Genomic DNA, 68,592 nt, shown 5'->3' with positions numbered 1-68,592 from the left:
GTACATATTATATTATTGGCTTTTTGCAAATATTAAAATTAATACTATAGGCATAATGTTGGAAAACTTTGCTGTATGAATATTGTTTCTTTTAGTTCTGCTATTAAGAAAATTTAGAAATAATAGTGTGATAGTGTTGGGGGTTGGTTCTCTCCCTTTTCCCTCTGTGGAATTTTCCCCATTGTCATGCTAAGATACCTGTTGACTGGGCCCTGGTGACAAGGGAGGGGGAAGAGAGAAGAGGAAAACCCTGCGAGATTCAAACATCCAGAAGAGGAAGCGGAAGGCTCTGGCTCTCCCCATTTCCCCCTGGAGTTTGGACGAGAAGGACGATCGCTGCCTCAGCCCCATCCCTGCCATCCCAGCATTGGGGACCATCCTCACTGCTGTGGGACCCTGCCCTGCTGCCTTCTCACTGTAACCTGCCACCATCCAGCACTCTGCTGAGCACCAGAACCCACACCGTGAGCGGAGAGCTCTCTCCATCTCTCTCTCCCCCTGGGACAGCGCTGCCATCACCCCCAGCCCTCCTGCGGCTCTGCGGGACCCGCCCGCCCCCAGCACCGGGAACTGCAGCTCAGGGAAAAGGTGCCTGCAGCCAAAAAACACTGGGACTGAGTTACTGTTCTGTTTGTGGGTAATTTCATAGCTGTTGTTGTTCTTGTTTGTCTTGTTAGATATACTAGTAAAGAACTGTTATTCCTACCCCCATATCTTTGCCTGAGAGCTTCCTTAATTTCAAAATCATAATAATCTGTAGGAAGGAAGGATCACATTTTTCAGTTCAAGGGGAAGCTTCTGCTTTCCTTAGCAAACACCTGTCTTTCAAACCAGGACAGATAAATATATATTTTTCTTAAACTGTAACATGGTGATGTAAAATGCTTTTGTTCATGTAACTAACTCAGAGAACGGTAAAAAGATAATCAGAAAATTCTTCACGTTCTTGGATTATCCTATCTGGATGAAGATGGGGTGATGAACTCCAGAACTCCAGGGAAGGAATTTATTGATCTCCATTATCAGGGAATGCGCCGTCAAGAAGGAGCCACAAGGAGGAAAAACAAAAAATTGATTTACAGGCTGGAGGGGGTTATTTTGAATAATGCATGAAGGTCTATGAATATGCAACAGGTTGATGCATTTAAAGAAGTGTTTTCTGAGTTAGTGTGTGCTCTTGGCTGAATGCAAACACCCGGCCATTATAACCTTTTGCTTTATTGTTTGTCTTCTATTAAACCTTTTAAAAATTTTCCAGGAAAGTGAACCTCATTTCTCACACCCCGTTACCAAAGGCAAATGACAGAGAAGAAAGAGAACACCACTATGCCACAGCTGCCAGCATGGCCAGGATGCCTCATGAGATGTCTCCATGGATGATGATCCATACTCTGCATACAAGCAAGGAGAAAAACCCTTTTGGTGCTTTGATACATGGAGAAGGACTGCCACTAGATGGAAAAAGCAAAATATATTCACTTATAGCAAATGCTGTGGGGGAGAACCAAACCACAACATTAAATCAAACCACAAAATAAACATCTGATCATCATTCACACCTACTTCTATCTGAGTATCAAGCTTTAAGGCCTACCATTTTATCAGTGCCATTGACAAAAAAGACCTCCATTCCTCATAGCTGGCAGCACAAAACATGGAAGCACAGACCAGGAATCCTATTGATGCTCAGCAGACACAACGTTACAATGAGAGGTGCTGTTTTGAAGTATGATACAACTTTTCAAAGATGATTAGGCTAATTTTCCTGCTTTATCTGTAAAGATCCTTATGTACCAGTGTGACTGTGGAAAGTTTGTTGCATTTACCCATAAGCCAAAGGGAAGCAGAGATTAGTCATTAATATTGGACAGAATCTCAATGTCTGCCTAAACCAACACTAACTACTCTATAATCTCTCAGTGAATTAGTTTTTTCTGTGACTGGAAACCAATAAGCTTAAATACAGCAAACTGAATATAAGGCACCAGCAAAATCACATCATTTGTTTAACGCAATAGGGAGGAAAACTCAAGAAATTTGATGGCCATAAGATGGCCATTTTTTCTTCAATTTGTTCCATAATTTGGATTTGAGAAATTCTTCAATGAATGCATGTAACCTGCAGGCATTCATAGCTAAACCAGTAGCATTCATCAGATTTTCTCTGACTCAAAGTGTCTACCCAGGCTGCCTTTCCCCATTATCCCCTGCCCTTTGACCAATAATTTCCCACTCTCAATATCCTTCAGAAATAACTTGGGAAGATTCTGCTCCAGCAAAGATCTGGCTTCTTCCTGTGATGGTAGCAATTGTGTTAATGATTAATGCTAATGTAAATGTTTTGAAACAGGTTGTTTTTAAACAACTTTCAGAAAACACACATTAAAAATAAGTTCTATTAACCTGTGATATTTTATCCTCAAACCCAAAAAACTGGTTCTGTTACTTGAGAAACTGCTGCTATTGTTGATTTTCTTACCTTGACCAGTACAGTGACAGTCCATCCCAAATCTCCATTGCTTTACCTCTCCTGCTAATTTGACTCTCTTCCTTTTTTTGTCTTCTCAGAGCCCCGGTTCTCTGAGCTGTTTTCCTGCTCAGCCAGCTGGGCTGTCCCCCAGCCAGCACTGTCTCCCCAGAGTCAGCACCCGCTCCTGCCATGTCCTGCCAGCTCCCTGAGGTGACCCCTCCTCTTCTTGGTCTTCACTCCTCCTTCTTATCATAGAACCATTATGTTCTAGCACAGCATCAATGTAAGCACAAAAACAGTACAAGCTCTGTTCTGGGCCCAGAGCACCTTTGATGGGCAAAGTCTGACTCTGTTGGCATGCATGGGCCAAACAGGATTAATTACTCTTTAGAGTTCACATATACACAGCTTGATAACAAACAAAAAGAATTAAATAATTTTCTCACTAAAATACAGTCTGAGATTAACATCCAGGCTAGAAAACACGAGACCAAAAACTCATGATTTGACAAAGTTACCAATGACTGAAATCCAGCTCCAATGACAAGAAATATCAAGCAACCTAAATAACCAGCTTAATGAGCTACAATTGCAGTCAGCTTCCTAATGTTTCTGGTACCTGTTCATTACCTGTACTTCACTGGAGCCATTTTTCAAGAAAAGTTACAAAAATAATCTGTTTCTGCAGGTCATTTTTGCATAGCTGTTTAGAGCATGATATATTCACCTGGCAAAAGGATGTTTAACCAGCTTCACAAATATTTAATCAAGCTACAGCACAACTTTGCTCCTCTCTTTCTATAAAGGCAATAGCTGTGCCTCGTGGTTGCTGTAGTTACATCTTACTGGAGAAGCATCCAGGCTGTTCTCCCTTTGGGTTTGAGATTTCCTTCCCAGAACTGTGTGTCAGCTAAAATGCTAGCTATAGCTTTTTAGAGAGAAAATCTACCATTACCAGGACATTTCACTGGCTTTGTGAGAGGGTGTATATGGGTTTTCAGGGATTTAAGGTGAAGTGTTTGGGTTAGATTTTTGGGAAGTTTGGGGGATTTTGGAGTTGGGTTTTTTTTGGGGGGGAGGGGGGTTGGTTGTGGTGTGGGTTTCTGGGGGATTTGCTTGGTTTTTGCAGATTATTATCCAAGAGTGCTGAAATAATAACTCTGTAAACTTCATTACTATTATAATATATTCACAGAAATGAAAGGTCAGAACTTATGTAATGAGACATATAGCTGTTCCTCTTCTTCTGAGGTGTAAATTTTGTTAAAGCTTATAAAAAACAAATCAGAAGAGATTTAAACACTGCATGTTGTTCCCCAGAGAGCTTTCATGTTGTTCCTCAGACAGTCTTTCCCAGAAATGCAGTGGGCCTTTTTAATTCCAGCAATGAATTCCACTCAAGGAATGGTAATTATTTCTGGTTTAGGTTGCATGTATCAATGTTCAGACTTAATTAGATTGTTGGCTATGGGCTGCCTGAGAATTTGCATGAGTGTGACTGCAAATGAGTTCTGTGCTCCAACAGACAGTGGAGTTGGAGCATGGAGGCAGTTTCACTGCTGGGCAGTGCCAGCCCTGCCAGACTTGGAAATAGAAAGGACCTTGTTCTGCTTCAACCTCAGCCTTGCCCAGAATCATGCAGTGACACTTGGAGGTCTTTCAAAAATGTGTGTCACAGGCTCTGCTGGAGGAGATAACAAAAACAGCATAACTACTGTAGAGCTCTTTGCTGTATGAAAGCTGCTCCCATGCATGTTTACAAAGTTGCTGCTGAATAATGGAAGGACATTTGGAAACATCTCTTTCTAAAGACATGTATGAAATGTACGTTTTCCCACTACTAAATGAAAGTGAACAAAATAGTAGAAGAAGTAGTAAAGATTGGATTTGCTTTAGGAGAGTACCAAGGAAGGAGGGAAAGTTAAGCAGTATCTAATAGGCATGAGATGCTTGTTAAACTATTTCTGCTACTCTAATTGACTAAACCTAGCTACACCAGTTCTTCTGTGTCACTTCAGATGTCACAGTCAACAACTCCTAAATGGATCACTAGGGGCTGGATACCCTCTTTGCTGAACTGCAGCCATACAAATCCACCTTCAGGGCCAACATATCATGTGCTGCAGACAGGTGTTTGGAAATGACTTAGATAGGTAAGTAAATTACTGATTAGTTAATAAAAGAAAAAGTGATAAAAATAGCATAGAATTCCTCAGGCTGCAAAACACACCAGATGATAGAATAGACTTGTAAAATCACTGGTGACAAAAGACAGTGAGTAGGGAACAATTGTTTGCTGTTTCTTCCAATGAAAGACCTGCAGATTGTCAAATGAAGACAGTAGCTAGTCCAAAAGGGAGACACTTTTTCATATTGTGCACAGCTAAAGTATGAAGCACTTTGCTGCAGGAATGAATGTTTACATAAATTCCAAAGATTTTGCAAAAAAAAATCTTGGAGGAGAAACCTGTCTGGCACTTTTAAACACAGTGAAATGGGCTGCATATCAGAAAGGCCTAAAGCAACCTCAGCTCTGTAGTCTGGGCTCTGTCACCTGAGCTGCTCTCACACTCCTCTGCCAGTCACTATTGCAATATCCTGCCTAACACAACACTGCATTACAAGAGCTTTGGATTTCACCAGACTTGTGGCCATTCATATCTTCTGTCATTTGCCTGCAGGACCATAAATGTGACAGCAGCATTGGTGGGCAGAGAATGGCACCACCATGGACTTGGGTTCCTTGTATGGGGAGTTCACTTGCCTGTGGTTTGAGCTCACCACATCTGTAGAGACAGAGAGAAGTTTCTTCCTACTGCTGTGTTTATTTCTAGCAATTTGCTCAAACATGGACTTTCATCATTGAAATGTAACAGCATGAATATGCAAATAATAAATCCCGGTCAAAAAGTAATTTAGGAAGACGCCAAGTACCTTACCCCTTCAGCTGCATCGTGACTTATCATAGCTGACATTTCAGTAAGGCTGTAGTAGCAGATCCAAATGGAAACATTCATAGAGAGAAGATGCAATATAGCAGCTTTGATGTCAATAGAACATCAGTCTCTGTCGACTTTGTTCAGATTGAACTTAATTGCAGGAACTGAATTAATAGTCAACATAAGCCATCTGTTTAAACGTATGTTTTGAAAAGAACTGCCATGTGCAATAAACATGCTCAACTGTAATGACTCACATATCTGTTTGTGTGAAATGAGGATTTGGCAATTTCGCTGACAAAACATTCAATTACAGGTTAAAAGTATTTTTTATATCAAGTTAATTTCTTTTCATGGCAGGTCCATTGATCTGACTGTTTTGAGGCAGTCTGGGAAGTATGTTGACTGCAGAGCTGATGAACCAAACTGGTTGGCCAATCTTGCCCCAAGAACCTGTTTGGTAAGTCAAAGCTGCACCAAGAAACATCAGTAGCTCATGGCACCGAGCAGCTGACAGGCACAGAGTTACTGCTGCAAAGTATTCTTCAAAACATTTGTCCAGGTGCACTTGGAGGCTGGGTACTATGTCCCAGGTGTGAATCACCTGTTTAATTCCAAAACAAACCAAGTAAGCCTGGTGGTACTGGCAGTCTGGCTGAGTGCTATCTGTAGCCACCGTGGGGTTGTGAGAGGGATAAGCATTCACCTTGGTTATACATTATACTGAGCCCTGACCATGCATGGGGGAAGATGTTACCCTCTCCTTTGCAGACAAAGCTGCTTCAAGCAGCTGACACACACCTGAGCAATTATGTGGGAAAAGTCAGAAATATGCAACCTCCAATTTTACCTGTCAGACTGACTAGGAAAAACAGACTTTCAATCTTTTGTTCTTTCTGAAAAGTTACAGCTAATACACACTTACAAGACTGAAACAACCTGTCATTAGCTATTACTTGTCATTTCTAAGTAGGTTTTGTTAAATTAATCATTGCAATGCACTGGTGCCTGGACTTATTCAGCAGCAGCATAAATTTGAATCTTCTTTCATACACACTGAGAAGGGGCATAAAGTCTGGCTGTGTGCTTCCCTCTCACCTGCACAGAGTAGAATCCTGTTACATTCTTGGCAACACTTGTTGGTGCCTGTATAGAGAGACTCGGAAATTGGAAGGGATGGGGGAATAGGAGGGAGGAAAAACCCCATATGGCCAAGGCACAACATGAATTAGTAAATCCAGAATCTTTCCTCACCTCAACAGTTAACTTGACATCACCACGGCCTTGTTTATTTTGCTTTGTTTTCACCCCTAGAACCGTTTTAAACTACTAGAAGATATAAATAGGTCTCCTATTTCCTAAACTATTCTATTGCACAAATTACTTGTTCCAATGAGGTGCAATGCTTCACTAAACTAAGATGTGCATAATTGTGTTTTATGATGTACTTTAATATCATCGGTTTCCTCATTTAATGTATTCTGCTTCATATACCTGAGCAAGTCCTGCTGTCAATGGATTTTGTTGATGTGATGTTAAAGCAGACATGGTATAGAAGAAACCTGTAGAACTGGAGTTCTGTGCTCCTTTCCCTTTACATCCTATTATGTGTCCTTTGGTATTCCAGAAAATCAGGTAGCACAGGCCTGTGTCAGTTTAACCACGTTTGTGTGGCTAACACGTCTCCTCTCACTTACCACTGCTCAGTGTGTAGGAGCACCACTAACAAGCTAAGCTGTGGTGTGCTGCCAGCTCTTTCTAAATCAGAGAACTCTTACCAACATTTTCAAAATCAGTTACCAGAGCAATGTGGGACATGTAGGTGACAACTGGGTAGCTTTGCAGAACCCAAAATGCTCATGTCATTAAACGTGAATTAAAATGGGGATGATCCCAAGATTTTCTTATGATGTATCCCCTAGGAAATGATCTTTTTCTGATTAGCGGATTTATAAAATTGTTGACACTGTTTTACCTGGGGATATCTCATGTTTTGTTTCAGGGTCCAGGCCTCCCTTCAGTACCCCCACATTTCTGTTGTTGCTGTTGCTATACCAACATTTTTTTTAGGAAGACCTGTGGCACAAAAGTGCTACTTTCAGTTTTTCTTTCTTCTCATAATCTGTACAACATAATAGGTGAAAATAGCAAAATTTTCAGGTTACTTAGCTGGATTTATCCTCCAAAGTCTAGATGCATAAATGTCAGTTTGAGACTACTCTGGTTTCCTCCAGATAGCCTACATCTGAGGTGTCCAGCTGCTCACATAATTTTCACACAAAAAAATAAGGATAAAGAGGAGGGCATAGTGAGGCACATGGACTCTGCACAATGTCAGAGGAACCAATGGAAAGCAGAAAGGAGTTAAGTTCCCCTCCCATCACACACAGAAATATAGTTTTTACTGCCACTGCTGCTACCACTAAGTCAGTCCTGCCTTTTTTAATGTTGCATAGCAGGTGGGTATAGGCCTGGTATATTCAAGACCATGGTAAAAAAAATTTAGTCTTCTGATGTATTCTGGGCAAAACCTTCTCTTCAGACATTGCTGTATCTCATGTGTGTTAACACATGTTTATCTAGCATATAGTTTTCCAATGAGGGTTCAAGGTCACTCTTCAGAAAAACATTAACCATCTCTTGTCTTCACTTTTAAACTCCTGTCAGTCTGGTTGATGCATTTGGAACTACATACTGCAAGTCATTTCATCCTTTGACTTGACATGCTTTAGTCCTGCAGGCTGTACAGTCAAAAATCTTGTTAAATTAGATGTAATGAGCAGAGAAATAGATCATAATTAAATCCCAATGTTGTACACTGGTAATCTATTTAAGCAACAAAACTTCAGCCTTGCCAAATTATTTTTGTCAATATACTTTTCAGGTTTTAAGTCTTGCTTAAAAGTGTTTTGGAAGGTGAAACTGAGTAAAAGGAACAGTGGTGATCTGAAGAAGCAAAGATGGAGCCAAATTCTCCTCAGTGCAACCACAATGAACAAAAGGAAATGTGTGCAGACTGAAATTGGGAATGGGAAATTCCATTCACACAAAAGATGACACTGGAGAAGGAAGAGGAGAAAAATGACACTTTTTTACTCTGGGGGTGGGGAAGCACTAGGACAGGTTGTCCAGAGACGATGTAGTCTCCATCTTTTGAAGATATTCAGAGTCTTACTGAACATGGGCAGACTGCTGTAGCTGACCTTGCTGTCAGCAAGGGCCTGGACTCAGAGATCTCTGGGTCCCTGCCAGCATCAACTATGCCAGGATTCTGAAGCTGACAAAAAGTCATGGGCCAAATGCATAACAAGGACTACTTTTCTTTAGGAAAAAATAGTTCTTATCAAGCAAAAGTGAAATGTGAGTGGTAGTCAGTCCTCAAATAGTATTTCTTTACAACACAAACACTGAGTGGAAATATAAATAAATGGAGCAGATTAGTTCCACACTGGCAGACCTACCCTGTATTTCAGCTTTTGACTTTATCAGTTTTTTTCCCAGTAACTTCCCTGAGATCATGCTGCATTTTGACCTTTTAAAAAGTCCCACGGATTAAATCTCCCTTTGTTTTTGTTCATATTTGTGCAGTTCTCAAGTGTTCTGCTCATCTCCTGTGCCCATGCTGTAACTTCCAAGGGTGACAAATCATTCCTGTCAGCTGGATATGTCTGTTGTTCCATTCCTGAAGCAGCCTTCATTCATTCATTCATTCCTAGCAAGATATCTTCAAAACAGATGGCTAGAAAAAGTCACATGCTTTTTTAGAACAATACAGAAATATTGCAGCTGATTCCCATACTTCTTTGTCTACATTTACTAGATGTGCTATTCCTTTCCAATAGATCTAGTTAAGACAAGTCTTAGGAAACCCACTATTAAATTAGATTTGTGCTTAGGATTTATGCAGACCTGGGAAATGTTCAGTGTTCCCAGTGGGTTAAGAATAGCTTTCAGTTTCACCAGCGTTTTCATACTAATGGTCTTGTTTCAGATTCCTCTGGATTATAACAGAGGAAATAGTCCAGAAAAATATTCTGCTAAAAAAAAAAACAGATTGCTTAATAAGCAACAAAGCTGTAGGATAGGTTTTGTAACTTTTCTGAAGAGAAATCACAAGTTTTATCTTAAAAATGCAAAATTACTTCTCTGGTGCATTCCAGCCTGTCAGGGCACAGGATTAATCATCCATCTGTGGAGAAGGGTGGATATTTTCCTTTATAGAATCCCACTTGGCAATGCCCTTACTCCCAACCCAGCCATCCTCCATCAGTGGTGGAGTACACGTAGCAGACAAACAACACTTAGGGCTCTGCACAACTTTTCTTATCCATTAAAAATCATCTGTGGAAGTTTGACTCTCCTTCTTCCCTTATAGACCAGCAGATCCAACACTGCACAGCTGAATTATTGTCTTGAATCAGCTTTGACAGCAGCTAATTAGGGGTGTGAAAGTCAGCATTTACCACTACAGTCACTTTTTCACCATTTGTGACATTGCTTTTGCTAACACTCAGCATGAGCTCTTTGCCTTTAACAAGCTGTACTGGGTGATCCTTCTTCTGCTCGACTTCATCTTTTTTTGTCAGCTTCAGCACAGCAGTCCCTGCAGGCTGGGCAGCAGGTCATGCTGAGCCTGTCTAACACCAAAGCTTTGTTGTGCTGCTAAAGTGCATGCAGGAGCAGTGGTGGGGGCCTCCAACTCAGCTGAGCTTCTGGCATCCAACACTGCAAAAGCCAGCTGTGCTCAATGCCCGACACCTTCTGCAAAATGTACAAGGTGGGATTTCAACTGAAAGCAATTCTGGTAGGTACAGCTCTGCTATGGGCTGACAGAAAGGATCGAGCAACACATGCTTACAACTAGGGTATCTTCTAGAATCAAAATTACATAAATAAAATAATCTGGTGAGATCACAGAAACCTCAGAGACAGGCTGAAGGTGGCTCTGGGATTTCAAGACAATATCTGTTACTGCTTTTGTATTTACTGGTAGGGTATATTCCGGTTTATTGCTCACTGGAAACAGACAGTGGTTAACACAGGAAGATTTGACCAAAAAAAAAAAAACCCACCCCACCAAAACCAGATCAAAGATTCAAGTTAAAGGTTTTCGCCTTCTGGAACTGTGCCATTTCACAAGGAGCTTATAAAAATGATCCTGGGTACTCATACAATGCCATTCTAAGCTACTTCATCTCATCCTTCACTTCTGTGCATGAGCAAATGACCACTTTTAGTATAAGCCTCTTACCTGAGTGATATTTCTCAATGTCTTTCTCACCTCTTAAAAGAGGGAAGAGCTCTGCCTTACAGGCAACTGTGGAACATGATGAGACAGCCATATGAAATCCACAGCACACAGGGATGCAAGCATGGGGAAAATAAACTTGCGTGACCTCTATTTCACAGCAACAGTTTAAACAGAAAGGCTGTGACTTGCTTCCCTGTAAGTGCTCCTTCACCACAGCAATGTAATGAAGACACAAAACTTTGTCTGGTCCTCCCACTAAAATGAAGCATCTCTAAGGTTTTTCAGATTACCTTCTTTCACCTTGTGCTCCTTCAGATATTTCCTGACTTTGCAATGAAGAGGCTGAGAAAGGTAAGTAGAAAAATCATTTAGGTTTAACAGAAGAGAGGTGAAGTGGAAAATCTTGTTCAGTTCTTTCCTGTCTAGAACATGCAATGCTTGACAAGGTCAGGTTCTCACTGTACCACTCAGGGTAGCTAATTTTGCAGCATTAGAATATTTATAGCCAGACAGAGAAAAATAGCAGGGGAAAGAATAACAAAAACAGAAGACAGAGCTATCTGGTCACCTGTGGTGGTTCTTTAAGCAAAAAGGGCTGTGAATTCTATTCACTTCCTGTTTGTTGGACCCTTCCTCTTCCCCAAGTGGCTGTGCTCAGTTTCCAGTATCTTGCCTCAAGTGCCATTTATTACCAGGAACCTGAGCTGTAGCTATTTCTGTTCCTGACAGGAACAAAGAAGTACTGGAAGCTCTTTCCCTCTCCAAAGGATACCCTAAATGCAAAGATGCAGCAGCACAAAACATGATTTTCCTAACAATCCTAATGGAGGCACAAAACAGTCAAAGAACGTAGACCCTTTCCCCACTCTGCAGGCAGCTTGACACTGTGCACAGCCCAAGCTGGGATGTGCTTTGGGGCATCACTCCTCTGTTTCACATCAATCACCTCAATGCAAAGCAGGTTAGCTTGCAGACCCTCCACAACATTAAACCTCATTCTACCCCTGCTACAAGAACAGATTGCTCAGCATCAGCCTTTGCTTTTAAGGCACTATTAGTAAGGTTAGAGTACATGACAGTGACAGCCACCAGAATTAAGTCTGTACTGAAATCCCATTCATTTAAATATGCAGATTAATCTTACATATATTTTTTTTGTTCAGGACACACAATACTCAAAAACAAATAGCATCTAATTATGCTATTCACTTCATGGGTGTAAGGCTACTGTTTGTTTTGATCCTGCTACAAAAAGCTATTAATATATATGACTCGTTACCTTTCCTACCCTGGCCAAATATCATGGTCCACAATTCAGGCACCCGTGCAAGCTGGAGCTCCAACTTAAATGCAGGACAACTATCCAGCAGCCAACATCTGGGAAAGGTATGGTGAGCCTGAGATCATGGGGTGGCCCAGTGAGCACACAGCTTGTGGCACGACCTCCCTTGCTGTCCTGCAAGAGACCTCCTCACACTGAGCAATTCCACTGACACAGATTTCTTCAGCTTGGCAACCCACAGATAGCTTTTCACAGATTCATACATTTATCTAATTGTTCTTTCATCAGTTCTCTAAGGAAACTAAGAGTTACCTACAGCAAATACTACCTAGACTGAAAAAAAACCAGAAGAATTTTTCCCATTAGGCCCCATCATATGTTCAGTCTTTCACCACAGTCACTGTGGCTGACTGAAAAGCCAAGACCCAGGAGCAGAAGTACCACCCTACCCAAAAAGTCCTCTCAGATGAAGCACCGAGAAGCAGCATAGGTGTTGTGTTCAGCAGTGCCTCTCCAAAGGCAGTCAGAAATGGGAGCAGCTTAGAGAAAGTGATGCAATAAGCAGAATTTGACACTGCAGACACTATGCTGCCTAATCCCCAGTCTATAGATCTGTCCTGTTAGGATTTTTAGGTTACATGGATTTGCTTCCCTTGGTATTATTTCTGAATTTTACCTGAAAGGGAGCTCAGTTACACGAATTGTCATTTTACTGTACCATACCTCAGTATATTGCAACTCAAATTGTATTTGACAAAACCTGAGTGGATTTCTGGAAAGAAAAACATAAGCCTTGCTTTGCAATAACCTTTCTCCAGAACTGAAGAGGCATGCTCGAAATAACTGCATTTGAAAAGGCCAGCAAAAGTTATTATTTCCAGTGCAGCTAAAACAAATAATATTTGCTTAGTAGAACATGACTCCAGGATCTTGGCACAAAGACCTTCTTTTCCGCAAACAATTGTCTGGGTGTTTTTTGGTTTTTTTTTAATTTAAATTGAGATGTGATCTTCCAACCACTGAGCAGCACTGAACACAACTGATCAGACTACCCAAAACAAGACTTTTGCTTGAAAGAGTCATTTATGCTCCCATATTTTCATGGTATTTTAGAAGTTCTGAAAACTTCTGAAGATAATATTTCTTAACTCTGAGTAGCTGTTTGCTAATGCCAGGAGGTTGATTTTCTTCTTGCTGCTGACTTTAATACAAGCATTGAGGCATCATGAGCTTTTCCAGGCTGCAGTATCCAGTTGCCTTTTTGTTTGCTTATGCAGGTGTTTTACGTAACTGCCCCACTAGGGCTGACGCTCATGGAAAGCAGCTGCAGCACAGGCAGTGTTGTAGTGTTCACCACTTACAGCTTAGCTGACCTCTAAGAGCACAGGAAAACAAGTCCTGTGCTCCCTAACAGTCAGGCAAATTGAAGTGGTCAAATTGCATTATGGCTTTGCATTTTTAATAACACCTGATAAGCAAGACCCCAAAACTCAAAATTAATCAAATACTCTAAAATATAGAGACACACTAAAATGGGTTGGGGGAGAGCCCACCAAAACTGTTTTCCATCTAGTGTTATAGTCATGTCTAGTCTAGTCTAATGTATCTGAATAGATACTTAGTTCAAAGTTCTTACATTAAAAAATAAAATTATCAAGAAAAACCTGAAGCTAAATTATTTACCAGAGAAACATAGGAAAAGCCCCTCTGTTCTTCCCAGGCTTAAACTCTGCATTTGAATTGGGTCTGCAAGTCTTCTACTGCTTTGCTTTGTCCCCATCTAGCTTGCAGGCCTTCCATGAGGAGGCTTTCTCAGAAACATATAATTTTTTAAAGAGCCTTAAAAACAGCTGAGTTTCCTTTCAACTAACCAAAGAGGGAGCCTTCACCTGTTTAAATATTTGACCAGAGGAGCCCAGCTGGGAACCTATCTTCCTATGACAGGGAGAACTTTCTTAAGGATTTAACTCCTTCCCTGCCTGAAAAAAGGTGAGACTTCAAAAGTACATTTCTTTTAGGCAGTAACTGCAGTGTGCCCATTGGGCTGCAGAAGAGAAGGCTCAGGGAAGGTCTCATTGATATGTGTGAATATCTGCTGCAAGGAGTGGAGAGGATGGAGCCAGGCTTTACTCAGAAGTATCCAGTGACAGGACAAGAGGTCACAAGAACAGATTGAAATACAGGAAATTTCACTTATGCAGGAAAAAACCCAACCTTTTCTCCTGGGAAGGTGCTAAAACACTGGACTACGTTTCCAAAGCAGATTTTGGAGTCTCCTTCCTTGGAGATACTATAAACCCAATACAGGACGTCGTCCTGGGCAACCTGCTGGAGCTGACTATGCTTCCATCAGGAATCAGGTGATAGAATCCCCCTTCCCCACCCTGAACTACCCCATCATTCTGTGTCCCTGTAGGACAGCACTGGCATGGCCCAGGTCATAGGACAGATAGATACCCACCACAGTGTGACTGTACATGAGGTTTGTAACTGTTCTGTATTACCTCAAACAATCTCTCCATGTGCGTATACCTGTGAAGAGACCCTAAACCTCAAGAACTAAAAATGTGATGGTCGGTGAGTGACAAACCTGAAGAGGGAGCCTCTGCCTTCCTTCAGGAGAGCCCATGCAATAACTAATTAAATTGGCTTGTTTTTTGCAACATTATTGAGTCTTCCTTGAAGTCACATTTTTTAATTTCACTTCTCCCCACTTCCTTCAGGTTCTCCCTTATGGTCAATTTGCTCAGATTTAAGGATGAAAGTGACAGTGTATCATATCCATCTGAGCAGTGTGTCAGTACATTTAATTCCTTCCCTTAGTACAAAAGAATTATTACTCCATTTTATTTCAGCTGTCTACTGGGACTACACCCAGCCATTCACCTGTGTGAGTTGTCCTTTGTACAAGGATTCTGTTTTTACAAGCATTTCATGTGAGTTGGATCAAGGACTAACAATTGGCATTTCTGAGCACTTGTGGTCACAATTAACATCCTTTGGGCTTTTTCTGCTATCAGAAGGAATTTTCTGTCCTTCCTGGACTATTTCCATCTGAAACTAAATCAAATTATTCATTGGCCGAGGCATACCACAGTCTCCCTCTGAGCAGTCCCATGATTTGCAGACAGCTAGACTCTTGCCAGAATAGGCCAGAGGGAGATTCTGCTAAAATCTTTGTGGAATACCTTTTAAGATTTGATTTTGGCTCTAGCAAGGCCCTATTTCTACAGCCTCAAAGGGAAAACAAAAGTAAACCTTTGTTTTCTCTGCCCCTTGCCTGCATGGAGTGCCCCTGCATTAAGGCTTATCTACCTTCACACATAATGAAGACTGTAACTTAATCAAGGGAGGCAGCAACAGACCTGGATTTTCAAGACACTTTGCCTCATTACACACTAATTAATCCATTTTACCCAGCCCCTTTAAGTAAACCTCACTTAAAAAAAGAAGATGATCTCAAGCATGCAGGAGTTCTGCACCTTTGTGTTTCCCCTGGCACTGAAGCAAGTGCTTCAGCCACTCCTGCTTGGAGACAGGACAGATTGATTATAATAATTGCATGACAATGACTTGAGCAAGGTATGCATCAAGTCACTAGCTGAAGCAGAAAAATCAATGCCAGATCCCATGCTGTCCTTTGCCCTTGCTGCACTGATATCTTATCTGCTTCAGCTTCAGAAAGGAGTCAATAGCTGAATTGCTGAGGGCTGTAGCTCACAGGTACATTCCTGATCAAAACAAAATTACCTGGCAACTTGATTCTGTGGGCTGTGGAACCTTTCCCATGGAAAGGGAAGGTAAAAGAAGATGCTGACCCTGCTGAAACCTCACCCAGGCTGTTCAAGTGTTGATACTGTAGGTCTGTGTAAAGAGACCCCTGCCTCCAGTGGCTTTTAGCTGCTGCTCAGAAGCTAAAATCTTGTCATCCTCAACACAAACTTACACCATTTTTGGGAATCCAAATCCACCTGTTGTAAAAGGCCTTATTCTCCCTCCGAATACAGGGCTCATTAAAACATTTGTTTGTGCAAATGAGTGGTGTCAAAATGGTCCATTGAACTGATGTTGTACCAAGGAGCTCCAATGGAGTTCAGAGTGTACTGTGTGCACAAACTGTTACTCACTTATAGGGACCAGGGAGAGTGGAAAACACTTCCACCTCAAGTTTATGGTCTGAAAGCCATAAACAAGAACAGCCTTTACTTGGTAACAGCCTAATCCTTTATCCCAGAAACAAGCTAGCCCTTCTCTCTCCTATCCTACTCTACAGGCAGAGGTCTGCTCCACAGCCACATTTTAACACCTAAGATCTCAGAGTTTCAAGTGTTAAACAGCAAAACAAGGCACAAGAGCATGACATTAAAACCAAGCAAGACAGTGCTTTTAAGTATTCTTAAAAAAACAAACAAACAAAAAAAACAATGCAAAAGGCAACCTAAAACTTTATTTAGTAGGAAACTTTCAGAGGACAATTTGTTTGAATATTTGAAGCACTACACTGACAACATACTCAATAAAGACAATTCCCGTTCTCCTAAGGTATAATCCCGTTTCATACTGCACCCTTTATTTGTTGCTTTCATCCTGACAGAGAGGCTGTACAGCTCTTCTTCTGCAATGCCATCAAAAAAGAAGTCCTCATTGAAGATGGGATTTCTGCTTCTCTTTATAACTGTGCTTCTCTGCTTCTGAGTTTTCCCTGGCACCAGGGAGAAGGAGATACAGCAGTTTATGTTTTTGGGCTCTACAGAATCATCATATAAACCCTCTGCACTGATCAGGCGGATCCGCAGCCTTTCATTCTCTGAGCAGTATTCAGCTGACAGCCTTAACACACCTCCCTTGTCCATCACCACAGTACTGTCTCCCACCAGTCTGTCACGACTACAAGTCAGGTCCACTGGAAACATGGGAGAACAGGACCTGCTAAAGCTCCGTATGCTGAGCAGCCCCTCGGAGGCCCTCCTGGTGGCACTGGGGCTGTTATCAGTGGAGCTGCTCTCCTCTGTAGAGAGAGAATTGTTCCTGGGCATTCTGCATTTGCTCTTGTCTTCCAGTGCTCTGCAGAGCAATCCCTCCTGACTCTGTGCTTTGATCAGGGAGCAGGGTCTGGGCGGTGACCTGCTGAGAAGGGGAGAACTGAAAGGTGAAGAATCACTGGAAGAGGCAGTGTCACTGTCACAGGCGCCTTGCCTGTGCAGAGAGAGATGCTTGGGTGGCAGTCTCACAGAAGAAAAGCTGATAGCAATGGGATTAGACATACTCCCCTTGCCACTGAAGGTGTTAGCCCTGGATCGAGACAGCTTCAGGCTGGGTAGAGCACCGCGTGGATCACCGTGGAAGATAGACTCCTTTCTCCTGGTGTGGGGACTCTCCAGCAAAGTGCAGAAGCCATAGGAAGTGGGGGCTCTGGGAAAGTGGGGCAGGGAGAGCGCTGCCTGGGACTGTGGGTCTGCATTGGTGCTTTCTTCCTCCGGAGCTGCAATCTCCTCTTCAACACTTTCCACCTGAATGAGATGTGGGAAAGGGCTATAATCAGAAGTAAGAGCTGCATCCACTGAACTGTGATCCTGGTGGAAGCCACTGCTTTTAATGGAGCCAGAGCTGGTCAGCCGGGGGGGAATACAGAATTCAGGGATTCTGTCAGGAGTGATCACATTTGGAAAAGCAGCAGCCCTCAGTCGGGCTTTTTCTGGCAGATTTCGGCCTTGTGGCAGTCCCAGGAAGGAAGAGCTGGGGAGGTTTCCATTTTCATGCGACACTTTGAACTTTTCCAAGAACCACATCACTGTCGCTGCGCAGGAGGTCCTGAGAGGGGAGAATTTAAAGGACAAATCCACCTGCAGACACACAGAGAGGAAAAAGTTCACGTACCCTTCTTGGACACAGTACCGCCAAGCAAAGCACAGAGAGGGCTATTCAAGGCAGGACCGGCAGAAGCCCATTCAATCAATCCCCATGCTCAAAACAGCCCCTACCCAGCACACTAGGCAGCAGAGTCAAACGGTACAAGAACGGAACGAAACCGCTAAAGAGAGAGAAAAGAGCATCGAGGAAAACGCCCCTCTCGCATAACCCCTACCGCGATTCGCCCTTAGCAGAGGACGCACCTTGCCAAGCGCCAGCCTTGCTCTCGCCAGCAGCCCGGGCTCAGCCTCAGCAGCTCCGCCCGGGGCGCAGAGCCCTTTTGTAGCCGTGCCGGGCGCCTCCCGGCCCGAGGGAAGGGCCGGGGCTGCCCCCGCACCTCCCGCTGCCGTGCGGAGCCGCAGCTGCCCGGCAGGAGCTGCTGGGCACCGGGGCCGTGCCTGGAGCGGCGGGGAGGGAGGGAAGGGAGGGGGGGGAAGGAGGGACTTGCCAAAGGGGCCTCTCACGGGAAAGCGCTTTCTGACCGTCTCCTTTCGCCCCCGCGGAGCGCCAGATGCTCCCGGCGCTTGGCACTCGCCTGCGAAAGCGGGGGACGGGGCAGCCCCCTCGTCTTTCCCCTGCGTCCAGTTTCTTTTTGATTAATACCTATTTACAGAGGCATCCCGAGGTGTTTCGAGATAACTAACGAGCCCAGGACGACGTTGTTTCCTGGAGATCATGGCAGCTTTCCAGCGTTAGAGCAGTAGGAAGCGGGGATTGCGGTTTTCAAGCTCGTTTGTAAAGAACTTTGTCGCGCTTCTACATCTGAATGTGCGTCCACCCCCTCCTTACTCACAAAAAACACGAGACGGCGGAACCCCGACAAAGCATTCTTATCACTGATACTGAGCAACAACTGAAAAGGGAATGCAGACGCAGTGAGGAGAAAGTCGAGGCACAAAATGCTTTGGCAAGCCACCTTGAAAAGCAGCAAGTCAAGCAGGCGTGACGCTTAACAGACCCTGCACAAAGCCAGGTGGGATCCATGAACTTCCTCACCAACGTAGCAGAGCCTGAACCGGCCTCTGCAAACTCTGGTTTTAGAGTAGCAAAATTATTCTGCAAGCTGCAAGTAGGAATCTTTAATGCAAAGTCAAGGAAGGCCTGCCAAAACTGGTTGGTTAAATACTCAGTTAAAGTCTGTAACACAGGGATAGTAGACAAATAACATTCTTCTTCCCCTTTTCCACTGAAGAGCTAAAGTGCATGTTTGCAGAGTGCTTGAAATAGATGAGATGTGCTCAGAGAAAACAAATCCCGTGGGCAACTGGGGTAGGAAACATTTAGAACCTGCTGAAAGATTTAGTTGGGTACATATGTGTTCTGGGTTTAAGCCCTGCCTCTCTCCTGTTTGTTTTATACCACTTAAACTTCCTTTGCATAATAATCTCCTAGTGATTAAAATCAGAAAATTCTTTTTGCTTCGTAAAAACATTCAAGACACCCCAAACATCCCAGTGACATTTCAGTTGTAGGAGCTCGCATAGGTTTACTTAGATGAACTTACTTGATACGGGTGTGCTTCAAATAATCTCCAATATAATTTAGAAGCTTCTGGAGCGGGTTAGTGCTTTCCCCAGCCAATGAGACTTTACAGCAGCATAGTAAGAGGAGTTACTGGAGAAGCTGGCACACTCTCTTTCAGGAAGCAGTATGTGCATCTTATAGCTGTTATTCAAACCGTGTTCAAACCATATTCAAATCCACTTCCAGAGAGTAACTGAGCTTGTTTGGATATATGCACCTCAGCCATTAATACCAAAGGAAAAAAATAACTCTAAACACGGAGCGAAATTGAGGAAATGGTGCTTTTTAGTGGAAACCTTATTACCTTCAGTAACAGATCACAGAAGTTGTTCATATACAGCAATCACGGCAACCAGCCTCAGGTGTACTAAGTTCAAAGCTGGCATCGGGCAGTGATGAAACAAAATAGCTACCCTGTTACAGGTATGTGATTTCTCTTCAGTCTCTTTACTCTTCCTCTACCTTCAGGGAAAAGAGTCAGGGCTTTCCCAGAGGTGATCAGAATCTCTTGATCACACTTGCCTGTCTCCCTCCGGTGACTGTAAAGAGGAACCGTACGCCTTACACGGGGTGATGGATCCTCCCCTTCCTAAGAAACCCTGCCCTTTATAGATATTTAACAGATTGCTCATGTGCTGGGAGTCCAGCAACACTTAAGCACTTGTACCTGCCCCGTGGAAATAGGCACTCAAATGTGTATATGCAGCTTCCTGTGTTCAGAGCAGATTGTCTTTCCTTGATTAGCTTCAGAACATAATTAAAATACGCTGCCAACAAGACTTCCTGTTGCTATAAAAAATGTAACTACAATAATTCACTTTTAAACCGGATGTAATCTGTGGCAAGTCTTTATTACAACCCTTGTACCAACAACCGGTGAGACCCTGGGATCTGGGCAGGGGCTGTAAAAAAATGGAATCTCCTACCAACACAGGAGGAAGTCGCGAGTTTTCCTTCATGTATTATTGATATTATTTGTCTCCTGCCGCTCGGACTTCACTGGGGACAGTGGCCCGGCTCAGGAAAGGTCCGTCCCCTCTGGGCAGCCCCTGCCAGCCCTGCCTCGGCGGGAGGCCAGGGAAGTCCGGGGTAATTAATACATGAGAATCCAGAACGTGGCTGAAGCTGACTGGTTCGAGGGCCTGGAACTGCAAGGAGAACCCTTTCAAGTGGTTTACAGGGGATAGAGAGGTAGGAGAGCTGCAGGAGCTGACAGCCCTTGGAGGATGTGCACCAGGGGAGGGGAAAACACTCCCTGCCCCATCTAAATGACTGGAAAGATAAAACCCCAAAACCTTCTGGTTCTGCTGTGAAAGGGGGAAAAGTGAATGCCAGTCTTGGATGAGACAGCACATAACAGCTCACCATTCTTAAAGCAACAGCAATGGCTGCACATTATATTACCTAAAATATTCGAAATTTCCGCAAGCTTTTGTGAGAATGGAGAACCTAGTTCAGCTTTATTTTGCTAAAGAATGCAGCAGTAACTCAGTTGTAGCTTCTTGAAGGAAGACTTCAATCAACTGAGAGGCACTTAGACGCATTTATTTTTGTTAGAGATTGGTATCATGAACAGATATAGCACATTGTATAGCATAATAATTTCTTCCTGTCACTTTGACAAATGTCAAAGATATCTATTAGGAGACTGCTCACCATTTCTGGCTTAAATCAATGGCCAAATCATTCTGCATTATTTTCATAGCAATACAAAGTAGTAACAGAGGTTCAACAAAACTAATCTGACAACATGGACTTTCTTTTTTGTATCAGAGTACCTCATATTTTATCTCATCAGCGAAGACAAGTTTCTGCATAGCTTTACAAGAAATGTCCATGCTCCTTTAAATGAACAAATGAATGAACAGACACCCAAGTGCTGGCAGCAAGAGCTCAGGAACTGCAGGGCCCTTCAGGCAACTGGGGACTTTATGCCAAGTACCTCAAGTACCTTGTGTCACAGCAGTGTGAACTGTAAAAATCTAAAGGTATGCACTGAGGAATTCATTCTTGATAGCATATTACATAGTCCTGTTACTATGAGGCTGAGAATTACCATGCAAAAGTCCAAGACAGGTATGCTGTTCCTAATTCCACTCAGACTCTGCCAGTTTCTCAAAAAAGTAATTTTCTACAGGGAATCAGGATAAAAATTCAACAGCAAAGTGGAGCAGATTTCCCAGGACCAGAAAGTTTACTATACAGCCTGGGTAATTTAGGTATGCTGATGGAAAGGATCCTAATGACTGGAATTGGTTTGACAGAGGAAGATAAAATAAAGTGAGATTATTTATTAAAAAAAAAAAAGAAGAAGAAAGAAATACAGTAGGCAGAAAGACTGCTTGCTTCTGGGAAAAAAAAAAGCAAGGATTTTTGAGCTGTGTTACACAGCAACAACTTTGAAGGCACATGGGACTCTCAGCCAAGGCTTGGCAAACTGCTGCCTTTCAGTGATAAATCTTAAACCTCAAAGGGGAAAAGGGTTCAGGTACTCAAAAGGAGGCTGCTGGTACCCCTGTGTATGGCCACCATTCTGAAACACAAAAGTGTCTGATCTTCCTTCAGGGAACTAATATTGCCAATACAGCTAAAGGATGTCCAGTCAGGAAGATAATTTTTTTGCTGGACATGTGCTCACTGAGAGGCCAGATGTAAGGTCACAGCCAAGTCACGCAGATGCAGACACAAAGAATGGGAATTGCATTTCCTCTAAAAGATTTACATTCCATAGAATACTCTGCAAGTGCCTTTAATTCACATTCTTGAACCCATGGCAGTGGCAGAGGTGCAGAGTTTGGGCGGGATTATAGCAAGACAGAAGAAATGCATATCCAAGGGACTGCTGTATAAATTGCATTGTTAGTGGATGTTTCATTGAAATCTTATAGGGCTGAAAGTGATGAAAACCTAAAAATTCCCATGACATTTCCCACTGTCGCAGCTCTGTATTACAGACTCCATGTTTTTTTCAAGAATTCTGTGATCTGGTGAAAGCAGAACTGCCCCTAGGCTGCCTTGTTCAGGTCACTCTTCTGTTGTGGAAGATAAACTTACTACTGTGTCAAACAGCTCAATTTCAGGGCAGGTCTCTCCCACTAGGGCCAGATAACTGCCTTTTAGGATTCTCAGGAAAAAACGTCCACCAAACTGATTAGGTCTTCTCACAGAGATGTACTTGTGTTACAGCAGTAATGAGCTCCAATTATGTCATGGCTTTGTAGAGTTACTGTGCTGTGCCTTGTAGCAGGATATATCCTCACTAATGAAATGTGAGAATTACCACTGGTATTTTCCTCAGAGTAAAAACAGAAATTAAATCAGGCAGTACAACTTTATAATTTATAGACCAGGCTATTTTAGTTGAAAGGGACCTACAACAATCATCTAAGTCCAGACCAATCCAGGGCTCCCCAAAAGTTAACAGCGTGTTATTAAGGGCCTTGTCCCAATGCCTCTTAAAACATTGACAGCATTAGGGCATTGACCACCTGTCTAGAAAGCCAGTTCCAGTGTCTGACCACCCCCTTGGTAAAGAAATGCTTTCTAACATCCAGTCTAAAACCATCCTGACCCAGCTTTGAATCACTGCCACACATCTAGTCACTGGATCCCAGAAGAGCTCAGCACCTTCCTCTCTGCCTCCCTTCATCAGGAAGCTGTAGAGAGCAATTAGGTTGCCCCTCAGCCTCCTTTTCTTCCACTCAGGCAGTGTCCTCAGCTGCTCCTCAGCTACATTCATTTCAAATTCCCTACTTAGACACAAAAGCATAAATAAACCCTTCGTGGAACCATGTCTATTCTAGTAGCCTCGACAGAAGAATATTTTCTGCAGTTTGGTCCCATGTCAAATGTAGTCTAATTCAATGGTCATTCTCATGTAACCTAAATTAATTAATCCCACATAAAGTTACATTGACACCTGCAAGGTAAATCACACATACTGAGAGAAAAACTATTCTCTCCATCTTGTTTGTGGTCAAAGTAAATTTAAATATGCTAAAAATAATTTTTGTTTCCAAATAAAAATGAGCCTTTATAAAAAGAAACAAAACAAAAAAGTCTCCACAAACCTTAAAATCAACAAGGATCACTTCTATCAAGGTTGAAGAGAGGACTGTTGTGCCAGGACTATGTATTAGGAAAGCTAAATCTGTGTTTATCCATGCAAAGAATGTATATTTTACATCCATTTTAAAAAGTCAAATTAGAGAAAAGCTATGGATCTACGTGTTGATTTTTTTAATAATTTTAGACATCATTTTATGCCTCAAAGGAAGACTATATGAGTCAGCTAATAGGTAATTACCTACTACTAGCACTTTAACCAGGTATTACCAAGTCAGTCGTTTTTCTTTGAAAGAATAACTTCCAGGGTTTCCCTGCTTGCCATCTTCCTTCAAGACACAAAGCTGTCAAGTTAGACACATGGTGTGTCCCATGATTTGCACAAATAATACTGAGCGTTTCCTCTACAAATGTGCCATATAATATTCCATATAATAATAATAATTAACTATATAAATAGTTATGCAGAAACTTGTAAAAGGTGATAATGATTTCCAAAAGTATGGCAGGGTTGATCTATGCACTGCAAAACACTTACTGGCAGATTTTATTAAACAAGTAGCTCTTAATAACCTTCCTCCCTGTCCAGTCACACCCACCAGAGTCCTTCTCCAAAGAGCACAGGTCAAAAACAACCTTAAACTGAAAAACAGAGGAAGGATCTCTCTGTAATGCTCCTGAGATCCATGTTCTCAGCACTTCCTGGCTGGCTGCAGTGTGTCCTGCACGTACAGATGACATGTCTGTCTTGAAGCAGCAACCTGCTGGTACACACAAGGCTCATGAGAAGGAACAAGGCAGCAAGCCAAGGACATTTCAAAATGGATAATTCACCTCATCAAAACATGCTGGATCTTGACTGGGAGTGTTTAGCACTTCAAAAACAGGTGTGTTGGCAAACACCTCTTCCCATCATTTTCCATGCCATGAGCTACAAAGACTGAGATGTCACTGCAGGAGGAGAGTTTCTGAGCTCTGCCCTAACAGCAAGTGCAGTTGCCTGCAGGCCATGCAGTCATACTGTGATGGGTTGTGAGAGCCCATAAGCAGAGCCCAGCTCCAAGGAGTTGTGTGTGGAGATTCTGTCCTTCCTCCCTTGACCCCAGCCCCATTCCCAGTGGGAGGTAGATCAAGAACCAGGTTGGGGAATTCTGCTGCAGGAGCTGCCTCATAGAGGGATTCTAATGCTGCTCATGGAAAAGTGTGCAAAATACATAAAGAACAGCAACCTCCAGATGACTTCCTCCTCTCCAGATGACACACAGTGAATCTCTAGTTATTTATAGCAGCTTTCATCTACACTCTAACTTCAGATTTGACTGGGAAATACTCCTGCTTAGCAGCAAGTTAAGACTACAAGCTACTCCAGGAAGCTTCACCTATCACTGCAAATTAAATATTTTTAAAAAACCACAAAACCTCATTAATAACTGAAGAGTAACTTTTTTTCCCCTGAAGAGGAAATTTTAGTTGAACATTTCTTACAGCTTAGAGTGGCACACCACATTGCTGGAATTTGCCACAATATCTTGATGGGTAGGACATGTAGTCATGAGAGTTAATACCTTTCAGTGGAATACACTTCAGAGTAGTTTCACTAACCAGAAGCATTTCATTAAGAGAGAGATGTTGCTTTTGGTACAATGAAGTTCAACCTTCAAAACAAAGCTCAAAGCTAGACTCTTCACCCTTAGACTGTCTTCAGCATTTCTGTGTACAAAAGGACAGTTTGTTTTCTAAAATGTCCACATTTTTAGACTGTGGCTTTCTGTCCTCTAGGTTGTGTTTCTGCAGGAGTATTTCCAGAAATGGGATAGCATTCCACTTTTTCTTTCCCTTTACAAAACAGGGCCTGCTATGGCCCTGACTCTGCAAAGCTTTATACAGACGATTTATGATTACATCCCTTATCTGAGAGCGCCTCATGCCCAAAAAACCTTTGAAGAACAACAATCCCTTGGGTTATCAGTGGTGGGGCAAAAAAAAAAAAAAAACATTAATTAACCTGATACTGGTAAGAGGGATCTGATTACAGGAATCAATTTGAATACTTCAGGCAGCTTTGGGAAAAGGCTCAGGATTTTGTGGACGTGTTGGTCTCGGTCTATGGGAGCAGAAAGGGTGAAAGAGCAGACAGTGACAGTTTTGTTATCATGAGGAAATGGATTGTCAGAAATTTCACTTAAAGGAAAATTAGAAGAAAAGTCACAAGTTACTATAATTATATCCTGGGATAAAGCATCAGCTCTGGGGTGTGTTGTGGATCAAATCCCAGAACGCCCATGTTAAACGTGCTATTAATGGTTTACAACCAGAGATTTGTAGCAAATTAGGCTAAAAGTGCTTGGAGAACAAACAACACTGGCTCACAGCAGCAAGCAAGAAGAGTGGAAGAAATGCAAGGATTTCCCTTGACAAAGCTCCTGGCAACTCAGGAATCCATAGGCATGAGAAAAACTGTTTAACCACTGCTACCAAACACAGAGTTTAGGCATATGACCAGATATTACTGTAAAAAGAAAAATAATATTCAGTTATTGCCGTCACACACAATATTCCCATCGGAAAAGCAGAAATAGGCTCATGTGGCTTTAACAGATTCTCGGGCACTTGGTAAAAATTGTTTCATGGTGAGGAGCTTTGCTTAAGCGGGGAGGACAAAATGAAACCCTTTATTGTTCGGCTTCCTCATGCTTTCACTCCCTGAAGCGAGCCTGAAGTCGGAACCCTGCCTCAGCCCCTCTCTGCCATCCCGCAGGCTCCCGCTGGAGCGGCAGCGTGGATGGAGCGCAGGAGCTCGGGCCCTGGGACCCTGCTCGGGAGCGGCGCACGGGCCCAGCCCGCGGGGCGCTGGGGCTGATGGAGGCTGCGGCCCACACGGGAACGACGGGCCGGAGGAGAGGCCGCTCACGAATCCTCGGAGCAACGGGACGCCGGGAGCTGGCGGGCCGAAGGCGGAGAGCGTGCTAGCAGGGGTGCGGGCTCCAACGCCACAAGAGGCGGCTCCCGGCGCTGCGGTGGCGGCCGAGCTTTTCCAGCGACCTTCCCCCTCCCAGAGCCTAGAGCGAGCGATGCCGGAGGCTGACTGCCCTCCCACCCTCCTTTACCTGCCTCTGATCTCACGGGATTGCCCCGGTTCCCCTCACCCTGCGAGAGAACCTCCGAAAAAACGAACAGGGAGTCTCCCCCCGGCCGCTAGCCATCGGTGCTTCTTAGCACGTCAATGGGAAAAAATTCCACAGACCGAGAGAAAAGGAAAAAACAACCCCCAACAAACTAATAAGCTCGGTACCCTGGCTTTGATTATTCCTAATACTGAACTCCATGGCAGCAGCACCCTTACTCTCTGCTGTTTGCTCTTAATTGGAAATTGGGAAGAACTTAGCTAATTAAAATATTACACTTGGCAATTTACTGCTCAGCAACTTTCCTAAAGCAATGAAGACTGTGATTCATTGAATGACAGATGATCTTGATGGAAAAGATCTTTAAGATGATTAAGTCCAAAAGCAATTAAAGGGGTAATAAGGCCAGAGGAGCTTCAGCCCCCCCACATATTTAGCCCTTGTTGTCCATTCAAAGATCAGCTCATTTGGCAGACTAGCTGGACAGTCTTTAGGCAGACTAAAAGTCATCAACAACAGCCCAACTTCACCTGTAAACAATTTGCTCTCCTCTAAGAATATAATTCAGATCTCATCTGTTTGTGATTAGATCTAAGTCAAAGCCCTTTAGAAGTTGAGGAAACTTAGTGACCTTGGACTTGATCAAGTTTTCTAAAGGAAACTTGCAAAATAAGCTACAGGTTTGTAGATTTTTCTTCTCATTTTTGAAGTATTGCTCAGGTAACAGAGAGCTGCTATGACACACTGATAGAAGCCCTTCAAGGATGGCTTCAGAGGTACGTGATCTTACTGGTACTATGCAGGACTACATTTCACCCATTGAAAGAAGTGCCAGACAAAGGAAAAAAGGACTCTTGGGCTTGTGCTATTAGATGAATACTTCAATTTTAAATATTTTTTTCAAACTGCCTTCAGTGTGCTGCCCAGTGAAATTCTGGAAAAGCATTTCCTGAATCAGTTTAAGTTAGTAGCACATGTCCTTCAGGCAAAGAAATCCTTTATGGTTTATTTCTACGGTAAGATAGCATTAAAAGAAAGAATTGACTGAGTATTACTATCAGTGAATGGCTGACAAAAAGATGGAAGATTGATCTGATCACAGAATATGCAAACAATTTATACCTTGTGGGGGGTGTCGGTGAAAAACAGCATTAAAATAAATCATCATTAGACCTCTGGAGAGAAAGCAGCTGGGAATGGGCTCATGCTCCCTCCTCTCAGTCATGCTGGCTTCACTTCTGTGTAATTCTGCTGACTTCAGACTTCCACTGCACAACTGAGAAGAGAATCATGTGTCAAATATATGCCATGCTCCCTTCGACCCAGCTTAGCAATTGTGACTCCAGAGTTACCCCCATTAGTCTTTCTGTGAAGAACATCATTTTCACTGAGCACTTGAGATCCACACCATAGAAAACCCGTGCTTTAAGAAAGCTCCTTCATGAGGAAATGAAAAGGGCTGTTCACATAACTGATCCTTCAAAGCATAGGTGTGAGCAGACACAACCAGAGTCTACGAAGGGAGCCCAGAAGCAGACATGCAACTGCTCCATGTGAGCCTCAGAACTGAGAGCTGCATCTCACCTGACAAAGTCCATCAGGTTTATATATGCTGAGCCACAAAAGAGACATGCCATAGTTTCCCCACCATTCCTGGCATCTATAGCCAGTTTCTCTAGACAGTGATGAGTCAAGAGGACAATATTTCAAAAACAAGAGGATATCACAACTCACTGCTCTTAGTTACACTCATTTCTATCCTCTATAAAGATAGTAATTTCCTGAGCCAAAACTATTTCTCTTGCTTTCCCATTGTCTTTGCTCCCCTTCTCTTCCCAAATTATGATCTCACTCCTCACTATTTCGTAGCTGGTTCACAGATTGTTAGATTGCAATTAGATATACATGCATGGTACCACCTGCTACATGTTTTTTGTTTATTTTTGGCTCTGAAACAGCTGTTGATTTCCATTTTTGCAAATTCAGAGTAAAAGAGAAGAGGGATTTTTTTTTTTCCCCAGATGCTTTAATTTTCTGCAGGATATCAGGACATGTAGCAAACTCAGAAGAAAGCTTAAGATCATAGTCAATCAATGTTTTACCTAAGTTTTGTCAGTGAAACAATAGACATGTAATGTGTTTAGAGTCCCCAGAATTATTCAGGCCCACGACCACATCTGTTTGTCTTTACGTATTTTTTTTAACCTTCTCCTGATTTTAACAAAATTCACACAGCAAACCAAGGAACTGGAAATTTTATAAACCAATTAATAGAATAAGAAATTATAAAGCAATTAATGCACCAAAAATATGCCAAAAGGCAAGATGGTAAGATCTCACTGCTCTGTCTTGAATGCCTCATTTTAAAGTGAGGGAAATAAAGATATACACTGCATCATCTACATGATTTTTCAACTCGCTGACTCTAAGTCAATCCTTGACTTTCTCAATAATGAGGCATAACTTTCTCAAAAGCACTGATGTGTGTGAGCTTACTTGTAACTTCTTTTGACCAGTCAGCTGTAGAAATGCAGGTAAAAATCACAGCTTTCTACTGCTTGATGTGAAAAACCCAGTTCTGAGTTATCATAGGGGAAAGAAACCTGCTGTTGCAGAAACACAGAGCTGGCCATGCTCCCTGAAATAATTGCTCCTTCCTCTTAGAGAAACACTCCCCAGTACATGGGTTTGCTTGAGGTGTTGAACAGGGCTCTAGTAGCACAATATTCTGTGTATAGCAATATTAAAGTCCCCACAAAAACTTGAGATCTGTTCACTGTTGACATGATTCCAGCTAGTGAGTATAAACAAAATCCATCTTGAGGGATTTTGTTTGGGATTATCTTCCTCCAAACATCCTACATGAAAACCCCCAGAACTGGTGATTAGTATAGTTCCCCACTTGGATGGGTTGTATGTTAATGCTGGGCAGGAGGATACTATTCCTTCATTGAATTGCTTAGCAGATGCAGTGTCTAAGCACACAAGAAACACCTGCAAAACCTGTCCAAGAGCCAAAAATGGCTTTTGAGTTTTGGGATTGGTAGATCCTGTTGCCCTGTGACCAGGTTTTCTGAAGCAGCATAAATTTCCTTGTAAAACTATAAATTTGTAACTGACTCCTTACACAGTCAAAAATGCATAGAAAATCTAATGTTATGCTCTCCCTTTTCTTCCCCCACTCCTTGTCTAATATATTTGCTGTTACAAACTGTGACCAGTTTATAGCTGTTTTCCCAGCACTGACTGCTGTTGCACACCTCCAGTCTCATGCAACTGGGAAGTATCTTGTGATGGGTTGGACTGTACCTGGAGTTCTCCCCTGCAGTGGGATAAGCTGGCTGGCACAGCAGGGAGGTTTGGACACCAACTGGGATTTAAGCTGATTGGGAATTCTGCTGCCCTTCAATAAGACCTAAGCAAAACAGCGCAATGAAAAATGCTTACAGTTGTTTTCAGCAAGGCAAAGCACAAAGGACCTATGTGTGCAGTGACAGAGTTGAAAATATACTTACACACTCAATGATGGGAATAAGCACTCAGTAGGGTCTCTTGAAATGACATTTTAAACAGCATCTGAATTATGTGACTCGCACTTACAGCTCAGGTACTTTTACAGTCTGCACTGCTTAAGTCTATCCACACAAGGCAATTCCATGCCTTCCTGAATTCAGCCCCTTGACTGTTCAGTTCTCACTAAAATATACAGCAAAATATGTACTAACTTCAGGCACAGACCATTTCCCCAGCTCCATCTAGTCAAACAGCCAGCTCTCTCAAATCCCTTCCCCAGCTTCTAGCCAGGACACACCTTCACCCAACCTCCTCCATCTGAATATTGCAATGTGAACATCAGTACTTAATGAAAAGACACGGAAATATCCCTCACAAGCTGCTGTCAATTCCAACCACTGATCAGAGTGTGCAGAAAGCCACCAGATCTTCAGCCCCTAGGCCTTGCCCTCCTTGCTATCTGAGCAGCATAGCCTTTGAGACTTCAGGAGTCAGGTGTATGTCTGCATGGATAGGGCTCTGGTAACTGGAGATTCCAAGGGTACAGCCCTGTCAAAGCCTTTTCTTTACCCCTAAAATGACAAGTATTACAGGGTTAGTCTTTTCCTTAAATTCAAATAAGAAAGCCAGTTACTAACATGGAACATCACAGACCTGAGTTGAAATTAAACTTTGGGGTGAAATTAAAGATTATTTTCTGGATCATGACTAAACAATTTATGTTCACTACTTCAGTTTCCTTTAATTCTGGGGCAATAAAGCTGGATGCTATCTTGAAATTCAATTTTCCCATTAATATTAATCCTTCATGTACTTGGAAGTACCTTAATTTTGTTCAAGCACTTAGTCACTACAGAATTTTCATTTTGCCTTCATTGCCCCTTTTTCACTGGCAGAAGCACTTTTTCCCCATCTGGGTTTAACTTGAAATCTGACTTATGGCTTTCTCGGATAAGTGAAAAATGAATCCCACTGGAGGCCTGATAGACCCTGGGTGTGTAGGATGGGGAAACGAAGCAATGAGCATTGAAGATGGCTGCATTGAGAACACACTACCTATCTTACAAATAGGAAAGCAGTAGCGAGCCCAGCCACCAGCAGGCTGCATCCTGGATTGACCCCTTGTTACACGTCGTTGTTAATTTTCTGATACCCCTTGAAGCACTCACTTAAGACCTGTGCATATGCCCCCCTGTCTGAGGGTGGCATTATCTCAGTACCTGGTAATCACTTTCCCTGTACCCTGCAGTGCACCAACACAAAAGCACTATGGTAATGCAAGCCCCTGGTTGCTCTTATTAGCTCACTACAATTGCAAGCCCAGCTTTGGAGACCTTTCAGCTGAACAAATGGAAATCTGCCTCACCAAAGTGCAAAGCATAAAAAGAGAGGAAAACAAGGGTGAACATCAAGTATAAGATGATTTTATCTTGTAAATCTTGACACAAAAAGGCTGCTCCTACTTACAGCTAACAGGCTTTATTCCTTGAAGAGACTGAGTTCTGAAAGAAAGCTTTCTTCTGTAGTTACAAAGTGGTAAGGCAAATACCAACCTCTATTTTCTGGGGAGTTTTCCTGGCCAATCCTACAAGGCCAGTATCTGCCTCACAGAAAGGAGATATAACCATTGCAAGCATATCCAAGAGATACTGACCAAGCATGTCCAATTCCCAAGCTGTGAGCGACGTCCCGTTACTCTCTCCTAGGCAAAGGCACAGCTGTCCATTCTGCTGTGTGTTTGGGGCATGCTCATCTCTTGTTACCACTGTGGCACAGATGACTCCACGTTGTAGCTGCAGCACTGCACAGCCTTCCCCTCTTCCTCCCTCTTCAACTCCCTGTGTTTGAGTACCAGAAGTGCACAAAACTGCATTAACTTAGCAAGACTGTGGAAGATAGGAGTATCATAACACTTACAAAATGGATTCCAGTTTCCTAAATCTGTACATGAAGCTTAGCTATAAATCCTTTTCTCATTAGTTACTCCTGGGCAGCAGTCAACAATGAAGAAAAAGTTCTGTTTACGCAGGCAAGAAGAAGAAAAATCTGACATTTTTCCTAAGTCATTTTACTTAGGTCTCCTGTCAAACGAGAATTTTTTTTTTCTTTCTACTTCCTTCCTACCCTTAAACATGCATGATACACAAGAAGTTCCAGTCCTGTTTGCTAAGGAAAGCTTGAGATATCTGCAAAGCTTGAATGCCAGCTCATGAGGGCAAAGGCTTGCACTGACAGGGGAAAGCACAGCTACAAAGCCTGTTCTGTTGCTAAAGGAGAGATATTTCTTCCTTCCTAGGTGGTTAAGAAATAGTTAAACCATTCCAATTCTATGAGCATAAAGTAATACTAAGTAAAATTCAACTAGAACTGCTAGAGTAAAGTTGTATTAGGATACAATTGAATTAAACACTTAAGGAATACAAAACATTTCTGTGCAATCTGTGTTTCTAATTTGTGTGGTATTTCCAATTGGCACAGTTACATATTACTGAAGGAATGCCAAAATCATTCCTAAGGCAGGATGCTTACACTTAGTAGTAGTGTCTAGTATTGCTTGCTGCAGTACTGCAACTGCCTAACTACAGGGTTATCCTGGCAACCTCAGGAGCAGTGAAAGGGAAAAGCCCAGCTCACTGTGTCATGAGGGTGACAACTCCCAGTTCTCTAGAAAAACACCTGATAAAACAGGACAATTCAACCTGTGATGTAGCTGCTGCTTCAGCACCATGCCAGCCATTTTTAAGATTCCCTAAATGCTTGCACAGAGAGACAACTGATGTCTGGCAGGCCAGGGTTCAGATACTACCTCATCTTATGGCCTTAGCTCAGCAACATCCTAAGTGCCTATTAGCCACAAAACAGGGCTCTACCTCATAACTTCATTGTGTTCTTTCTCTCTGTCAGTAGAGCAATAGTGCCAGTGCTCACCAGCGAGCTGTGGGAATGCCTAATCCTGCCCCACAGATTGCAGCAGAATTTGTGCCATCAGCTTCAAGAGGTGTAGGATCAAACAGTTTAAAAATAGCTTTTTCAAAGATAGGACACAAACTAGCAGGTCTTGAGCTATTTCAAAATTGCAGCAGGGTTCTTAATGGCCTTTTTAGGTGATGGGCTCCTTAAGAAAACTGATCCTTGCCCATTGGACTGTTTTTCCTCCAAGAAAATGGATGCCACTATAGACCTAACCAGTTTTTCATTTTCGCTGTTGCCACAGTCACAGCTCTGACTACACTGCTGTGGCTGAGACATTCAATCCTGATTCTGGCTGCTGAATCAGGGCCTAGAAAAACAATCTGACACACAGAGCTTTGTCAGAGTGGTAGAAAGAGGCAATGCAAAGAAATCCTGACAAATAGGAAATTAATCTAAAGGTGCCAATAGTTACTGAAGCTCTGTGAAAAATACATTTAACAAAGTAAGGGGTTTTTGAGTATTGCAACATGTAGATGAATTGACATTTAATTGCATGGATGAGTTATCCCTAGACACAGAGTGCTGTACGTTGTGACACTTCAGTATCATTCCTCAATGCGTAATAGTGAAGGGAAAATCCTTTTGCCCCTGGTGTGGCAGCATTCCTGCTAAATCCATCAGTATTTGTGTCACAGAGGGGACTGCACCTAATAAGGTGTAAGTAAGCCTCTATTATATCTAGATATTTGGGCGAATCTGCAATCCAGACTCCTTCATGGAAATCCAGTTTAGTGTCTACAAAAGAGATTACGCTTCTGGGCAAGGGAAGACTATTCCATCTCAGAAAACTCAGAGGACAAAAATGGTTGGAAGTGTGCCACCAGATGAAGTTACTCATTGGACTCAGCAACAATTGGTGACATTATTCCAGTATCTTCTGGATAGAATTGTGGAAAAGTAAAAATAACACTTTTTAATGACTGATTATTCATAGACTGATTCTCTATCCCTCACTTCCTCCACCAATTCAGAACAGGCTGCTTCTAGGTCCCTTCACAAAGGCTCACAACAGCCTAAGAGCATTCTCCACAACTCTGACATCTGGAGCACTCTCCTGCATTTCTGCACCTTGCCAATTCTGTCTGCACACCACATAAGAGCCCACAACTTGCTGCTCTGCTGGAACAGGTGACTTTCACTTCAGTTGTTCTGCTAATCTTTCATACTTCGTTTCATGTGGGTCTAACTGTTTTGTCTGTCTGTAAATATCCATGGGTGTCTGCCACTATTCATCAATAGTTTCCCCTGACAGTTGTTTTTAAAGCAGTATCTGTTTGATTTGTGAAGTGGCTAATGAGTAATTGAATGCATTTTATTTGGAATATACAGTGAATGCAAACCAACCACCAGAACTGGCTCCAGGCTTTTTATCAGCATAAGAAAACTATGCTGTGCTGCCCTGAGGATGAAGTGCATATATTACATGCAGATCTGGCTTTTTCTGCCACAGAAAAGTGAACAGGATCCAGCAAAGGTTCACATGACCCATTTTTCCTTAAGTAGATGCTGTTTCATACATTCTCATTCCCTTTCCTGGCAGCAGCAGCTGCCAGGTTGGTTTTCAGGGCTTTGCCAGAGCCCATTCTGCCATCATTACTGCTGCCTCCTTTGCTTGTGCCTGGATCTGGCCCTGCCAAGTACTGAGACAATAGCCTCATTCAAAAGTAAAGAAAAATCCCCAAAATCAACTCTATGAGTTTTACCTATGCATATACTTTCACCTCACTAGACATTATTTATCTAGCAATAACCTTCAAAGTTGAAACAAAATGATGTGCAGTATGTCTCAATTCCTACCTTGTCTTGGGTTTAACTCTCAGTGAAGTCTGCTGCATTATGTTAAAAGAAAAAAAAAACAAAAACAAAAACAAACCCACCTCTGCCCAAACTGCCAAGGTCCCTACTAACTGCTTCTCTTTGGTAAATGAGGTAGGCATGTACATGCACACACATGTTCACAGACACCTACTGCATTCAAAAGGCAAAGAACTTGTTTTGTGCTTTATTTGAATGATCAAATGTTTGCAAGGGTACCTAAAGAAAAATACAAACTCTAAAGCCAGCTACTCACAATGCAGGGTGCAGAATGTCATGCAAAGCCTAAGAATGAACACCAAGTTCCAATTAGGATACATGCCCCAGCGAAGCCTCAGCTCATGCTTCATAATTAAAAAAGATGTACTACACTTAAGAAATCCCTCAACAACCTTCATGAGCACAGGCTAGAGTGATATAAGAGAACTTGTACTGCTCCCTTGCTTTGGATACATTTTTTTCTTAGCAATTGACCACAAAATGTGTAATGATACCTGTTCCTATGCCATACATTCCAGCAAGTAAAGTATCTGGGATTTATCCACACAAAAGTTTCAGATCTCTCATTCCCCCTTCCTGCAAGATAAGGAGGAGGAACATACAGCACAATGAAGACTAAACCATTCTGGAAGGAATGCAGGTCTGCACTGAAATAGTGAATTTTACTCTTGAGGTCATAAATACAATCCAACAAGAACAAATAATTTTGTAGAATTCATTACATCTGTGGGAAGAAATCCATGGGTCCATTTTCCAGAGTTGGGACAAGCTGTCTCAAGTACAGCCTTGCAAAGAATTAAGCTGTGGGAAGGAAGGGGTGGCTTGGCAGAAATAATAAAGCTGGTCAGGGAGTAAGGGAAAACTGCCAAATACTCAAGCTCTGATTACAATTAGTAGATCTAAAGACTCTTCTGTTATCTCTAAAATGAAAAATAAAAGGTTGGGGAATGTTTAGCCCTGCTCTAGTGGTATAGCTAGGTACCTTAGCTGCTCCAGGACACCCCACCTCATGTGCATTACAAGCAGCAGAAAAGCAATGGACATGGCCCCTTTCAGGGAATAATGTCCCTAGAAGGGGCTCGATGGCAGCACAGGGCTGGCAGTGTGGCTTCCTAGAGAAATACAAGGGACCTGTGCTTGAAGTAGAGTGTGGGAGAAGGAGCAGTGCCAGCCATCTTTGACTTCCCACCACCCAGGAGGAGATGGGGCAACTGAACATAAACAAGGCCAGCCCTGGAAGCTAAAATGTTCCCCAAAACCAGAAAGCCCAAAGGTGTCACACAGCTGAGAATAAAATCTAGAGCCATAGCTGTTGCACTTATGTTCCCCCCAGATCTCAGGTATGCCAGAAGTAGTACAGTTCTCATTAGTAACTGCTGTTATAATTTTTAAAAGGCTGTTCAATCATTATTGACTTAATATATCAACAAAAGACCATATCAATCAAGAGATTTATCAATGAAGTCACAGAAAAGGCAGCTTACTTTCAAAACAGTCTAAGATAAGGATTCATAGGACACAAAAAGTATGTGCTGATCTATTTTTATGGAAATAAAAATTACATGGAATATTATATTATGAGCTGTCCATGATTTCATATGAAGAGTAGGAATTTTTATTTATGGAGGGGAAAATCTAATTTGCTATTCCCATGGATAAAAAGCTGATTATATGTGAACTTATCAATCATAATCAGAAATTATTAATTACTTGGTTGATGCCGTTATTCTTATGAACCTATGCATGAACATAGGTTCGTTAGGAACATATGCATGAACAAAATTATGTACTCTGATTAGAGCAGGAAGCAGAAATAACAGCATTAGCACAAATGTCTATAAAATGCCTCTGCAAACAAGAATGAAACAAGATCTAGACATGACTTCAGTTAGATACAGGCCATCCTGATGTGCACAAAGAACATGCACACAGGTAGAGGTTGCTTGCTCAGTACTGCCAGACAAGGACTCCACTTGCACACTTACCCTTAAGACACATTATGCAGAATTATGAATTATGTGTAATTATGGTCTCCCACTTAATAGCAGAAGTGGCTCTTTTCTTCCCACACAAACCTTGTAAAAGTTGATCTTTTTAATCAGGTTTTTATAATGTTTCATTCTTCACCCATTTGGATAGCATTGGAAGAACTGACCTAAGACTTTATTGTAAAAGACAGATTCTCAAAAATCTACTGCCTTCTTTATGGTAATTGCTTTTATCCTCCAAGTTACTGATTGTCTAGGTCTATGAAACCAGTGTTTTTATGGAGCAAAATTCTACCCAAATACTGCAATCCCTTTCAGAGCTCAAGACTATTCAAAGCATTGCCACCAGCTATGAGGAAGAAATTTGCTAATCTTTTGGGCGTCCCCCCCCCCCCCCTTTTTTTCCCCCTCAGATTTTAGTATTTGTCAGCAATACAGTAAAATACCATTGAGAAAAAGCACTGGCATATTTCTACCACAAGAAACTTATGCTTTTATGTACATATACTGCTTAATAAAAAGGAAGAAAAGATTTTTCGTACTACTGTTGGAGCATGTTTAAGGATTTGGTTCACTTAAAAAAACAAACAAACAACAAGACACCCAACAGGAACACAAATACCTAGAAAGACACCCAACCAGAATCTCAGGTGTGTGAAAAGTTTGTTTAAACTAAGGCCAGTAAACGCTGTAGCAGAAGCCTTTGGCAGGGCTTCTCTCTTGCTGTGGAGAAGACCAGAATCACAAGTCTGTGGAGTACATATGAGCCCACCTGCCCCTGCTCACAGCTCAATGCTTGCCTTACATCTGATTGCAGCACCCACTCCAGTTGTTAACATCAAGGTACAAGGACAAGGGAAAGCACCAGAAACAGTCAGGAAGAAACAGACTGGGGAATCAACCTATACAGCTTCCTGACAACACAGATGACAAATGTCTTCCTGTACTTTGGATTACCACATATCTTATCTTAGAAGTAACTATCCCAAAACACAGCTCCATTTTCCTGTGTGTCCTGGTTTAGGGCAAATTTGGAAGGAAACCTCCAAATGAGGTCCTAGAAAACAGATTCAAGCAGTCCCTCCCCCAGCTGGTTCAGGGAAAGATTTCCTCAAAGTGGAAAAAATCTGTTTATTTAACAGGCAAAGCACTCCCCAGCACAAAAATGAACAATACTAAACAGCAAAACCTCTTGCCCCTCTGAAGAGATGACAAATTCAGCAGAGTCCCTCCCGTGGGTTGCAGCCTGGCTCACTCAGGCTGTTCTCAGTCCCTCCAGAGCTGGGAAATGTCACAGGCCAGGCCTGGTGGGACACAGCTGTGAGCTCCTGCTGCTCCTCTGGGCTTTTTCAGAAAAAAAAACAAACTCTGCACCTCTTCTCTCCCCCTTCACTCCTGGAATCAGCCTTGGAGCTGCAGAACTCAGTATTCAACACCAACAGAACAGACAATTGGGGAAACAAGCATCATAAAGTCACCCCAGGACAACTGTGATTTCATTCCTTGGCTCTCCAGTGGAGATCAATAATCACAGAAGTGCTGGCTTGCCTGCAGAAGCCTGGGGCCATGCCATGGAAATCCCAGTGTGGCCATAAAAAGAACACAGCAACTGAACAGGAAACAGAGGAAGGAACAAAACTAATACTTCAGCTCCTCAAATCCCACGCGTTACCCAGAAGTAAAACTTTACAAAAGGAAGGCCTTGTAAAATCATGGCTCAGGCCTGTTACTTCAGCTAAGTAGAAAAGGACTATGGGAAAGAGACTCAGCTGAATTAGGGACAAAAAACCAAGTTATATAACCATTACATGTTCACATCATGGTGTATGGTGGTTGGCTGAATTATGTTCGTTATGCTTTAAAACTACGTAACTGATAATGGGCTGCTTAAAAAGGCCTGTTTTTTGCAATAAAATGGTTCTCCTTTGCATTTGCCTGGGGTCTCTGCATCACTACGGACCCTCACCCACGCCCAAGTAGTGCTAAAGTAGCACTAAAGTAGCACATGGCCCCAAAGCAGATACTTCTGTGTGGTTTTGTTTGAGTGAGGTGTTTGCAAATAAAAATTGATTTAGAAGAGTTACACTGCTGGTACACATGGAGTTTACACTATGGGCCCAGATGTTCACATTTTATTAAACACACACATTAGAGGAGACTTGCAATAAAGAATAGTGGGATTGATGCCATTTTTTCTTCAGCAAAACTCCATCAGGAAATAATCCTCTGTCAACTATAGGTCTGTCCTGTGGTACCACACAGACTCAGCCAAAGCACGTTTGATTTATTTAAATATGTCCAAGTCTGTGTTTCACCGTTTTTAAAGATTTTATTAAAAATAATAAATAATCAGTATTTCTGAACAATATAACAACTTGGTAAAAATGAGGCACAACTCCTATCAGTCATTGAAGGAGATTAGAGAGGAAAAGGAAACAGAGCTATATGCCTTCAAACAAAGAATTTAGATAACATGCAGTATTAGGTAAGGTGCCAACAATAGCTGTCATTTGAAAGGTAAAGAATTTTGTCTAACACTGAATCACCCTAGTGCGGTGGGTTTAGCATTGGCCAAATTGCCAGTGCACCCATTAGAATTATTTACTCATTTCCTGCTGAGAAATAGGATTAGGAAGAAGGCAAAGCAGGCTCAAATTTTGAAGGATATAAAAGAAAACTCTGTTAATAAAAACTAAAGGAAATAAGAATTAGAATAAAATCTCCAGAACACTACTCCTGCCCCAACCTCCTCTTTTCTTTTACTCTGACAAGGTACAGAAACAAATCAGTCACCATCTCTAAAATAGTCTTTCTCCAATTTACTTAGGGAGAGGAGCTCTCAGTCTATGGAGACTTCTCCACAAGAAACAGTTCTCTTGTGGTTTCAAGTTCCACCAATAGCAGCCACCTGGGAAATCTGCAACCATGAAATCCCTCCCATCATTTTCACAGCCCTCCCACAGCTGAGTTTATGGGCCGTATCAACTCATGGGCCACACTTTAAGGATTAGCAGTTCAAAAGCAAAAACTCCCTTCACCTAACTCTGAGATCTTTGGGAACAGAGGTCTTCTTCCCTGGAGGCAAAGGGTTTTCATCACTCCTCTCTCTCTCTCTCTCTCTCTCTCTCTCTCACTCTCTCACTCTCTCACTCTCTCACTCTCTCACTCTCTCACTCTCTCACTCTCTCACTCTCTCACTCTCTCACTCTCTCACTCTCTCACTCTCTCACTCTCTCACTCTCTCACTCTCTCACTCTCTCTCTCTCTCTCTCTCTCTCTCTCTCTCTCTCTCTCTCTCTCTCTCTCTCTCTCTCTCTCTCTCTCTCTCTCTCTCTCTCTCTGTTCAGCTTTCTCAGTGGTTTAACAGGTTGCCAGTCCCCAATGGTCTTTGTCAGATGCAGAGGAAACTCCCAGCATCTCCTCCCAGAAAAATAATTTCTGTGGGCATCTTCCTTCCTCCTCACCAAATGTCATATGTACAAAACCAGCACACCTAGTTAAAGAATTACAATAAAAATTACTCTTTATTCCAGAAACAGAGTTAACATATTGTAACATCTGGTGATGCAGGGAAACAGCAATGCATTTCCTAAAATACCTGGCATTGTTCCAGTGCTTTATCAGCATTCTGAAAATACAGGCAATTGAAAAAATACCCATTACTGCTGCATGATATGAATTTCAGACAAAGCAAAAAGTTTCAGCAAAATTCCATACAAGTCACATCCAATTTAGATCACACCATGTAATAGCCAAGCCGTTTAGAAAGCTGAATTCTGTTTTCAAAACTGTGATAAAATATTTTCATGTGTAATTTGTACAGCAAACTTTATGCTCTGGATATGGACAAGAAAACAAGAGAGGGTCAGACTTCTAAAAATCAACACTGATTTAGTAGGTGTTTTTGAAAACAAACCTGGCAAAGCATGTATACTGCTACTCAGGTACACCTGGAACCTTGTATTACAGAGTCTGTATTATTTACTGTTCATATTGAGAATTTTCACTTAGATGGATGTGGATTTGTGGACAACAGTCCTCATTCATTTTCTGATCCTTCTTGCAGCACTCTTGAAACCTGGAAGTGTTCATCAGACCAGAATGTAGATCAGCTGAAAACAGAAGTGTTAATACGTTTATCAGAAGCCACAGAAACACATAACCAAAAGGCAACTTGGTTTGCCTTCTGAGGGACAGCTTTACGGAAAACACTGCTGTTAGGGAGTCAAACAATTATTTATAATGTACTTCATTGAAGGTGTCTGCAAACAGACTGGTTCACCCAAAACATCAGTAAATATGTCAGTGCTATCCTCATCCACAGGATATTTTGAGGGGCAGAATACTAAAATGATACAAGCTGTGTAAGGGAAGCCCTGAGTCTCCTTTGCTGCTCCAGCAGTTAATTTGTTGCTGGTGCTGGATCCTGGCCTGTGTCAGGAATGGTGTGGCCAGCAGGACAAGGGGTGCGATTCTTCCCCTGTGCTGCACACTGGTGGGGCCATACATTGAGATGTGCCCCGTTCTGAGCCCCTCAATTCAGAAAGGACATTGAGGTGCTGGCATGGGTCCAGAGAAGGGTAATACAGCCGGGGAGAGGCCTGGAGCACAGGTGCTGTGAGCAACAGCTGAGGGTGTTTAGCCTGGAGGAGGCGCAGGCCTCCTCTATCACTCCTCACACTTCCCTGAAAGGAGTCTGTAGCCAGGTGAGGGCCGGGTTCTTATCCCAGGCAATCCGTAATAGGACAAGAGGGCATAGTCTTACACCATGCCAGAGGAGGTTTTGATGGGACATCAGGAGGAATTTCTTCACAAAGAGGACGACTGAAGATGGGAACAGGCTGCCCGGGGTGGTGGCGCTGTCAGCATCTCTAGAGACGTTCAAGAAACATCAGGCACTACTCAGTCTGTTTGACAATGTTGTGTTCGGTCCTAAGTTAGAACTCCGTTACCTCAGCGGTCTTTTCCAACCTAATGGATTCCGTGACTTGTAAGCGCTTAGCACGACACACTCGGCGGGCGGCGCGGGTCCCTCTCCACGCCTGCTGACCGTACCCGCGCGTTTCTGTCGCTCTGGCCCCGTCCCCGCCGCTCCTCCGCAGCTCTGAGGGCTCCGCGCGCTGCCTGAGGGGCCGGGTGGGCGCCTCATGCCCCCACAGTGGCTTTCGCTGGTGGTGGAGCCCCGGCGGGGTCTTTCCCCTCCCCGTGGGGCTGCTCCGGCTTTCCTCCTCCCCCAAGGAGCTGCCCAGTGTTGGCCGCCGCGGTGCTGGGCTGGCAGAGCGAGAACGACACTACCTCACTGCCTGGGTGAGGGCTGCGGCCGGGGAGCGTGTCCCTCCCTCAGGCCCAGGTAAAGGGGAGCTCCGAGCCCTCAGCTGAGGCGGGCTCTGGTCCCGCCGGTCTCCGGGCGCGGGGCGGGAGCCGCGGGTCCCCCGGAGCGGCCCGGGCGGTGGAGCGGCCCGGAGTGATGACGCGCTTCCTGCCCTCCCCGGCGGGGGTCTGCGTCTGGAGTCCGCAGCGGCGGCAGCTGCGGGCGGCGGCGGAGCCAGCGGGAGCGGGCAAGAGGCGAGCGAGGGGAAGGAAGGAAGGAAGCGAGAGAGTGGCGGGGCTTGTACGCTCCGCAATGCCACAGTAACAGCGTTCCCGGTAGGAGCCCGCGAGGACCCTCGCCGTGCCCCGCCGTTGTACGTTGCATAGAGCGTGCGGTCTGTGCGGAGCCGCCGAGAGGGGGAAGACTCGGCGCGGGGTTGAGCGGCGGGAGCGCGGAGCCGCTCGTTTGCCGCGGGGCTCTCGATGCGGGCTGCCTCCGACCGGCGGCAGTCGCCCGTGCCTGCTTCGCCCGTACGGGCTCGCCCACGGGCAGCTCTACCCACCTAACAAGTTGCCGGTTCCAGGGAGGACAGCAACAGCCCGGCCCGGTGCCGTGCGGGCTGAGCCCCGGGAAGGGGAGAGCGGCCTCGGCTCACCTATCGTTCGTCGGGAGCCGGGCCGGGATGAGACGGAAACAGCGGTCTTTCGGGATTTCGCTGGGTCGCATCGGGCTGGAATAGGAGGCAGGTGCTGGCGCGGCCGGCCCCTCACATCGTGCCTGGGGGAGAGTGGCGTGGCTGGGTCGGAGCTGGGTTTGCCCGGGGAACGGAGCTGTTGGGCGCTATTGGCGACCGTGATGTAGAAAAAGCCTTTTCGCAATGCGTGGTGAAGTGACGACCTCCCAAGGACGATCCCGCCGCGTCTGCATACGCGTGGATCTGTATCTCTCCGTTCGCATCTTCCCATGAGACTGGTGGAACGGCTCGGGTTGGAAGCGGGTCGCAGGGCGGTCCCCTAGGGCCACACCGGAGGGGAGGGAAGGACGCGGCCGCCCCTGCGCAGCGCAGACCGGGATGGGGGGCGGCTGCTCCTCAGCCTCGCTGTTCTCCGGGCCGGCCTGGGCCGTGCGAGGGTCCAGCGGCTCCGGGCTGCCTGCCCCGGTGAGACTTCATGTCCAGGGCTAAGCGAAGCGTAAAACCTTCCGTAGTGCGGGGCGGCGTTGTGTGCTTGCAGCGAGGTTGTCCGCGTCCCGGGCTAGGGTCCTCCTGTGTGCCCTGGTACCTGTGTTCCTCCCACGCCCTCCTGGCAGATAAGTGTCCCTGCGTGCAGTCTTGCCTTCGGGTGTCTGGAGAGCCCCGGCGCAGTGTCACTGCGTGGGAACACCTCACTGAGAGCTGGGGCCTCTGTTGGCTTTATGCTCACCTTCTATAGCTCTTTTGTTCTCCTGACCAGCCACTTCAGTTTTTCTAGGCTTTACTTCTTGTGCATTAAAATGCTGCTATGACGTCTAGTTAGAAAGATTGTGGGAATGTTCATTGATTGAAAAAACCTCATGTCAGATTATCATGTCCACTTCCCTCCAAATATTTTTAAAGTTTAGTTTGTAGACCTATGTTTTGGGAACAAAGTTGGAGCCATATTAAATTTCAAGGCAATTCTGGGTTTGGAAGTTTGTTACTTAGAGGCGTTGAGGAGTTCTGCACTCTCAAAAGAGTCCTGTGGCTATGAAGCAATGTCCCTATGATTTAAAAATAAAGAAGCAAGGCATTTCTGAGATTGCTCTTGCTTGTGTAAGACATTACTTATTTGTATGTTCATGACAGTGTGTTTTAAGTAGGAATGCAAGCTGCCAGTGTTAATTAAAATACCTTACAAATGGTAGTATATGAAAAGCTTTAATATCTGTATGCTGTAATGGTCAGCCATACTTCCAACAGAACAGCTGTTAGACAAGTTAACTGAGTTAAGTCAGCTGAACTGCCATTTCTGCTTTAATTTTCATAATGTGACATTTTGAAGGGAGATTCAAGGTTATCACACAGATGAGGAGGGAGGGGAAGTGTCCCTTGCCTTTTGGAAGCGCATTTCATTTGAGTTTCCTAATGCCTCGTTTAACTCGCCGATCACTGTAGAACTAAAGGGCTAAGTGGAATTCTAGCTTATCTATTTGTGACAAAATGATTTAGCTTATGTAAGATTAGAACATTTGTTCCTGGTTGCCAATCTAAGTGGGCTAGCTATGGCAAACTTGCATAATATTCCAATTCTCAGCATAAAGTTAGATAAAGTCTACAGCCGTTTCTTATGGGATACCCATTCATTTTACCATTTGGATTACAGGAGTTTATCCTGAATAATTGTTCTGTGTGCTTTTAGAGTAACATCTGTTGCATGATGTCATGTGGTGGAATGTAGTACAGACTAATTGAAGTTGATTTGAGACATTGCCTTTGCACTGTAGTGGTGCCTGAGAGGGTGAGAGGTTTAGTGGTTCGTGTGATGGATAGATTGGTTACAAGTAGACAATATTGAGAAAGATGAACTTGCATTTGAACTGCAAAGGATTAAGTAATTTTACTCTGAGCTTGGTTTGTTTTAGTCTTACTTAGACTTCTTTTATCATTTGCCAGCTAATGCAATGACTGAATTCTACTTATTTTAGGAAATCCATCTAGAGTTATAAATATAACTGTCAATACGGAGCCCCACTACAGTAGAATCCAATCTTATTTTGGAGTGGGAGCAGTGAGCTTGAAAGAACTGTCTAGCTGTGTCATGGCTTGAACTTCACAATGACTTAGAAGTTTTGCTGTGAAAACTTTCTTGTATTTGTTATTGTTTCTATGAAGATTTGATTCCACAGAGCAATGATGTTCTGAGCCATTAATATTTGTATTATCACTTTATATGCTTACCTATATATGATATGTATCTATTAAACCTGTGCATATGCAGTTTAGAGTGCTTGCAAAAATGGCAGTATGTAATTAGTCACCATATTTAGACAGTAGCTCAAACATTTCACCTCCATTCCTTTTTTGTGGCGTTGTAGTGTCAGATAACTGTTGGGATATCAGTGTTGTGTGTTCATGAAATAGGAACAATACCATTTGTAGAAATATCCCTCCAATCCATAATTTTAGTATTATAGTACTGAAAACACCGTTTGAGTTGATTCTCAGCTGCCAGTCCTGTCTGACCTTTGGAGATTTTGGTAGGCTGCCAAATGTGTAGACATCTTGATACTGTTTTTTAATATGCAGAGTTTCTTGCTGAGCAGCGTTTTCCAGATGCTGCCTTTGTACCAGGCCCTGATTAGGTAAGAAGTGTGAATCTCTTTACAGACTACTGTACCAGCTTTCTTTCAGAATTTTTCTCCTCCCTGCTTTTGAATCTTAAAAATTTTTGGCAAGTCTGCTTATGCATGTTTCTACAGACAATAGAATGCTGATGCAAATTGAGAACAGCAAGCAAAATGTTGGGTGTTACTGCAAATGGGGGGAGGCTGTCTTAATAAAGCAGTGTTATGTTTCGTTTGTTTACTTTTGGGACATGTTTCAGTTGGGACAAATGGAGGTGTTAAGTTTCAGCTGGGCCAAATGGAGGTGGAAATTGTAGTTTCAGGTAGTCCTGGAAGAGAATGAAGGCTTTTGCTTCCAGTATTCTGCTTTTGACCACATATGGTTATAAGAATACACAGTAAATTGATCTGCAAAAATTTTGGGGCAAAGGAGATGCAAATGATAAAGCAGAGGGTTTTTTTCATAGTAGTTTATCTTACAACTTCTAGAGACTGTTAAGCAAAATAATCTAGGGTTTTGCAACTCTGTGGATGAGATTATGATTATGGATATCATGTTGTGTCTTAAAATCTTTTATACTTTATTTTTATTGTTGTGATTGAACAGTCTGTTATTTTATGCAAAGAATGCCTGGAAGGTAGGCTGAGCTCCTTAGATGTGTAAATGTTGATTCACAGCACGTGGTGCAATCCTGGGTCTGATCAGTGTTCAGAGAATTGTGCTTTTTGTCTCTGGGTGCAGGGAAGCTCCACTTTTGGAGTGAGGCTGGTATGCTTGAGGATGAGAAGGTGGTTAGGGGCCCCGTGCTTGATTTTAACACTAGACTTTTAACTGTGTACAATAAATTTTGTAGCTTTCTGTCCCTGCTAATGCTGCTGAAAACCCATTTCACAGCAGTCAGAGAACCATTTCCCTGGGTGTGCTGTGTGCACACGTGCTTATATTGGAATTGAGTTTGAATTAGCCTGCATACTTGAACAAATTGTGATAACATTTTGATATTTTCCACTTCCAGTTGCAAGCTGGAATTTCATCCCCAGACATTCACCTCTTCGATTCTCAAAGCTCCAGCACCTTTTTACTCAAGCATCTTCATAAAACTAGAAAATGTACTGACTGTCTTCACAAGGTGAGGGTGACTATATAGTAGTAAGTCTTGTCTTAAAATATCTTTATGGTGTTACAGTGCTGACTTGTTTGTAGTCCTTTTACTTGGCAGCTACCAGTTGATTTCCTGCCAAGATGGGCCAGACTGGCACTTGAAACTGCTTTCCTTTCATTCTCAGTAGGTAGCTCATCTTTCTGTGCTTGGGCAGCAGGAAAAAAGTATGGGCTGAAGTGAATTGTAAATGATCCTTGTGTCTTTCTCTGTGGCAACTTTTGTAAGGTTGAGATTTCTTATTTTCATTAAAAAGTGACATATAACCCAGGAACAAGCAGAAGACTCTCAGTCTTGTAAATCACAGCAAGCAACAATTGAGGTGATAAAGAATCAATGGTACTACATGGGCTGATTACTTTTTCCAGTTGAATAAAAATTTACATTTGCCAGCTGTGGTAGATTTGTTGCTCTAATATATTGAAGAGTTTAGTGTTTTGCTGAAGTGTCTGGTGTAGTGTTGTGAGAACCTCTTAAACAATGGTGTTGTCTTCAGCTCAAAAAGGTCTTCAGTTGTGTAATTGTTTTCTTATTACACATTGTTTATTTTCATATAATGATCTCTCTTTACCTTTCTTGAGAGTTGATAGCTGTAATGTGGTAAGTAACCCTTCATCTCAGCAACCTCAAGTCCAGCCTGTCCTGTGGTTTGGTTACAGTCGTGTTCTGTACTAGCGGGGAAGATTCTGATTTTTCTGGAATGTGAGATTTAAACTTTGTGTATAGTTGACATAAATATAAGCATAAAACAATTCCAAAACTTGCTGGCTTGAATTTGTACCACTAGAAACATTAATTAGGCTTAAAGTGATTTACAGCGAGTACCTTTTACTTTTGTTCAATTTACATGTGCCAAGTGCTGTGTACCAGGAAATGGCAAAGTGGGACTTGGCAGACAGAACAGCAGCAGGAAAGGCATTATCAATGTCTGACAGAAGTGATGGTGCGTGTTTAAGAAAAGTCTCATGGTAGTAGGAGGGATGGTGTCAGGAATGTGATGGTGGTGTAGGACTGATGGGCATAATCCTTAGTCACAATAAATACATTTAGATACCATGACAGAATCAACATTTAGCAATGGGCCTGTAAATGAATATATGAATAAATGAAATCAAGAAGCCTGACTTAAATATTTCAGTTCACTGTAGCTTACAATTTTTTAAATTCTTGTAATTCTTTATTATTTGTGACTGAAAGATTTTCTTAGCTGATTTTTTGTTGTGGTGTAAGGACACATCTGTTGACAAGGGCGTGTCTGAACTCCCTGGGGAAAGGACTGAGCAGGAGTCATTACTGCACAGCCAGCATGCAGGGTCAGGCAAAAGGAACCAGTGGTGTCTCCTGGGTCAGGGTATCACTAAAGGCACTGGTATGGAGGGAAGAGATTAAATTTTCACTTGAAAAAAGCAAAGGCTGTGGCAAATGAGATCACTCCTTTGCAATGTTTAAAGTACTCTTTGGAAATGTTATGTGCAACAGCTGAGCATGTACAGACCCAGGCGAGAACCCAAGATGTTGTAGTATGTACCAACTCTGAAGAATATTTGGGGGTTTTTTTTAATAAAAAAAAAAATCAGTGACTGTGTTTGCAGTTGTGAGTAAGGTTCAGATAAGCCTGGGTTGTCTGTTCAGCTGCACTGTAGTACTAACAAGACTTGAAAACAGCTGATTAGTGTAGGTGTGTGTACAGAAGACTAAAACCTGTGAAGAAAGGATAGCTAACTTTGCCTTGGGAGCTTGGGCAGACCAGACTACATATTAAGTACAAAACAAATCCAGACATTGAAGAGGGGTTGCAGGAGATGTAATGAGTTTTGTCTGAGGCCTTTGTATGTAGTGGACCTGCATATATAAGGGGTCAGTTCAAATGGATCAGAGGTGGTGTATGAGTGAGTGAAAATTTGTTCTCTGTCCTAGGCAGAGAATGTATTTTTAGAGTTTTCAGAGCTTTATTTTTACAGAGCTTTAGCTGACTCTAATACCATTCCCAAGGGAATGGCAGGGCTTTGGTGATGAAGAGATGAGGCAGAAAACACCTTGATAGGGGTACAGGTGTGTGGTTAAGTTGGGCTACTTATATAGCAGCTATGCAGTTAGAGGTTGTTCAGCACAGCTAAAGGAAGCCTAAAGGAAGCCTGCAAGCAGTACAAAGGGTAGATGTGGCCTGAGGAACCAAGCAGATCGATATGGGAGCAACTGTCAGGCCAGACTATGAAAGTGGCTCAGTAATGAGTGTGAATATCTGTGCAGGAACAATGTGTTCCTGCCTCAATGCTATTATCATTCCTTTTCAGGGATAAATTGCAGTCTGAAGTGTTACAAATGCCATCTGTGTATGAGGGTAAAAATCCTCTAATACTTTATGTTGAAAACTAAAAGCAAAGCACTGTTTTCCTTGTGGATCTTGGTATAATCAGCCACTGCCTTAACTTCTCTGGGATAATATTGCCAGCCTACTGAGTCCTTTAAGGCATTGGTTTTGAAAGATTTTTTTGATCTCACACCTTATCACTAAAAGATTTGTGAGCACACACACCTAAAATATATGTATTATCTTTTAAATTTGCGCACATACTACTCTATTATTATTATACACATTACAGAACATACACAAAAAATACAAATTAATAAAGGAAAAGACAAATAGTTAAAAAAATGTTTTATTTTTTAGTAAAAACCTTATTTATTTTCATTAAGGAGTAATTTAGTAAGAGCTGTGTGATTGAACGTGCCTCCATCATTTTTAAAAATTTTGGTTCATCACTTGTGTACAGCCATTTTAAGGGCCGGTTCTGGGTTCAGTTTACTTCAGTACTTTATTTTAATGATCTCCCTAGCCAAATGAGATGCTTCACAAAGACAGAGCCAAGTGGAAGAAGTGCATTGTTGGTTGTGCTTACTAAATAATGATAGTAATTTTCCACTCCCGTACACTAACTATGCAGAGATTCTTCTTGGGATTAATCTATTAAATTTCCATCTTCTGTGATGTAAATTAATTCTTCTTGCAGACTAGTGGGAAGTTGTGGCATTCTTCTCTTCTCCTGAAGCACTTCTTTTGGAAGATTTTTAAACAGTGATGGGATTTTTAAAAATATTTTAAAGTTTAGGGAATTACGTACAGCTTTCAGAGGTTCTTATAGGAGGTTTTTTCAGTGGAAACATTTCCAAACCTCTATTTTCAAAACAGTCTCTGCAAAGTGAGTTTCTTCTGGAAAGCAGTTACTCTCTTGCTCCCTGTTAAAACGTTAGCTTGACCTTGAAGGAGCACCTTAGGTGTGTAGTTATTTGAAAATATCTGGTAGGTAGGATAATGCTGACTTCCCCTTGTCATCACAGAAAAGATCAGCCAGTTTTGAGCAGTTGCCTTTGTAGGAAAAAACATGTGTGTCATTAAGTTTGAGAACTCTTCTAAGCCCTTTGCCACAAGATAACTAGCAAAACTTACTGGGGGAATATGAATTTCATGGTAACTCCCTATCTTGTTACAAGATATTCTACTGGTTGAAAATCTTATATTTTAGAAAATTATATGATCAATGACATCCTGTAGCACTTGGTGCACTTGTGCCTAAAGTGTTGCTGTGTTAGTTTATTAATGATTCGGTGAAGGAATTTAATGTGTGATTATGGAATGACTGCTTTAACTTAAATGAAAACTAAAAGGATTCTGGTGTAAAGGTCACAGATAAAATCACGTAAGTGTACACTTGCACAGTTTTCTCATAAAATATTTTTTCTGTTAAAGAAATAATTTACTGTTGAGTCTACTCTGATACATCATTCCTGGCGTGATTTGCAAAAGAGAAGTTCCCAGTCTGTTTCACTGTTGAAAGAATCCAGCATATACCCTAAGATGAGGCATGTAAGAAACTCCCACACTGCATAATTTGGTCTAACATTTGTTTCCTCAGTACTGGTTTCCTCAAATCTTCAGCTGTTTGTGAGTCTTTCAGCAGTATTTGCTGACAATGGAGTGCCATATTGTCTTCCATGTATTATTTCAGCCATTTTTTACTGCAGTAGGAAGACCAAATACTTCCCCAATGCTATATGCCTTTGTCGTTTCTGCTGTAAAGTAAAAAAACCTTAAAAAAAGGCTTTTGAGGATTTGCCATTAAGTTCAGGTGACTGGGGTTTAAGTGAAGTACTATATTAAGTATCACATGACTTGAAGAAATTGTAAAGATTTGTCCTCACTTTACTGGGTACTTAATTTTCAAATGTCTTGCTGATCATGTGGCTTCATATTATCATCATCTAATATCTCAAGGCGAAATGTGTAATTAGAGTGAGGTTCATCATTATTGATGGTAGAGATAAATCCATATTTCAAATCATTATCATAATTCAATTTTTTGCCATTTTTTTGTTACATCTGATTAGATTGTTGATTTTACCTCAATGTGTGTGACAAGTAGCTTTTACTGCGAATAGGAAGTCAGTTGTTGCATATGGATTTTAAAGTAAAAAGATCTTCACATCTGTGTATCTGACATGGTAACACTTCAGAGTCTTCAGGATCAGAGGTGGTTTTAGCAAGATTTGCAGCTGTAGAGGGCCCTAAACCATTTGTGTATTTCCTGGTTAGAATTCCTTGCCTTCATTTGTCTTTTGTTCCATACTTGAAAATAGGGTATTTCATTGCAGTGGTCCACATTGTGTTGTGACAGTATGCAAATTTCTATGAGCATGCCTTTGTGAATTGTGGCCTTAGGCTGTGCCAGTTAAACTTTTAGAAATAAGCATTCCTAGATAATGGAAGTTTTATTTTGGTAAGTTTTGTTGGTTTTGGTCTTTTTTGCATCTAGGACTTGTAAGAAGGGACAGCAATTCTTCTAGTTTGCTTGTAGCAGCCAAATAATGTAGTTCTCATCCTGCCTGAGGCTACAGCAGATAAATTTCAAGTACCTGCAAAACATCTGCTATCAAGCACCAGTACTGGCTTGGTACCCACCCAAAAAGTGTATCTTCTCATGTACAGCTTGTCTTTCTGTAGCTGCCAAGGAGTTAAATACAATTTTAGCCCCTGAAGAAGATGCAAAAGGAAGGTGGTATTGCAGATAATTGTGTTTTGGGTAAAAAGAGAGGATAAAGCAGGGAGTTGCTTTATAGAAGTTGTTTACAAGACACTTAAAACCAAAGGAAGAAATGTGGAATGAAGACAAAATGGTAGAATAGAAAGAAAAATGAGAAAAGCATTTTAGAATGTTTTCTAAAAACACGTTTTAAAATGCTTTTCTGCAAACTTTAGTTACAGTGTGGCAAAGACTGAAGATTTCAAGTAGTGTGTAATGACTAATTGTTTGGTTGTTTTTTCTTTTTCTGGATTGTATATTCATGCCAAATTTCTTGTTTCATGTTTGCCTCTCATTATTTTAACCAGAACTATATAACTGATTGTCAAATACTCTTTGTGTTATTATGACCGGATACAGAAAGCAACCATGTCATCACAGAAACAGACCATCTAGAACAGCTGTATTTTGTATCAACACTTGTTCTGATGTCTTCAGTAGTTTTGCTATTTCCTTCTGAATTTGAGTTGTTCTGTAAGAACTCTCTCATTTAGCTTTCTTTTATTTGGAACGTTTTTCCATGCATGTGTTCTATGAGATGTAACTCTCCCATGACATGTGATGAGTGAATCAGGGCACTGGAGACTTGTGCGAGTGAAATTTGTCTTCCTTCTGGGCCTCTACTGCTTAGTAGAAGTTCTGGTTTTTTTCTGGTCAGCCTACAGATGCTTGAAAGAAATACTTGTGCTTGTTAGGAGTGGCCATTTGAATCTAAGCAAGTCGTACTTTAGATATCTCCAAGCAGCTTAGAATTAGAAAAGCTTTCTTCTGGCAGCTTTCATGGGATATTCAACTAAGCAAGAGGAAAACGCTTCTTTATAAGTAATAAGCTAATGAAAGCCTAGTATTTGTATAATCAGGCTTGCCTGAGGAGTATGACTGTCTTGTCAGTAGCTATTGGAATGCTGCCTTTTGACAGTGTTGGAGACAATCTTATGTTTTGGTTGGTGTGAGTGGCTGTTGGGTAGTGAAACATGGGGTGAATGGGGTTGGGACGAGTAGGGCAGACCAGTCTGGGCTTCTGTCTTAGAGTTCTTCTTGTTAGGGAGTGCTGGCATGAAACCAGCTCTTTCTCCACAATGCATCTCATGCAGAATGTGGCTAAACTGAGCCATATAAGGCTTGGTGAAGAATGTAAACACTTGGTTCTGGATCATTGTTAGGCATACTCTGGTTCCATAGTGGATGTCTTGGGAACAATGAAATGAAACTCAAGTGGGACGCAGATATGGTGCAAGTACCACGGTCTAGAAATGCAAGGTGGTGTTAACAAGGAACCTTTGTTCAGCAAAAAAAGCTCTAGTGTTTTGTGGAAGGCAGAAATCCTGACTAAATAGTTAAGTAAAGAGGGGATTTAGAGAAGACCTTGTGCAGTTCCAGCATCCTTTTGTTACCTGCTTTGTCAAATAATACTTCTCTATCATGCAGAGCTTTAAATGACCTGTTCAACACACAGTGGCTGGTATCTCACTGAAGGGGAATGAAGACTGTGTGTGCTTAAGGTTCTCTAACATAGGTGTTATACTGCAAATGAGTGTACTGCAGTGCTCTATCTTCATAGCAGAATGAATAAGGAACTAAAGCCCTCAAAGCAAGTATTTATTTTACAATAGTTTGATTCTTTGAGCTGGAAGAAAAAACTTGGTATGTTTAACTGTTCTGAGATTCTATGGCAAAGTCTGCAGGGTGTTGCAACTTAATTTGTTTGTTTATCCTGGTGGTTTCTAAATACCTGTCCTTGGCTTGTTTGGTCGGGAGTCTTGCAACAGTTGTTTCCTTCAACTGAAGAAAGGAGCAGTGTATTTGAGGAAAAAAATTGTAGGCAGAAGACAGTGCTTAGCAGGTAGCTGAGAACAGATACTTCTCAATAACTTAGCTTTGAAATCCTTGAATTAAAAAAAAAATCCTTTTTTCTCACGTACTCTCTTTTTCCCATGCATGCTCTGTTGTCCTGCTTTAGCATCTGCTGTTTAATGACTCCAAATACATAGGAACTTGGGTTTAGTCCCACATAAAGCAGTGTGTAGGCAGGAAGAGGTTTGCCTCCTTCTAGATCTCTGTGAGGTATGTGTTAATGTTGAATAACTTCTCACATTGAACCAGCTGATTGCATTTTCTGAGCTCTTATTTCAAATTCTTGTCCTGCTGAGATACCTATGTGACTGCTTTGTTTTTTAAGGTGCTCTTAACAGACATACGAGCTGGAAATGCAAAATTGAGCCAGTAATAGTTTAGGTTTCCATGGTGACCATGGGACCTTGAAAACTAAGGAAATTATATTTGACTTCCTAGGGCTCTTGGTTATTCCTAGGCTCTGTGAGTTTAGGCTTAGAATGGCATAATGTGTTTCTTCAGGCAGTGTAGAAAATTGTATACAATATAGAACATAAACCCCAGGTTTGTAATTATAAGAGAGATGCTGTGGTAGTGTTCAAGTAAAAAAATAATAAGAAACCTTTGAGGAGGTCTACAGAGTTGAATTACACTTTACAAATTACTTCAAAACAGTCTTGTAAATAGTACTCTGGGCTGCCTTCATAAAGTGTCAAAAGAATAAGCTTGCTGTATGCCAAGTTCCTACCCTTGAAGGCAATATAAGTTATTAATGAGATAGTGAAATTGTGCTTTCTGTTGCATATATTTGATATCTTCTAATCCACTGAACCCAGATTTTTAGTTATACACAAAGGCATGAGTCAGTCGTTGAAGCTCTATTGAAATCTGAGGATGAGGAGGAACAGCTCTGAGGAAATGTGTCTGTAAAATAAGCACATATATGATGTGTCACATCTGTCTAAATGAGTACAGATACAGCCTGTGGCTTTGGCAGTTGATTACTTACTATAATTCAACTCTCACATCAAAATAAATTCACTTATTTAGTGATGGTGGTCAAAAAAAATAAATACACATTTGTTTTGACAAGTGGAAATACTGTAACTTCAAGATGGTTTGTGTGACTTTGCAAGGTTAAATAGACCCAGGAGTACATGGTGTTGATTTTGAGTGCTTTAGCATAGTTATTGTGTGTTGGAGACAAGGACCAGTCTCTGTGTTTCAGTGACAAAGTGTCTAGACATTAAATTGAAATCTGAATTATTTTTGTAGCATTCTCCTACATAGAATGGAGTAACATACTCAGTATCAATAAATTACTGGCATTCATTTTATGTTTCTGCATTCTCTTTTGGAGAAAAATGGGTGTTTGATAGTTGAAGGCAGAGTTCTCCTGTCAGCTGATACTTTGCCACAACATGGAGCCCCTCTATGGACTCCGTGGCTGTTGGCTGTCAGAGCTGGGTAGCCACATGGGCTGTGGGTATGCACATGACAGCAAAAAGCCTCAACTTGAGCACCAAACAGTGCAATTTACAGAGATAGCCTGGGGAAATGGTTTTTACCCTTGCATTACATATGCAGGCATGGCTGAACAATCAGGATTTTACCCTTCTCAGAATCATTACGGGTATGTAATTGCTCTGTCAAAGGTAAAGGCAGAAACCTTGATGGGCAGGGAAAAAGTAACTTTGTGTGTCACAGCAAATTGAGTTCTTGAAATGTCAAGTTTGGATTTGAAAATTTAATTTGATATACTGACTTTGAATGTATATTCTGACCTACAGCTTGAGTTTCAAGCTTTGTTAAACTTGCATCCTTCTACCCTTTCTTTCTCATGCCATTCTCCAATAATGTTTCATATACTCACTGAGCATGATGGAAATAACAAATCTGAATTGCTATATTCTGATGATACTTAAACTCAGGCAATGCATGTTGCACACCAGTAGTGTGAAAAGTCTTTTCTTAATTTGCAAAAGTATATATTTTTTCAGGGAAAAAAAGACTTAATATATTCCAATTGTTGCATTATTAAAAATCAAAAAAAAAAGGCAGCAATTCAGGAGAAGTTAAAAATGCTCCAGTTCCCCAGGGATATATTTCTCTTTTTGTACTCAGTGTTATAACTGACCTGACTTGCAGTGACAGGTAACTTAAGTTTATTCCATCTTCCTAAGTATTAATGACACTTCAGCTTGAAGAACTTGCAAATAGGTTTTTAGATTGTGGCTTGGTCTCTACTTAAAGTTGTTTAGGATTTGTTAAGTTCTAAGCTTAGTTATAATTAAAACTAAGATGAGCTGTTAAGTGCATGATTTTAAGTTGCTTGTTTGTTTCTAATGGCTGAATAGAGGAAGGGGAAAGGTCATGCTAAGCAGATTGCATCCACCTGGAATGTGAGCAGCCCATTTTGGTGTCCTGTAAATATTATGCATTCTTCCCATCTCAATTATGTTCTGTTACTCTTTATCCTAAAACACAAAACTAAGCTTCTTCAGTTTTGTTTGTTAGATTTGGTTCTTGAATTTGTGCTGCCTCTCTCACCCCCCCCATACTCCAGCTTTTTGGGTATTTTTTTCCCCCACACTGCTGCTGTGGGAAGCATTACTGAAATACTTTCCAGCTGCATATTGGTGTACAGCCTGTGACAATAAAGGGGTCATTCTTTGGAAGGTGAGTGAGTGTCTGACTCACTAAACTGCATAGCAAACCCTCATTGTTCTACACATTGATAGAGTTAGTATCCCATCTTTCTATTTTGTAAAGAGATAATCCTATTTTATTAAAATAAAGACTTTGGGAAAATTGTGTCCCTCTAGCAAGGTTTGGGTTTCAACACTTGGGATCAATACCATAAAAGTAATTTCTTGTGTCCAGCTACCACTTGCCCTCTGTAAGAAGCAGTTTTCTTTGAAGGTTGTCAGGTTACAGGACTGACACTTGCTTCTCTTTGGTTCCTTCTCAGCTGCTCTTAATAGGGAACATCTTTTCCAGTTGCCTGCTGCTAACACTGAAGAGAACCCTTGTTTGTAAATGCGGGATGTGTTTGGCAACAAATATCTGATTTCTTATCTAATATCAAGAAATGTGCATTACCCAGTAACAAACTTTACTTTATTCCAGCATCTTGAGGCACATCATCCCTATTGAGCGATTGTCATTAATGCTATTTTCTTCTCAGATTGTCTGTTCTGTGTGAAAATAGGGATCTTACTCACACACTGATGTTCATTGAATCCGGCATAAATACTGCTGTCATGGCACATTAAGGGGTGGGATTTGGGCATGCAGCAGGTTGCAAACCAGTGAGGAATCTGCCCTTGCTGTTAGTGTGACACGCAGTGTGGGGTGGTACACACAGAAATACTGTGAAGCTGGAGATGCTCATGTTGGGTGACTCGTCATCTTTTTCCTAAATACAGTTTTTGAAAGTCTTGGGGCACATTAACTCTACACAAGAGATTGTTAATTCAACTACTGCCAAACTTCCTGGCCCCTAATCTGGATTCTACTTGGAGCTATGTTTGAAAGAGAATTTCATCAACAGTTAGTGTAATTGCAAGTGTATTTTGCTCTGGAAACCCCTTTGTTTCATTACAAGGAAAGTTATATTGATGTGCTGTTAGTTTATGACAGCCTTTCATCAGGAGTGAAACTTGTGGTGCCAACTTTCAAGAACAGAGTTCTCATCAGTTTTCTGTATTAACTACTCTGATAAGCATGGTTCAAAGACTGTTTCCTGCTTCAGGTGATCAAAGAGAATGTAGAGCTCTCCACTGATTATTGTGGTTGTGATGAATTCCAAGAGTGCAAAAAAAGTCTTTTACAGTTTCTTGTGTGCAGAAACATCTACAAACGAGCTTCCTGATGGGATTAATTGTACTGCTGACCACCCTTCAGTTTTTCCTGAGATCAATAGCTTAAGTGCACTGTAGTACAATATCTATTTGCTTGATGGAGGTGGGGCAGTGTATTAATAGAAGACTTAGTTGACTTCCTGTGTTTTTCTCCTCAACCTTCATAATTTGGAAACGTTCTTATGTTCATTATTTTAAATTCAAATGAGTGAGTGTTAGGAGAGATTCTGCCTAGCAGTGGGACAGAAGTTTTAATCAGCTGTGTGTTTTGATGCTTTCGCTGTGTGAAAGCAAATAATGGTGTATATCAATTTGCACACTTTTTTTTGGGGTTGAGCTAGAAACTTGAAATTCCTTTTGAAAGAAATTCTTTCTGAGGATTGATGTCTTCTTGATGGAGCAGACTTGCTGCCAAACGAAATTGTCAAATGAGACCAACCAATGCAAAATCTAGTCTTTCTTTCAGCTGAAAAGCTCTGGGAAAGCTAGTATTAGTTTTCCTTGTATTCTCCTTATTTCAGTGCCAGGTACTTCCAAGTTCACTGCATTTGGCATTAAAATAAATGTTCTACACAGAACAATAAATGTTAACTTTTATTAATTTGTGTTGTAGAAATGGTCAGTGTGTCTTGCTGGCAGGTGAAGCCTAAGAATGTTATGTTTGGAATACTTCTACCTTTGATTTTTTTTTTCCCTTCCAAGCAGAAGAAGTTGCTTTAAGAACTGCCTGTGAAATTGGAAATGACCTTGCTTGCCTTCAGGTATAAATAGCAGTAAAAAGGAAGGGGATTCCCCTGCTGTCAAGCCCCATTCATGGCTTTCTATTTTGGTTAAAGCCATGTCTTAAAATGAGTGCACTGTTCTAGCCCTTAGCATGCTGCAACAAATGTAGTTGCATTTTAAAAACTATATACTTGAGGTCATAAGCAGGTAACACTGCTCTGGTACAAGTCTTTTTTTTTTTTTTTTTTTTTTTTTTTTTTTTTTTTTTTTTTTTGTTAGTGGAGTTACAGATGTCACAATATGTATTGACACGGTGCTTATGTGCTGATATGTGTGCCTTTAATCTTTGTTGAATCATGAGAAGCTGTTAATGGTGAAACACTACGGTGCCTGAAATGTGAAGAAAACTTCTGTATACAGCTTGAAAGGGCAACCCTTTTTCTTTGTTCATACTGCTTTCTCTTAGAGGGCTATGGTTCATGTACTGTTGTGGAAGCAAAATACTTGAAATAAATGGCAAAACATCTTAGTCATGTTTTGATGTGTGTTCTTTAAGGCCACATTTAAACATAATTTTGAAAATGTGTTATATAAAACATTAGAAAAAATATATCCTAATTTAATACTAGAAGTGCTAACTGTTCTCAACCATTTAATTACATATATTGTGTATCTTACTAGCTGATCAGTTTTCTTATTAACATTCATCTTTGGCCAAATGTAGGTTGGTACTAGTGTCCAGTTTACACCTCACATTCAAGTCATTCTGCTTATATCTTCAACTCTGCAATTCAGTAGGTGTGTATGTGTTGGGAGGAAGCATTTGATCATTTAAAATATGATTGTATGATACTTGATGTTGCAAGTAGTGTCACTGGACAATAGGATTCCTAATCAGAGGTTTCTGATGGATTGTATGAAAAACCAGCTCCTGTAAACCAGCAGTGTAAAAACCTCTATCTCTGATGTGCATGGCAGGGCATAATTAGTAATATTCCATTATTTTGTACATCACTATAACCTAGTTTTGAAGGGAGAATGAAGGTAGACTTGGCCTCTGACTTCAAGTGCTAGTTAAATTGATTTGACATGAGTAGTAGTTTTGTCATTTCCCAAAACAAGACAACAGAATTGTGGGTGAAGGTAGAATTAGCTTGAAAAGTGTCACCTGTCATAGGCTCATGTCAATCCTTTTCCATCCTTTTGCTCATGTCAGGCCAACTAAAACCTGATTTTTCTGGTTCAGCTTCTCTGTGATTGACACAAGTAGGTTATGAGTGGTGATTGTACTTTCGGTTTTTGAGATTAAGAAATAGCTACAGTTGTGGGTTTTTCTGTGCTCCAGTGCTCTTCAAAATATGAAGGAAGCTGCTCAACTTCATCTGCTTCTCTTTGCAAAGCTACTCTGTTGCAGCCAAGGCCACTGTTTACATGTACCATGCATAAATTGAGTATTTTGTCCTGTATGAAATTAAAGAAGATTGTGGAATGTGTGGCTGTTAGTAAGGTATAATTTATCTTGACAGAACATTAACCATCTCCTGAGACAAGGATAATTTTGGGGTAGTTTAGATCATCAGATTTAAAAGTATTAACCACCATCAGCTATTTCCTATATTTTTGTTTTTGAAGGGAGCAGCAAAAGACCAGAATATTTGTATATGTATCAGTCTGGGAGGGTGTATGAAATATCATTAACTAGCTGAACTGCATGGAAATGAAATCAGTTTTGTGTGCTCCGTGTAAGATGGCTCTAATGATTTTTGAGTGACCAGCTTATTGGTATTCAGTACCTTGGCAATGTATTCCTTCTCTGACTGCATAACAATTTGGAAAGCTGGGTCTGAGCAGTAATTTTTATTCAACACTGCAAGGACTTTGACATGCACAAGCTGAAGCATCTTTTAATTCAACCCAGATGTCATAGAAGAGAGTCTGAATTCTGTGCTGTTTACCATATGCTGCTAGTATTTTAAGTACAGATTGACTACAAGTCCTTACTGATTCCTGATCTGCAATGGGCAGATCAAAACAGAAGGCATCTCAGAGTATTCCTTGTGCAATTTTGTTGCATAATACTACATTCTGTGTCTTATAAATACAGGGATCGTAGTTTCCCACTTTGAGAACAGCTAGTCTTGTAAAAATTCCCCAAGAGTGCAGCAAGTTCACCCAGTGCTACATCAGTGCTGGCTGATGTATGATGATTATGTTGTGTTCTCCTCAGTTCCCATACAGTGGATTGCTGAAGTCTTACAGTTGGAATGCTGAGACCTCAAAATTTAACCCTGCATTTAATGTTTGAGGTACTATTTCATTAATATCTCTGACAGGTCAGCAGTACGTAAATGAAGTGAGGTTCTGGTGGCAGCAGGCACAGGATCATTCCAGTAAGGACTTTGGGTAAGATAGATGCTAACAATAGATTACAGTGTAGGTTTGTTTTGAATCCTCAGTTATTTCTGGCATGGCTTCAGTTTTCTTAATTAAGATTGGAATTGCCCTTATCTATAAACTCTTGAGGTGAAATTACTTAAAATAGTTTGTACATGTACATGAAATGCTACTTTCTACTGTGCCTTAAAACTGAAGGAAAGTTATTGAGGCACTTTATTTTCTTTAAATCAAAGGGAAAAAAGCTTATTTAGTACATTACCTTCAGTAGGTGTAGAATAGTTTATTGAAGGGCAGGAAGGCAGGTGCTCATGCTGGGAATATCTGATGTATTTTGAAACATCTAGCTTTACTGCCTAGAAGAGCAACAGTGCTGGAGTGAATTGCAATGTCGGCTGCTGTTGTTTCAAGACCAACAAATTACTTCATTTCCTAGTTTTTGGGGTTTTTTTTTGGTGAAAAGTTAAGCACTTGTAAATTAATGTTTGCAATTTCTAAGAACATACTGTAGTGGCATGTTCATTATGGAGTGTCTTGGGGTGACTTTATGGTACTTGTATCCCCATCATCTGTTCTGTTGGTGTCGAATACTGAGTTCTGCAGCTCCAAGGCTGGTTCCAGGAGTGAAGGGGGAGAGAGAAGAGGTGCACAGTTTGTTACCACAGACTGCACTTGCTCCCCCGCATCCTTCACCCAGGCTGTGCTCTCTGCAGTGCACAGCAGGACAGAGCTCTCCTGTGCTCTTGGTTAGTTGCTGGCTAGCTGAGGCAAAGTCCCCTGGACTGTTTCTTTTCCTTTTCCTTTTCCTTGGAATGGTTCGAACCTGCTCTGGACTGAAAAAGCCCAGAGGAGCAGCAGGAGCTCACAGCTGTGTCCCACCAGGCCTGGCCTGTGACATTTCCCAGCTCTGGAGGGACTGAGAACAGCCTGAGTGAGCCAGGCTGCAACCCACGGGAGGGACTCTGCTGAATTTGTCATCTCTTCAGAGGGGCAAGAGGTTTTGCTGTTTAGTATTGTTCATTTTTGTGCTGGGGAGTGCTTTGCCTGTTAAATAAACAGATTTTTTCCACTTTGAGGAAATCTTTCCCTGAACCAGCTGGGGGAGGGACTGCTTGAATCTGTTTCCTAAAGGGACCCCATTCAGAGGTTTTCTCCCTAAATTTGCCCTAAACCAGGACACTGAGGTTGGGAGTAATGAAACCAGTCAGGAGTAAAGGGTACGCTCTGTATCTTGTGTGTATGCAGGCATATGATTTGCATCACTAGATAACACCATCAGCAGCTTCTAAGAACTGTTTAAACATTGTAATTCTTTTACCTTTGTGAGCATGTTGAAAGTTTCAAGGGCAAGTATTAAAAATAAGAAACATTTGTTAACTAGCATAATGTGAATTTTAGTAATTTGAAAGGGGCGTGAGGTCCATGAAGAAGTGCTTTAGTTGTAGAAGATAGATTTTAGCATCAATGTTTTAACACGAAGATCAAAAGTGTTTTTTGGATTGCCATGTTTACTCCATTACTGCCTCTAGTGTAATTTTTTTTGCTTAGTTTGCTGTGTGAAGTTTAGCCTAATTATGTCAATGCTGAATTGATGAGTTGCATGAGAATTAAATATGGGATTTTTAGAAATAAGTAGAACTTGCCATTTCTTAAAGGTACTTTGTTATGATTTGGCAAAAATGTTGTCTTTTTTGATAGCCTCAGACTGTGGTCTTCAGGTTCATAGATGTCAGTGAGGACAAATGACTTTGGCATTTAAACAAAGTGTATTCAGAAACAATTTGGGTCACTGCTTGAAGTGTCACTTATTTGCTGTAGTATTTTATCAAAGATATCTTGAAAATTAAGATACCTTGTCTGCAAGTAAATGCTGGGTGATACAGTGACACTGCAAGTCTTAAAATTATCTATCAAGAGTTTCTTTCTTCTCCACACATCTCTAATACAGACTTTATTGGAAACATTGATCAAATGCTGTAGGTATGCTATAGCTCATGTGTGTTTGGACAGCAGTTGCTGCTGTCAGGTCATTCCAGCTCAGTTCTGCAATTTGAGCTGCCCTAGTTTGTTATTAACTTTACTCTGAAGGACTGAAATGTGGTTGCTTTGCTGCCACAAGTCAAGTTATTCAGGTTTTTCTGTTATTTGGCTTGGTGTGTCTGTCATTTTGAAAAGCGTCATAACATGTTGTTTCTTTCATAAACCTCTTAGCTTAATCTAAGCATGTCTCCCCACAACTGTACTCTGATGTGAGTTAATATCTAAGTCTTGCTTGCTGCTAGACTGTCCTGTAGACCTCTTCCATTATTCAGAGATCCCAGATTGGCAGGAAGGAACCAGTAACTACAATAATATAGGGCTGTATTTTACTGGCACTTAATGCTCTACATAACTCAAAGCCAGGTAGCACCAGTTAGAATGATATTGTGTGTTCTTTAAGAAACCTGGTAAAACAAGTGGCCAGTGCCAGCATTTATCTTATACTTAGCCTTTAGTGGTTAGTATATGTGACTGATCAGTAATCAGACTTTAGGCACTGCTGTCTTAGTACTGTATTTTACATCTGCATCCCTTAAATGTAAAATGAGAGCAGAAAATTATCTTAATGTATCTATCTTCTTTAGAGTCTTACCATCTTAGAGAAAATATTTGACTGTATAACCTATAAAATTGTATCAACAGGAGGAGGAACACTATAAAATATTAAAAATAACAATATAATAATATTTAATTTGTCTGTCTGGAGTGTGCTACAAGGAACTTTTGTCTTTGACAGGACATGATGTGTGTGTTGTTTTACCTCATCTCAGTGTTCTTGGCATGTGAATCGTTCACACGGGTTGCTTGTATACTGGTCGGTGGTAAATAGATAGAAAATTTTGTGTTGGGAGTACATTATATTACAGTTGCTTAGCTTGGAAACAAGTCTTGTCATCCCAACAGCATTCTTTCTAAATGCTCAGGGAGTGTCTTGTTAGGTGGCATTTGTGACAAGGTACTGGTATTTCTGAGCTGGCTTCAGGAGCTGAAGCAGTGTAGCTGTAGCAGCTGGCTTGATTTTCCCACTGATCTCATGCTTAGTGAGTTCTTTTGCCTTTTTCTTTTCTGGTTGCTCTCTTGGCCACCTCTGTAGCTGGAGCTTTAGCAGGTATGCTAGAAGGCCTTTTTGGTTTAAGCACATGCAAACTGTATAATCACCAGTGTGTGTTTTCTGTGATGAACAGCTGAATGTATCACTCCATCTCTTATTTCAGACCACTGAGGCTGGGTCCCTAATCAGCAGCCTCAGGGGACTAGTTGGGTGCCTTTGCTGCTTTGTTTTGTTGTTGCAAAGTTGTAGATAAGACTAGGAATATCATATTAGAACAACTACTCTGGCAGAAATGGTATTATCTGTAGAGGAACAGAAAATTAAGAGAATGGTTACTGAAATAATTGTTATAGCAAAAACAATGAAAAAGAAAAAAACTTTGGGTTTTTTTTTTTTTTTTTTTGAGCAATTCATTAAGTTCTCCTTTCTGGGAGTGCCATAATAAAGACTGCATAGTATTCCAGTATCTGTCATGCTGCAATAATTGGGTTCTAGAGAAACACATGAACTGAAAAAAACCCTGGTTTTTGTTGCCAGGATTTTGTACTGTCATAGAGCAGAAATGGGAAATGCTAGATGACTTTTTTATCATCACCTCAATTTATTATGAGAGGAGGCAGAAACATGAAAACACTTCAAGTCAGTATGTGATTCAAGTGTGATGGGAAACTGCACATCTCCCTTTGAGAGAATCTATTGATGTCTTCATCAGTTATCTTCCTCTGAAAACAAAGGTTTCTTCATCGTATGAGAAGTGTTTCAAGTTTTTTGTTCTTTTTCTCTCTCTTTTAATGAAAATTGGCATGGTAGTTTAGCTTCCCCAATATTTTGATGCCATTTTCAGAGACAAGAATATTCAAGTGTAAATAAAATCCATTTTCTTCTCCCACTGCCATTCCTATCTCCACTGGCATGGCTTTCTTCTGTCAATGCAGTTGATTCTTAGTATTAGTTATATTTGTCTGAATACTGGCTTGATTTTGAAGTGCAAACACTCCAACTTATCTGGAATTTTCACCCCTAGAGATTGCTTCAAGCTGTGTACTGCCCTGTTGATATTTCTCTCTCATATTTGGGGCTGCTACTAATACATCAGTGGTCACAGCTATTGCCATGAAGTTTTGCCTCTTCTGTTCCAGATTTGAAAACAACTAAGAAAAAAAAGTGTTGTTTACTCCCTTTCCTTATCTTACTATGTATATATGTAGAGTAACTCTTAAAAGCTCTGAGGTTAATTTATTTAAATAGGCTTAATTATATGCTAGCTATTAAGAAGGAGGGCAGAGTATAATAAAATGGCCTCTCCTACAGAGGGGGAAATGAGCCTGACAGACCCAGGTGTAGCCAACCTCCACTGCATTGTCAGTCCAGTGATAAAGTTACTGTTCAGGTAGAGCTTCCCAGTTTACTTGGCTTTTTGGCTTGTGAGGGCTTATTTTAGGGCAACATTGAAGTTGCAACTGAAACATTCTTTGTTATAGTTGGGGCTTGTGCTGTGTCACCAAAGTCATGGTGTTGCCCAAGTGTCTTTGACTTCTGTTCAGATTGAGTTCCAGGAAGTTAGCCAGTATGTTGTTTTTCAGCTTCTTCAAAAACCTACTTGTAGTGGTTCTGATTTACCAATTTCAATATACTCATTTCCTGCTGTGAGATAGGATTAGAAGCAAAAGCAAGGCAGCTTTAAAACTTAAAGGGTGTAAACAAAAGTCTTTATTAACAACTTAAAAGAACAATAGGATTCAGAATAAAAATTTCAGACTCCCTCTCCTTCCCTCTCCCACACCTTCTTCTCAACAACATACAGAAACACTTCAGTCAGTTATGAACTTAAGGATAGTCCTTTTCAGTTCACTCTAGGGAGAGGAGTCTCCCCTTGTCAGGCTATAGGGACTTTTCCACAAGAGGAAAAGGCAATTCTCTCGTGGCTTCACTTTTCATGAATAGAAGCTGCCTGGGAATCTGCAGTCATGAAACTTCTCCCATCTCCACAGCCTTCCCAGAGCTGTGCTTATGGGCCATATTAAACTCATGGGGTATTTACTTTTAAGAATGAACTGTTCAAGAAGCAAAAGTTCTCTTTATCTCTCTTTCTCTCTGTTCATGCTTCATCCCCAGAAACAGATTCCCTTCTTCCCTTGGGGCAAAGGGTCCTCACCACAAGTGCTTTTGCTCAATGACCTATTAAGCTGAACATTCCAACCCCCCATATCTTTCTCCACGGTTTATAGGAATTTTTAGTGTAGTACAGTCCATCCCCATAGCTTACAAAAGTATTTCCAGCCCAAATTCAGAGTGTTTCCTCATTCTCCTTCCATCTGGAACCTGACTTCTGCTTCGCTGACTTTGGTGTATCTTCTGTTCTTTTTCCTGTCACTCGGGGGAGGACTGAAGGTCTGCAAGTTGTATCTGAGCGTTGGAAGAGTTCAAATCTCCCATGGGAAGGCAGAGGCTGTGGCCAGGCCATGCTGGAGCTGTGCCAGGATCTCAGGAGACTCCGGCCATGCCGGGACAGGCTGGCCCAAGCCAGACAACAGCGGCGGCTGCTCTGGAAAGGCTGGGGTGGGGGGCACAGCTGGGACCTCAGTCAGCCTCCCTGGGCCCAGGGACAGCACCCAGTGCCAATGGCCACCCCTCCTTCCTGCTGAGACATGCCAGACAGGGGGGACTGGCCCCTGCTCCGTGCCAGGCCCCCAGGCCGTGCAGGAGCAGCCAGCTCCCGGTACCTCCACTCCTGCTGGAAGGGAAAAGGGCCGTTCCTGGGGTTTGCTCGCTTCAAAATGGGAATTCACAGAGGCAGACCAAATCCTCCAATTGGTTTTCCAGGCTGTCGACAACCAAACCAGCCTCCACTTACTCCCATCAAGTCACAGAGGAAGTTCCCAGGGAGAAAACTTCTGTGGATGCCCTCTTCTAAATGCCAATTAATACAAAACCAGCACACTACTACAGGTTATGTATTTGTGTCCTGCTGCCAAGCATAATTTGTTGCAGATAGGGTTGGTGACTGGATGTTAACAACTACAAAATGGGCAACTTTTTGGTTTAGTATTTTTTATGCTGATGGGGCCCAAATCAAAGAATCAAAGATGATTTTAAAGGTTCTTTTTGTAAGAAAGAAGTACTCACAGAAGAATATAATCTAAGATGCGGAGCTATTTTAAGCAGCCTGATAAAGAAGACTTCAATACTATGAGTTTAGAAGGTTGTGTCGGTTCATATCTGAAGAAATGTAAAGCTTGTAAGAACTTGGTGCTGGCTGTAAAGCTAAAGGGCTGTTCCAATGGGTCTTTCCATACTGCCTTTCCTAGCAGTAGGGAAAGACCCCTTGGAATAGGCTTTGAAATGCTTGTCCTGAAGTTAAAGCTAAGGTATTATTCTTGTTTTAGTGTTTAAAAAGTCACAATTAAATCAAGTATCAAATGGTGTGCATTTTAACTAAGCTCTGTGTGCACTGCTTCACTGAACCTTCTAGATAGTAAGAGGGCCTCTTTGCCCCTGTCTGCATGTTAGCAGAATTCCTCCTCTTTCTGTTACACTTGTTCCAGAGTTGTCTACCTCTCTGCTTTCCCCCCCTTGCATTATTTATGTGTTTTCTCAAAGAAAAACAGTCCAATTTATATGACTTTGAATATGATATTGAACTTAAGTGGTATTTGGTAATCAGGCATATTTTATCAATCAACTCTGTTATACTTTGGGAGTTTTCTGCTATTTTCTGAGATCTGGTTTGTAGAGAAAGCCTGTTTCCTGAGAGGTAGGAAAGAGTTAGAGAGTTTAAATATTCTGTTCTACCAAATATTTTTTCCGTGTATATGCTTTCCATACTTCAAATAAATAGATAAGCAGTTCTAGCCAGTTAATTTCCAGATGTATCAGAAGCTGTTATCCTCATACGTAAATAGGTGAGAAGTTAAATATCTTTTGAAAATGTATAAAGAAATATTGAGCTTAAAATACCTGCTTTGACCAAGTTAAATAAATGGACAAGATACATTTACTAAGGGAAGACATAAGGAAAGCTTCAGTGTTTTAGGGGCAGTAAAATAATAGAGCCCAAAAGTCTGAGGAGCTTCTGAGTATGCTGGGAGTGTAGTAACAAATAATGATACATAGTATAGAATGAAAAACCTGGTTTATATTGTCAGTGCTTATATTATCATTACAACATAGTTCTTTTCCTGGAATTTGAGGTCTATAGGAATTAGAGATGCAGCTAACAGAAGGAAACTTAAAACAGCTTCCAGTATTCAGGTAGTCATTGACTGATACTTGAAATAGTTGAAAGGAATTACTCACACACGTGGATGATTAGTAGAGCATTTTCATCAAGGGTCCTTTAAGGAACAGTCTTATTTAGATAAGAGATGGGAACAGAGTTAAAGTTGTTCTTTCTTGAGTTGAAGTACTCAACATTGTAGAAAAAAAAGCTTCTGCCTGAAATTATGTAAGGTAAAGAACACATTAGTGGAGTTTAATACTCAAGACTTCGAACATCTTCAAGAAATGGGAGTGCCTTATTCGTATTCTCTTTTAGTTTACACAACAAACTTTGCTATATGTAAAAGAGCTCTGGAGCAGGAGCTGTTTTGCCCCCTTTGTCTTCAGCTTTGATTGCTGTCCCAGAACGGGGTTCTCAGCCAGTCTGTCTGCAAGGTCAGTGATGTGTTGCGTTGTGTGTGAGGCAGCAGCTCAAGAGGGCAAAAGCCGTGAAAACTTGCTCTGCAGCTAAGGATTTTTTCCATATTTCTGCAACTTCTCTTCTTTGATTGCTGGGAACTTTATAAATGGCTTCCATTATCAGATGCTTTAAAAGTCATGGGAAACTTTTAGAAAACTCTAAACCTAGAACAGACTCTGCATCATAACCATGGATGTTGTTGGTCTTAAAAAAATGCTTTCCCCACCTGAGTAAACAAGCTAGTATATACTTTTGTAAGGTTCTTGCAAAAAAGCTCAGTGTAAATTGAAGAATATAATGCTTTTG

General features: G+C 41.7%; 1 protein-coding gene across 1 annotated transcript; it reads right to left on the bottom strand.

Annotated features, from left to right (window-relative positions):
* Positions 1-16,438: 16,438 nt before the first annotated feature.
* On the bottom strand, positions 16,439-38,438 carry LOC134049308 (C2 calcium-dependent domain-containing protein 4C-like). The gene is made up of 4 exons (XM_062501633.1): positions 38,345-38,438; positions 27,292-27,322; positions 22,193-22,218; positions 16,439-17,785 (listed from the first exon to the last, which is right to left on the bottom strand). Exon 4 carries the CDS (start codon positions 17,729-17,731, stop codon positions 16,439-16,441), a length of 1,293 nt encoding a protein of 430 aa, XP_062357617.1. The 5' UTR covers positions 17,732-17,785; positions 22,193-22,218; positions 27,292-27,322; positions 38,345-38,438.
* Positions 38,439-68,592: the final 30,154 nt, after the last annotated feature.

Source organism: Cinclus cinclus, chromosome 13 (assembly GCF_963662255.1).
Source record: "Cinclus cinclus chromosome 13, bCinCin1.1, whole genome shotgun sequence".
NCBI classification, from domain to species: Eukaryota; Metazoa; Chordata; class Aves; order Passeriformes; family Cinclidae; genus Cinclus; species Cinclus cinclus.
This window is presented reverse-complemented; position numbering and strand designations above follow the sequence as displayed.

Excerpts from the sequence above, each read along its gene's own strand:
- LOC134049308 (XM_062501633.1), bottom strand. The coding sequence starts at position 17,731 with ATGTGGTTCTTGGAAAAGTTCAAAGTGTCGCATGAAAATGGAAACCTC.